Below are 72,089 nucleotides of genomic sequence, written 5' to 3' on the forward strand. Positions count from 1 at the left end.
AATGAACACTAATCCTTAGCAGCTGAGAAAGTCTTAACTAGCTTCTGCTTTATTTTTCTATCTATCTCCTGTGACCCCTATTACTGTAATACCCAAGAACATCACCTCTGTTTGTGTACTGATCCTCACAATATCTGAAGGAAGTTAGACTGGCATTAATATTATTTTCTCCTGTTACATGTGGGGAACTGAGACACAGAGAGGTCAAGTGACTCGGCCAAAGGTGTTCTTCGAAAAGGGGTCCCAATGCTGTACGCTCATGACCAGTCTTTGGATGGTATTTAAAACGTAGCCTTCTGAATCTAGAAACAGGCTTAAAGAAAGCACAAAACAGCCAACAGCAAACCAGATGACATGGCACAAACCGCAACCTTTTGCTCAAGCCAACTAAGAGACTCGAGTGAGAAAGGATTTTGAGTTTCATTCCCACTGAACTGAAAAATACCATGTCTAAAACGACATCAATACAAATTTGTGAAGGCACAGAAAATCCTAATGGCAAGAACCTGAACTTTGGAAAAATAGCCTCACTTTTCTCAAAAAAAAAAAGATGAATCCGCAAAGTAGATCTTGCCACAGCAGAAGGAACATGTGTCATGGGAACAGCAGAGGCAAAATGTGTCGTGGGAAAACCTTGACGGATTCAGCCCAGGATGAGAATGTGCAAATTGATGCAAAATTAAATGCAATTGAACAAGATAACACATATCCCAGCAATGAAGAAAACTCACAGCATACTCACAAAAAAGATGGAGTTTAAACCCAAGGGGGGTCTGAGGATGTCTAAGCAGTCCCCAGTGACTACATTTTGGCAGGAATATGAAGGTTTCCCCAAAAAGGAGTCAGGAAAGTGCTGCAGAAATGAAACAAGGAGTAACTGAAGTGCAGGGGTCAGTTATACAACTAAATGGAAGAGGTGTAACCCAGCCCTCCTACATAACAACAAAGTAGGTACTAAGTAATAATATAGCTCGTCTACTACTAAAAAGTCACCCTGTAGTTCACTTCTGGGATACTGTGTTTTTTTTCTCTTCCTGGCCTGCTCTGCTGGCAGACTGATTTTCAAGAGTTGCTGGTTTCCAGCTCCAAAGTAGCTTAATTTCAGTTCCAGAGGAAACAAAACTCTAAACTAGTCTTATTTGTAAAATCTTTGAAGATGTGGGAATGTCCTCTGGTTGTAAGGAAAGGGAGTGCAATTCAGAACCTGGTACAAATACATAAAGGGATTCAATAGTTAATTAAACATAATCTTCCTTGTGGCATGTGTGACTGAGCTCTTTCAGGCTGAACATCCTTGATTTTTATTGCGCTATTCTCCAATAAGTGACAACACAAAACCTTTTGCGGGGCCATGTTGGCCCATCACGTGCCTTCACCTTGGTGGCACTAACTGCCCTGCCACCAACAAGAGAACATTTTGGGAGCTAATAAATTTCTACTTTCACATGACAAATCCATCTCTCCAGGTTGTCAGATCACTCTGACACGTCTCTCCGGCGCCAGGAAACTACTGACGCCGTCCCCATGCCGCTGGGGTGAGGAACCCACAGTGCTGTGCTGGCTGCACAGCGGCACAGGCTGCCCCGCTCCGCCCTTAGAAGCAAACAAACTTTTCCAGCTACTTACAAAAACAGCATGGGGTGGGGGGGAAATCATGTTTTGGGGCTGTTATTCTCTACAGAAAACAGGTGCCCTGATCCTGCACCCATGGCTGAGCTCAGCACGAGTAAAGGAGTTAGGCTGGAAGCATGTGCTGATGGAGGTGCTGAGGATGTGGCTTGCAGACCTGCCTTTGCAAAGGGGTCAAGACAATCTCATATAGGGCACAACTGCGTTAGTTTTGTTCTGGTTTTGGTTTTGTTTTTTTTAAATAATAAAAAAAAAGACAGCATTTGCTCTTTTCTGGAAATTATATTCCGCTATGTGGGAGAAATGAAAACGAGTCAGTCTAAAGGGAAAGAGTGCAATGCATCGGTTACAAGCCTAGATAAATACTGAGGTCTGCAGCCATCTGGACCAATTTTGGTTTTACATATTTAAGGTGACTTCTACCAACACAGTTTTATTTCACAAACATCTGTCTTTCACTGTTAACGATTCATAGCTGCTACCTACTCAATAATAATAAATAATAATAAAAAGGAATAATCTTTTTAGTAGAAAAGAGATAATTACTAAGCAGGATGTATACTGCTCCGAAAAGCCACCGGGGCTTTCTAATGATAAATCTAGTCCCCACATGCCCTTTATTCAGTGGGATGTGTTCTTTCAGCCTTGAAGTTGGGCTAGGAGGTGTCCTCTGCCATCCTGACAGGCTGGGGCATTAGCATTCCTTGGAGGTGACCCACTGAGTGCAATGAGGGTTTTCATGAAGCTGCAGCCAGGGCTTGAGTCAAAGCACAGTAGTGTCGAAGTGAATCTTTCCAGGGATGCTGGGATGTGAAGCGCTCATGGGTTTCTTCAACAATGACAAAATGAGTCCTTGTGCCATATTCCCCAGGCTTTCTTCCAGACGTCTACCAGTTACACCCTTCCTTCCCACCTGTAATTAGCACTTACAGTGTTGCAAAGGGACATGAGATTTGCTCTCCACCGTCCTCCTTCAGAAATCTCTCACACCTTCCCCACTGGGTGGGAACACGCACTGTGGGTTAGGAAATATTCTTGTAGTGGAATTACATTTGCAGCAATCCTACCCCCCACCTCCTGTTTTCTTCTGACTATTAGACTCTGCTGCTCATTGTGGTATAGGAGCACATAAACACAAAAGCTTAGACACAGTATTTGGTTCAGCAAAGCCCCAAATCTCCATGACTCTGCTCCCCCCCTCCCCCCGGAATTGCATACGCACATGTTGGGCCCAGTATGTTTCATATAGGGTAACTGGAGCTGGGTAAGTGCCTGCAATTTTGGTGGAAGACTTGTGAGGTGAGAAGTGGGAGTATATGACCGTTGACCTTAATTAGAGGAGATAAAAATGTCGAAACATGACTCCTAAGAAAACCAAGGAAGGCCTCTATTGTCGAGTGTTTCCACATGGATGCCACTGAGAAGAGGTCAAGTACTTTCTATATACTTTAAGTAAATAGTAGATTGTGAGTTCACAGTCTGGACTGGATTTGAGCAGCCTCTGTGTTCTGCAAGATCATAATTAAGTCTTATGTACTTAAGATTTGATATCCACTGACATTATTACTTGAGAGTTGCCAGGAAATACAGCGGCGATTAAAAGTTATAAAGTTTGCTAGTAAAACTATGCCTAATGTCATAATATGGCTAACCCCACACTAGAATTGTCTTGGGCTCCTACTCTAAAAGAGCAGCAATGATGGACTCAAAAAAATCTCTGCTGTTGGTGGTTTTCTGTAATAAAGACATGTCTGCTCGCATCTCCATTGTCATGGAAAAAATGCACATAGCCTGCAAAATTAAATCTGCTAAATGAAAAATGCGTTATATGTCAGGAATAGAGTGCTCCAAATAAGGTAGTTTATTTACATGCTACTGTGAAGCATATCAAGCCAAGTTAAAATGTTAGGCATAAAATTCTTCTGCTCATCTTTGCAGCTATCCAGACTGAAGGTTAAGAAGACTGAATGTGGTGGGTTCGTTCCAAACCCAGCTCCATTGCCCTACCTGGAAGTGGGACGACACTGAAATCAGAAATTACAGCCTTATTTCGTTATCTGCAGATTCAGCTCTAGTGTCATTGCCAGCAATTAGAGTATTATCAGGTAGCAGCATTCATCTCAGGTGCTCAGCATCTCTTCCATACCCTGGAGAGACCATGCCCTTATTAAAGGTGTTATTTACAAACAGTGGAAACTGAGTTAAAGAGCAATGATCCAAGTGAGTCCACAGAAATCAGTGGCAGACCATTCAGAGCCCCCAGCTAGACCCAGCAGACCTAGTAACTTCTCCGGCTATTACAGGCAGGAAAAAAGGGCAGGAGTGCTCTTAGGGGCATAATTGGAAACAGATGAATCACTGGAAATCTTCCTGTCTGTTCAGTGGGCTTCACATGAGGATTTGAAATAGTTGGGACCCAAATTATTTAAGGTGTATTGCTGGGAGGAGGGAATGAGGCATGAAACTTGGGAAGCTCAGTCCCAAAGACTCCTCTTGGAAGCCAAGCTGTAAAGCTTTATATGCACCTGAAGCAAAAAAATCTCTTTCCCTGTCTGTGTCTGCCTGTGAAATGGAAAATCAGCAGCTGATTTGTGAATGCTTTCTTGCTAGAACTGTGGATTTGAACTCTCTGTCCTTGATTAAAGTGGGGAATGCAATTGCACAAGTCATTATTACTGATGAACCAAAGTGGTGATGGAGCCAAATAAAAATCTCCTGCCACTACGATCGGATTCTGGAAAAGAGACAGACCTGGGAGCCTCCAGCCTATTTGCATTTCCTTTTTTTTTTGTGAAATATGTGTCTGAATTGCTAGGTCTCCAAACCTTGTGTGTACTCAGAGTACATGACTTCTATAGGTACAGATCGAGAGACATGAACTTTATCTACACAGATGGGAAAAAGCAGCTTCCAGTTCCTTTAACATGCGACCAGTCCCAATTATGGCTTCTTCCACATGACATCAGTATGCAATGGAGGATCTCACTTTTTTTTTCGCCAGAGGCAAATGAATACATTATCCAGCAGTGAGGCGTGGGGCAAGCAAATGCGTAACTCTGGGGTGATTTGGATTCCATGCTCGCGCGGGGGTGTGAGCCAACCTCAGAAGTCATTTTCACTGATGCTGACACATAAGGCATCCCTCAGAGACCTGTCTATCAAACTGCAACATGCTATGCAGAAAAATTAGATTACTCATGCTACAATAAAGAAGGAGAAGATGACAATGACGAAAAAAAAGGACTTCAAAATATAACAGCTATTTATTAAATGAATAAAAATCCTGACAACAGGAAAGTATCCTTGAGACTTTTTATTTATTTATTTTACCTCTTGCAACCCATTTCAAGGAGAGCTAGCTGGAAAAACCCTATTAATTCAGACACTGCCTCTGGAAAAACCACCACTTCATCATGATTGTCACATTACTGTACTTGTGAAATATCATCTTAAACACTCATTACGATTTTGCTGCTGGTCTTGCTGCAGTCAGCAGCAGGATTTCCTTTGGCTTTGGTAAGAGCAGGATCAGGCCCTCTCTCTGTCTCTCTGAATTGCAAATGGATTGTTCACGTGTCAGCTCGGTAACTAGGCAAAGTTCACCGTGCTCAGTTCAAAGCATGCAAGATGAAGCTCAGGGCATTTCACTCACAGTATTTGCCGAGTTCCTCAGGTCTACAAAAGTGTTAAAGTGGTTTAATACAAAATCCATAAGACAAACATTATGCAGCTATGTGTGAACCCCTGTCCAATAAAATCTATTTCTTTAGGAAAAAAATACAAAGTAGTAAAACATACTTAGTAAAGAAAAGAAAAGGCTATGTGAAGCTTAGTAAAATCCTATAAATCAGAATGCCGAACAGCTTCAGGAAGGGCGATTTAAAATAAATCTGGAGAAGAACACACACACACACAGTCCATAGCTGGAAATGGACCTGGACAAGTGCCAAGGTTAGAACATCTCAGACAGCACTGCAGGACTGGTTTTACAATATCAGATAATGGAAAGGTTTGGCCAAATGCTGTTTTTTCTTCTCCAGTAATAACGAACGTGTGCTGGGGCTTCTGCAGTATTTGCTCCTTGAGTTATTCCCCAGGAATTCTATTTGGGAAAGCTAATTGAGATTTTTAACTCCACCTGCCCTGAATCATCTTATAGTTGTACTACTCGCCGCTGCAAATTCTATTTTACCTATTGTTATCATTTTTAAGGAGCCAGTTGTATATTGGCTTGATTTGCGAAGCAGCTCCAGCCATTTCCCATAGGGTTTAGTTTACTTTCCTGTCTTGAGCCTCTCTTCCAAATATTTCTTCCCAGAGATAAGTTTTGGTTCCCATCCAAACCAAAAGAGGAGTACCGTAAGCTCTTCTGTGGTTCTGCATCTTGCACAGCCTCAGAGGAACTCATGGCCTGCTGACCAGAGCAAAGAACAGATGCAAGTTTGCCTTTCCCTGCTCATTCTCCGTCTGTGTGACACTGTGCATAGCAGTGGTGTGTATCAACCCTGCTGCACCCTTTAAGACTGCTTAGTAGGTTTTTTGGGGGTTTGGCTTCTTAATACAGACATACAATTTCAACATGACCACACATAGTGGAAGTATGCAGAATTATAGGTCCCTAAAATTGTCAGGAGCAAATACGATCAGATCTGGTTCTTGATCTCATTACTGTCTGAAAGATTTGGCTGGCATTTTTAAATGCCATGATTTATGTTCTTCACCTTAACACGGCCCTCAGTAGTGTATACCCAGTAACTCTATTATTCTCCAGGGCAACTCTAGCGAATCTGATTGGAGAATTTTCACAACACTGTGTCTATAAGAAAATATTAACATGGATTAAGACAAGTTGATAGATTTTAAACCAGGCTATAGAATGAGAACCAGTGAGAATAAATCAAATAACTTTGCCTAACTACAGCAAGTATTTGTAAAGCCCTGTAAGGTTTCCATTTCCTAAAGCCACCTGCCATCTCAAATGCCCCTAATCAGTCACAGATGCTGGATACCAACCTGCTAACCCTATGGCTTTGAGAGAAAATATTGCACTTTGTAAACTCATTCTTGGGTATTTCCTTAATTTTTCTTAAACTAAACTTTCATCCCTTATTTTCCACTTAAATGTAATGAGTTAAATCAACTCTGACATTTTGCCCTGCTTACCCTTACAGTTCTGTTTAGCTGCTTTCCTACCTACTTCTTGAAAATCTGAAGACCTCAGCTGTTTTTTTTTTCTTTTTTTTAAAAATCATTAGGGTATTTTTTTCACTCCACATCTCATGATCACCCTCCTGGTGTTCACCAATCCTATTAAATGCAGAGTTTTGACTATTTCTCTAATCCATTGCCAATGGAAAAATCAATGTTTTTCTGTTCTTATGTTTATCTCCATGACGAAGATGTACCAAACACTGAGCTTTTCTGAAGTACTGTGGAAACGTTTTTTAACCCCCCAAAATGATTAAAAAAAAAAAACACCAAAAAATAGTCTACTCCTGAAGAAATAAGAGGCATTTTAGAGGCCTCATACAGCACCCACTGGAATCAAAAGAAAGAATTTCACAGATTAGGGAAGGTACCAAACCAGGCCCTGGTGCCAAAGACCGTTAGATGCTGTTCAGCTATATTGGTACTTAAGCAGAATGGGGGGTTTGGCTTGGCTCTGGAAGGAGCCATTATTCCACTTTAGCTTGTGAAGACAGACTGGGAGTGGGAGTTGTAATGGAGGTAGGAAGCAGACTGGATTTTATTAGTCTTCCATCATCTTTAGGAGATCCCTAACCAGATCAGGTTTCAGCCTCTCCCTCCACTCTTGTGTCAACCTTTGGTTCTGTTTTTGCTGGAGGATAAGTTTCATTATATTAATAAACAGCACAAGTGGTTCCAATTGTGGAAGAACCACTCTGAGCTGTCAGAAATGATCAGAGGAGAAGTTTCAGCCTTTCCATGATCACAGCCTCTTCTTCTGGTGCCTCAACTCAACACTTCCCCAGTGCACTTCACATTTTTAGGAGCCATGACAGTAATAAAAAGTACGTTTACATTTCAGTGAGGGTAGGTTCTTTTAAGGAACTTTATTCTCTGAACATAGTAGTACATAAATGCTCAGAAACCAGATGCTAATGGGAATAATTGGGCTAACATCCAATCTACTGGTTGGGACACTAGATCTAGGCATGCGCTTAAATGAAACTATACATCTTCAATCCCCTACTGCAGTCAAATTTCAAATACAAACATCTTTAATTATGCCACTAAACCAGTAAGTTTGCATTTCTTATTACTAATAAAGAGGTAGTGAGAAAAACTCACAAGAAAACACTCCACAAGCTGAGACTGTTGGATCCCTATCTCAGAGTGATCCAGTAGTGCTTACCAGCAATAATGCTCAGCATTTGTCTCCCTTGCAGCACAGCACAGGGTTTTAGATAGACAAAGTAATTAAAGAATCCCTACAAGGGTGGAAATATTACCAGATTAATTTTGCAGATAGGAAAATGAAGCACAGAAAGTTTTAAATTAATCTGAGTTCAACAAACCAGCCAGTAGAGAGGAGATGGTCTGACGTACAACCCTGTGCTCCAACCACTTACAGAAAGACGGGCACCCACAGTCCTCGTGGTGTGCCCGCTGAAGCTGCTTGGGCTTTGTGCAGGAGCACATCTCCACCAGCATCCATCTCCCAGGCTGCAGGACTGAGGTTTGCGTTCACAGATTTACCGCAAAATGACTGAGGATCACACTTCCCCCCGGCAGGTTCCCCCACCACCCTGGGAGGAACTGAGTGAAGTTTAGTTTTCAAATTAGACTCACCCGGGACTAGTGACTTGAAATGTCATCTGTATGATAGAACAAAAAAAAGAGGGGAAAAATGTAAAAGGAAATCTTTGTAGCCAGGACTACCTGACTCTCCCACAGTAGGAGACACAGGAATACTGTTTCATGTCATGGAGATGTAGTTAAAATGCAGACTGCATATCCTTGTTCTCAGAATTTGAGAGGTGTGGTTTATCCATGTGGACAAGCCATCGTTCCTCCCTTTGATCTATCACTTGATGTAGAGGAAGGCTTTTATGTGTTAGTCCCATATAATGGATAATTTAGTCTGAAGCCATTATGAAAAGTATTACACTTTGAGTACATATGCTTCAATTATTCTTGAAACTACATGGAAATATTTTATGACATTCACATATATTTCAAGTAAAAAAAAAATCAAAACAAACCCAGAATTTTTGTTTACCATCCAAACAAATTTGTTCTCCTGATGCAAGTTTACATGCATGTTAAAAGAATTCTGCCATTTTATGATTTTTTTTTTTTAAGGTAGAATGTAAACAATATATTTGAATGTTTAATAGGAAAAATGTCAGAGTCATCATTCATTAAAATTACCAGTGGTACATATTGTTCTTTAGCAATTCCCTTTAGGAATAAAACTACGTAACACAGAGAGTAATAAATAGAGTTATATTCTCCTTGTTCAAGTGCACTTAGGGCTTAACTTCCAAATTAATCCTATCACTCTTTTACAAACGTAGTTGGCCAGAGGAAGGCCTGACAGAGTTACCCATAAAACCATGAACTGCTGATATGACATGAGACACTTTGACAGCGAGCAGGGCTGCAGTATCCTCTTCTCCCATAGGAATAGTTTGTACTAGGAGGGCATTGTAAGAAGGGGTTTTTGCAAGAGGTGGGTCTCCTTGTCTGTCTTCTTCCCCAAATATGCTCCCAATGACAGATTTCAGAGATAGTGACAGCTGGACACCAGTCAGAGGTGAATGCTGACAGCAGTGTCACTGATGGCGTCCTGCAGGTCACTGCACCTTTGTGCCTCAGTTTCCCTATTTCTAAATTAAGCATCCTCATGTAAGATATTGGTTTTTCAATCAGAAGAATTATCTTAGCATTTAATTGGATATCTTCTATTTTCTTCTATTGAATAAAAGGATAGCGGTGGCCCTCACATTGTTAAAAGAAAGGACCAACCCCGTTTCACCTATCAGAGAAAGTGTTTGGGTAGGAGTTGTTGCCCTGTAAGACCTCTGAACTGATCCTCTAAACATAGGGCTGTTGGCATTGCTAACTCAAATAGTTCAACTAGAAGAAGAAAATGTTTAGCTTGGAGGCATTTTGAGCTTCACAAGACCGCAGGGGACACTATAAAGAGATGTCCTGCTGGTCATTTCATTCCTGCTGTCATGACTGGCCCACCCACCTTCCACGGTTGCTGTCCTGCAGGAGGTGGGACCCGAGTACCCCCATGGCTGTGACCAGTGCCTTACTGAGCAATGTGGGCGGAATTGCCTGCAGATCCTGGCTTCCAAAACTTGATCCCCTGAAGGAGACTGGAAGAGCTGAACAGGCCCATCTGCACCCGCACCTACTTTACAGCCAAAACCACATGAGAAGCGGTTGGTTATGCAGCGGGGTTCAATGCAAAGTATTGGCCCCCAGTGTTTCCTGAGGCCTGACTTTATTCAGTGCACTGCACAAGCAAGCCCTTTCCCACACAACATCTGAACCAAGCCTCATCAGCAGTGCCCAGGCTCTGATCGCTGACCCAGCCTTTACTGCAACCCATCTTGCGAACTTACCCAAGATGAAAAGCATCAAATGACAGGATACAGAGTGCCAAGAGCTGGCAGCAGAGGTTTCTTCTGCAGACATCTTGCTGGTTGTTTTAAGGTCTTCTGCCCCTAAGTGGCACCATGCTGAGTGATTGAACACTTGCTAGAATCTGTTCTACCTTTCATTGTAATGATTTCTTACAGAGCTCCCACTTTCCAAACTCTGAACTTTCAAGAGTACTGCCTGGATGTCAGAGCCCTTTCGTCAGAAACACCAGAGCCTTCTGGAGTGATGGTTCCCAGTACTACAAAATCCCTTTGGAAAGCCACAGCTCTTAAACCATCCCTGGGAAAGACTGAACTTTAGTTTTTAGGGAACCCTGGGATTTGTAATGAGAGGTATTCAAAATACAGCCAGGCAGAGCTTTCGCTGGTGTAAATTGCCAGAGGTTACACTGAATCATACCCGTGGACGACCTGGTTTATAGTTTTGTATTATTTGCTTAAAGTAATTAGGCCCAGACTGCCTCATGCAACTTTTGCTCAGAAAGCAGGAAACAATTTGGGAGGGGGACAGAGGGTGTCCCAGAATGGATGGATCAGATCTCCACACACGCTTAGTCTGTGAGTCCTGAAACTGCTGAAGCAAACCGTACTCCTCAAACTAGCCATCCAGCACAAGAAATGTACTTTTTAAACCAGAAGGAAGTAATCTTCTCTCAGTGCCATAATGGACTCATAATGCTAAAATATTCAGACATTCTACCATCTACCATGAAATCTGCCTTTGCTTTACTACTTTATGACCCTCACACATTTTGCAGAGTTCGAGGCTGTTTGCTCTACTTAAAAATGCAGTAAGCTTTTCCTGTCCCTAGATAATAAAACAAAATCCACAGCCCAAATTCCTACAGCTCACAACAACAAACAAGCTATTCAGCCCAGAAAAATTATTGACGCTTTAAGAGGACTAGAAAAAAGTACACCAAGAGGAAAGTTTTTCCGTAGTTGAGGGAAGGTTGTCAGGATAGTAATATAGTACAGTGAGCAGTGAAGACTGGGAGATTTATGTGCCAATTCTGTGTATGATTTATTTAGATGAATTGCTCTGTATCAATATGTAAAAATCTAATAAATATAACTCCCTATACAAAGAGCTGCTCCAGTCCCAATGTTACAGTGGACAGTTTTGGCAGAAAGTCAGGATGTGCATTAAAAACACACTTTTTGAGAAGCCCAATAAATAAAGCTCTGAAATATAGTTTCCTACTGAGAAAGGCATTTTAAATCATTTTGATAAAGAACTTAAATTAGGCCTTAAAAGGAGGGGGAAGCTAGGTCCCTGTAACTAATTATTTATAGGTATTTTGAATATAAGAGTCCAAGAAAGCTGGCCACCATCCCCCATTCTCTGCCACAATAAATGGGAAAGAAACAGCCATTCCCCTCTCCCCCTCCTGAACCAAATTAAAAGTCTGAAGTGTTAGAAAGGGGAGGAAAAAAACCAGAATTAAAGTGGGGAACAAGCACCTGAACAAGGAACTTCAGAAGTCCTGAAAAAAACCTGCACATTTTCTACCAAAATAAATGATATGAGCAGGAGACAGGACTTCAGTTCTCCTCCACATTATTCAAGAGAACTGGGCTGTTAACCCACTGTAGTCCCCCAAAGAGGGAATATACTGTTATTTGTTAAACACCAGTGGGAATGTTTTTAGAAGTGAATAAACATCTGAATAGCCCTAGTCTTTCTGAAAGTCAAAGCAATTTAGAGACTGCACAGAAGTGGAAATTGCTGGGGACTTAAGCTTCTAAGTCACTTAGGTGCTTTTGAATATGTTATCCCGAAAGCATACTGACATTTTGCATGTGTGCAGCCACCCACGGGCCCTGCCTTAGAGGATTTACAGTTTGAGGACCTGCTACCACTCACAGCAAAACCAGCGGGGTTGAAGCAGTGTTGATGTGGGAGGGTTTGCGGCTCCACAGCAGTAATTGGCACCTCCCTGTACTGGATCTCACACCAAGCACGGCAACTCAGGTCCAGTTCATAATGCAGGAGGCTCTGCGTGGGAAGGCTGAGGAATGAGAGACTAATGCTCAAAACACAGTGCATGTGCCAGAGAGATTTCTGCTATTGTGGTTGTACCTACCAGGCTTCCAACCGAGGTTACTGAGTTATTAATCTGTGATGGACATCTGGAATTTCCCTCCTTGTTCTCAGCAGATTGCTTCACCTCATACTCCCTTCTGCTGCCAAGCATGGGCGTCTCTCAAGACTCTGCACAAGGAGCCGTTCATTCTCCTCTGCTCCATCAGGAGTACTTCCCTCTGAGCTCAAGTTCATCCCTCTCTTTAAATCTGACCTTTAGACCTTCTTTTTCATTGCAGGGCTCAGTGAGGTATACTACAGCAAGGGCCACCACTGCACTTGCAGAACCAGGAGGTCACTAACAGGTGGCGCTTTGCTAAAGAAGAAAATACATGCCTTAGAAAATTAGGAGAGAGGCACTTAAGATCTAGAGTTTAACAGACAGGCTTTGCGCCTACATTTGGCCTGGTTGCATGGCTGTAACTTCATGGGATGCAAGAGCACACCTTTCATTGACTGGGGTCAGTCACATGCTAAAGTCTTTTAGTGTCCTCCAAGACCCACTTCCATGCCAGACGAGACCGTCCAGACTTCCAGACCTCTCCAACAGCTTGCAGTCCTAATGTGTGCACCACCAGAACTTTCAGACATGTCCTGCAAGGTCAGAAATAGCAGAAGAGCTCAACCACAGAGCACTAGCACCCAGTTTTTATTTCCGAAGCCAACACAGAAATATGTGTCCAGGTTTTCAAAAGAACTCAACAGCTTGAGGGCTTTGTTGAACGTCTGCCTGTAAACACAACAGTGGGAACTGCAGGATGCAGCTCTGAAAATCTGGCCCAGGCTGGGAGTACTCAAAAAACTGGCCGTGAGCTCCTCTGAAAAGGTCGTCCTGTATGATCATATGAGAAAGAGAGACAGACAGGCTGATTGCACAGAAAGAAAAGGTGCTAGCTGCAACTACAGACAATGGGATTTTTGCCCCCAATTCAAAGTGGGTTTCAGATTTCTCTCAACCCACCAAAAATAAAAGTTCCTGGACAGTCCAAAAGCTCAAAAAATAAGACAAAAAAGAAGTGGAAATCTGAATTGAAATTGAAACTTAAGCATTAAAAAAATCACAAAAACATTTGTTGCTGGCATGAAAACTTAAACTCAGGCTTCTGACATTTTAAACTTAATAACCAAAACGATCAGCCATAATGATTTCACCATCCAATTCAGCATTAATGTTCAGACAAATGCCAGGGACTGTCACTTCCCATATTAAGGCAATCCACATTCGTTTGCATCCAGAACACCTATGGATGTTGTTCTTCTGATGAACAAACTGTAATTGTTAAGCTGAAGTGAAAGAAAGGAGAGGTAGAATAAGGCGGATGAGTGTCTTTTGAAAAAACATCAAAATGCATTTTCTTTTAAATGCCTGAAAAAGGATCTGATTATTTAGGGATCCTTTCCTCTTCACCTCATTATCATTATCATTATGTCGTCAGTGTTGGGTTATCTAATTACTCAGCTAGAGCTGGAAACTTCATTTTCATGCATTAAGGTGTAAGAGGACTAGCTTGTCTGGCTCAGTAGTTAGTACTTAAGGAACAGCTGTAAAGAGCAGAGTCAGGAAGACTGCAGCACAAGAGGAAATCCTCAGTAGAATTCAAGTGCTTTATGTCTGTCATAAACACACTTCCAGATCAAATTAAAGGAATTTCTTTTAACTCTATTCACAGTCTCCAAATATTCTGCTCAACAAGCTGCCCAAGTTCTTAGTCATTCTAAGAAATTAATCATATTCCCCTTGTCATCTGGTTGTTCTCTGCTGACTGCTAATTCATGGTATATTGATTTTAAGACTCTGTTAGCACATTATATTTTCATGTTAAGCCAGGAAAGCTTTTCTTGCTAAAAAATCATAACCCACCCTCATTTCTCGCAATATTCAGTTTTGTTCCTCCTCCATTATTTAGAATGATTGATCAGCACATTTTAATCAGCTTGAAATGGTTCAGTGAATTGTTCCATGCTATCGTACCACCTACATTTTTTTCTACCAGCATTTAACACCACAACATGAATTCTGCATATTAGACTTTTGTGTTGGCCTATTGATGCAAAATTTTAAAAGACCAAATCATTGCTGGGGTAACACATTGGGGTCCAGTAGAATTGTATTACAGAGATTTTGGAAATCAACTGCTTATAGAAATAACTTGATATCTAGAAGGAAGAATTTAAAACAAAGATCATTAGAATGATATGAATATTTTTCATCACTGATTTAAAACAGGTCAAGACTTTTAAAAATGCCTGTGAAAATCTATGCTATTACAGCTGGCAATTAAAATTTATAATGAATTAGATAATAAGTATTTTGTTTGCTTTTTTAAAATGTCCTTAATGGTGAGGTCTCTCATTGGACTAGTACAAAACCACTGTTGGCAAAAATCTAAGTACAAAACACAAAGGCTTCATGTTTCAGATGCTTATAAAACTGAATTCCCCTGAATAACACTATTAATTTGGGTCTACTTGTATGCTTAAAGATTGTACCTAAATATTTTTGGCATGTAGTGAGACCACAACTTTGCTTTTATTTAAATGTTTCTAACAGGCATAAGATCTTTGTCACTTCAAAATAAAATAGTTTCACTTAAACAGAAGTAATTTAAACATTTAACAGATTCGCAATTCTTTGAGACCTTTTCTATTCATGCCAAAATTTTCAAAACCAGGAACAAAAAGTACTTAATTTCATAAAAATCGGTATAGAAATTTATTTTTCCACTCTATCCTAACTTTAATGAATTATTCTGCAAAAAATATTTCAGTGGGGTTTTTTGACTTGCAGACATTCAGTATACCAGGCGCTGGTTGCAAAGATAGTGCAGGCAACTTATCAATTTGTTTCTGAGTTATGCTTTTCTCAGAGGAAATACATTCATAAAGCTTACCTTTTAAATATAGATTAACATTTTAAATACGAAGTTTCTTAGTAGCAAAAAAATCAGAGTTGGAGCTGAAACTCTATTGATCAGCAAATTACTGAAACAAGCACAAAACTATTTAAGACTAAAAGAACTACAAGAAAGGATAAAGTCACTAGCACACAAATAAAAGTGTCATTTAAATTTAAATGTATAATTAAACAGTATATGCATATATAATATATTAACATTAAGAGTACTCAGGTTTTAAAAATTCATCATATGTTATAGATACTTAACCCACGCTGGTGGGGAAGAAACTACATAAAAATGTAAAAGAATAGCTTGTTATGTGTGGTATGAGATGTATGAAGGGCAAGTCTGAGTCCAGGAATGACGAAATGTCAAGTATGTCTGGGACCTAAATGAAGCTGTACCAGAGCCCCCACAGAATTATAGGTTTGGGGAGATTCTTCTTCATATTACAGGTAACTACACACTGGATGCAAAATCTGTTTGCATGGGTACATGAAGTATATAAAAGAAAAAAACAGGATTCATAATTTACCACTAATATGTAAAATCAAGCAATATCCAACATGAAATTTGAGGAAGCTGAGAAAATAAACTTACTTATATGGTCTATTATGTAAGTAACATATAATACATAAAACCTCCAATTTAGTTTTTACCCCGTAATGTAAATGGTAACATAAACCTACTATTAAGAGTAGTTTACTCAACAATTTTGGCTGAGAAATACACTGATGAGTAACTCACCCTTACCATTAAGCTATAGTTTATTAAATATTTTGTATCATCTCAGGCGTGAATAGAGTGGAGGATTAAATTAGAGGATCACTTCACTGCTAAGACTAACACTTCAGTCAATGCAAGATTTTGTCCATTCAAAACACCTTACAAAGAACAAACTGAATTCTGCTTTCAATTACTGGGGTGCAACTTTGACTGAAGTCAACAGATGTTGTACCTCAGTAACTGTTAGCAGGACTGCATACTGAATAAAAGGCTGGGAGAAAAACTCTCTGATGAAAATGTTTTTGATGGAAAACTGATTTTTCAAATAAAGGAAAGTTTTGTGAACAGTGTGTTTCACAGAAAAAACCCTTATTTTTATCAAATACTTTTCTGCTGAAAACTTGAAACATTTAGTTTTCTTTTTTTTCTTAATGACAGGTCAGAATTTTTGTGGAGGAAAGAAGTCTAATCATTTGACATGTCAGTGGAACAAAACTATCTAGGGATTGAAAAGACAAAGTCATACTGAGAGTGCCAAGAAATGAAGATAGGAAGTGAAATGAGAAGAAGGAAGGCTGGCATCCCTCAGAAAGCTTATTACCAGTTCTCAGTTTAATATTTTAATTCCTTAGACAGAAGGGTCAGATCTAGATAGGTACATGGCTTTCAGCATGGCAATATGCAAGTAGTTCATTAACAGGAATGAACTGAAGCATGGCCTGGGCATTTGCTGGTGGTGGGTTTGTTACATGGTCACCAACAAAACAGTGGCTGGCAGAAACACACTACAGTATTATTTCAGTTCTCACGCACTGGACAAAACACAGGAATAGGGCTCCAAAGAGGGAGGGAAATTAAGCCTCCATAAATGTAGCAATTTCCCGGGGTATAAATCCAACCAGGGGTTTCAGGAAGCAGAACGTGTGAAATAAGACAGGTGTCTGTCCCTGACCAAGGCAGTCTGGAATTGTTTAGTGCATACCATAAGTGTTGCCTCGTCCACTTCAGAGAGCTGCTGGGAGAGAAGCAAGTATCATGAGAGAAAAACAGAGAAAAAGCAACTGCTTTGCTCACAACAGTACAGAACCTCCTTGAAGGTCAGCTTGGTGCTTTGGGCCATAAAGGAGAAACATGAGTGAGACTATAAACGTCGCTTTCATGGGAAGTCCGGAGGGTCCCATGAAGTCAATAGGACTATTCTGAGGATGAAGAATCACTCACATCAAATAAAAATTTTAGGATTCGGCCATAAAGCATGCAAAATATATTGTATCATGAAATGTGGGTCAGCACTGCAATGATACAGACGTTACTCATGTATATGCTAGACATCTCTGCTGTATGCACAAACCTAATCTTCTATTCTTGGGAATGGTTATTGAAAACAGAACTCCTACGGCAGATAGCTGGGGCTGGACTTTGACAGTTCAGCTTCTTTCCACCTAAGAGATCTGGAAAGTTATTTGGGATAGCTGCTGTTCCTCTGTGGTCAGGCTCCCATGTGGTCTCACCACTTGATCAATGTGTGATGGTGCGATATGCTTTGGCCATTGCAGATGCTGTGTGATGAAGCCAAGGGCTCATGCTTGTTCTGGTAGACATGAGGAAGATGTGACAGAGTCCTAGACCAAAAAGAACTCTTGATGTGCCAGGAAATGGTATGTTAAGATATTTAATAGCTAAGGCTGGACAGTGAATCAAGAGCGTTACTCTGGAGGACTCCTTTTTATTAGTTGCATATGAAGATTTCTGGGAGAAAGGAAGATTTTTGTTAACTTCTGTTCCTCTCATATCTGAAAGCCTCAGAGAACAGATCCCCTAATTTTTTAGGCATTGTGAAATATGTATAAGAAGAGTCGCCATTGCACAGACCTTGCCTGCTATTTTAAGGCAGGCTACTGAAGCAAGTGTGGGTTAGACAGGCTGTGAAAGAGGGGGAGGAAGGGAAGGAGAAAGGTTAAATAGCAGTAGGAAACATGGCTAGAAAGGACTATTTGCACAACTGATGGTTCTGAGCCGTTAGATTATGCTGACAGTGTATTAATCATATGTTACAGCCATATGCACACACAATGATAAATTTATATTTGCCTATAAATGAACATTAGATGTAAATATATGTAAATTATTGACTATTTTGCATCATGTTAATAGGATAAACATTTTAAATATTTTAAATATAAAAATCTTTTCACATTACACCATCAGAAGAAATTACAAAAATATGTATGTGGGAGATGAGCTTATGGCCTACACCAGCTCCAACGATTTGGCTTGAAAGCCCAGATTGTCCAACAGACTCCTTCTGTAACTTAGCAAAAGCTTCCAAAAGCATCCCAATGAGTTAGGAGGATAGTTCCTAAGCCCTGGATTTAGAAAGTAACTTAAGTTACTAGGAAATTTACTTGCTCTTGAAAGACTGGACATTCTTCAAGAAGGAAATCTTAAAAGACGCGGGAGCAGGCCGTCCCCATGTGCCAAAAGACGAGCTGGTGGGGAAGAAGACCATCCGGGCTGAACAGAGAGTTTGGCTGGAACTCAGGAATAAAAGGAGAGTTTATGACCTTTGGAAGAAGGGCCAGGCAACTCAGGAGGAGTACAAGGATGTCGTGAGGTTATGCAGGGAGAAAATTAGAAGGGCAAAAGCCCAACTAGAACTTAATCTGCCTACTGCCATAAAAACCAATAGAACTTTCTATAAATACATTAGCAACAAAAGGAGGGCTAAGGAGAATCTCCATCCTTTATTGTATGCGGGGGGAAACATAGTGACAAAGGCTGAGGAAAAGACTGAGGTACTTAATGCCTTCTTTGCCTTAGGCTTTAATACTAAGATCAGTTGTTCTCTGGGTACCCAGCCCCCTGAGCTGGAAGACAGGGACGGGGAGCAGAATGAAGCCCCCATAATCCAAGGGGAAATGGTTAGCGACCTGCTACACCACTTTGACACACACAGGTCTATGGGGCCAGATGGGATCCACCCAAGGGTACTGAGGGAGCTGGTGGAAGTGCTCACCAAGTCACTTTCAATCATTTATCAGCAGTCCTGACTAACCAGGGAGGTCCAAGCTGACTGGAAGTTAGCAAATGTGACGCCCATCTAAAAGAAGGGCTGGAAGGAGGATCTGGGGAACTACAGGCCTGTCAGTCTGACATTGGTGCCAGGGAAGATTATGGAGCAGATCATCTTCAGTGCCATCACGCAGCATGTACAGGACAACCAGGTGATCAGGACCAGTCAGTACGGGTTTATGAAAGGCAGGTCCTGCTTGACTAACCTGATCTCCTTCTATGACAAGGTGACCTGCTTAGTGGACGAGGGAATCACTGTGGATGTTGTCTACCTAGACTTTAGTAAAGCCTTCAACACCACTTCCCACAGCATTCTCCTGGAGAAACTGGCTGCTCATGGCTTGGATGGGTGTACTCTTTGCTGGGTAAAAAACTGGCTGGCTGGCTGAGTCCAAAGAGCAGTGGTGAATGGAGTTAAATCCAGTTGGTGGCCGGTCACAAGTGGTGTTCCCCAGGGCTCAGTATTGAGGCCAGTTCTGTTTAATATCTTTATCAATGGTCTGGATGAGGGGATTGAGGACACCCTCAGTAAGTTTGCAGACAACACCAAGTTGGACAGGAGTGCTGATCTGCTTGAGGGTAGGAAGGCTCTACAGAGGGATCTGGACAGGCTGGATCGATGGGCTGAGGCCAATTGTATGAGGTTCAACAAGGCTCAGTGCTGGGTCCTGCATTTGGGTCACAACAACCCCATGCGATGCTACAGGCTTGGGGAAGAGTGGCTGGAAAGCTGCCTGTCAGAAAAGGACCTGGGGGTGTTTGTTGGTTGACAGCCGGCTGAATATGAGCCAGCAGTGTGCCCAGATGGCCAAGGCGGCCAACGGCATCCTGGCCTGTATCAGAAATAGTGTGGCCAGCAGGACTAGGGAAGGGATTGTCCCCCTGTACTTGGCACTGGTGAGGCCACACCTCAAATACTGTGTTCAGTTTTGGGCCCCTCACTATAGGAACGACATTGAGGTGTTAGAGCGTGTCCAGAGAAGGGCAACGAAGGTGGTGAAGGGTCTAGAGAACAAGTTTTATGAGGAGAGGCTGAGGGAACTGGGGTTTAGCCTGGAGAAAAGGAGGCTGAGGGGAGACCTTATCATTCTCTACAACTACCTGAAAGGAGGTTGTAGCGAGGTGGGTGTCGGTCTCTTCTCCCAAGTAACAAGCACTAGGACAAGAGGAAATGGCCTCAAGTTGTGCCAGGGGAGGTTTAGACTGGATATCAGGAAAAATTTCTTCACTGAAAGGGTTGTCAAGCATTGGAACAGGCTGCCCAGGGAAGTGGTTGAGTCACCATCCCTGGAGGTATTTAAAAGATGTGTAGATGTGGCATTTAGGGACATGGTTTAGTAGTGGGCTTGGCCGTGCTAGGTTAATGGTTGGCCTCAATGATCTTAAAGGTCTTTTCCAACCTAAACAATTCTATGATTCTATGACTTTCCCTTGGCCACTCTCACTGTGTCTAAACCTTCCGCCCAGCTCCCTATATTTATACTGAATTTAAGATCCTTGCTTTTGCCTTGTTTGTTTTAGATGCTGGCTCCTTGCCACCAGGAGCACATTTCCCACCAACCCACCAAGTCTATGGCCATACACGAAAATCCCAAGTACTTTTTCATATCCCAAATAATTACAAATAGATGATGCCATGTAGGTATACCCTTGGACTCCACTCCCATTTCAGTTCATGACTGCCAATGAACTCGATGAGGGTTAGTAATACAAAGGATGGGACTCAACCTATGTCACTCCTTTGTCCCCTCTGCTTTTTACAGTGACCTGAGCTCCCAGTGTATATGGGAGCAGCCTGGGACCATCTCAGGGCACCATTTTGCCTGCTCCATGTTATGAAGAGAATGGAAGAACAGATTTTTCCCTGGACTCAGCTCCCAGACTGACTCGTGACTGCAGGACCTCTGCGCACCCACTGGAGGAACCCTACCCCAGGCCAAGGCTTAAGTGGTACACTGGGCTGTGGCTGTAACTGGGCACAGAGGGGTACTTTTACACAGAATTAAGCATTAAGAGCCAAGCTCACTCCTTGCTTCATCTCTTGTTTTGCTACAGGAGGATCTTTATTACAAAGCTTGTGGAAAAGGAGCAGTTAAAAAAGCCCACCTCTAATACCTAGATTTTTTTGAGTACGTGTGTGGTGTGATTGCCTTGCTCTGGGACTATCTTCCAGATTCTTAAAATATTCTTGTCTCTTTTTTGCATTAGTTTCCTTCCTTTTATTTTTACTTTTGCCATATGCTGCCCTGATGACACTGCCTCCGGGAGGGAGTGTTTGGCCAATTTCCTTGACAGTGCTGAAAAGTCCCTTTGCATCCACCTCTCCCGTCCTGTTGCTCCAACTCCTGCACTGCTTACTATGGATGAATTCCTGCAGTGTTTCATCTAACCACCTCTCACATCCCTCGTCAAAGGCCTGTGTGCTCAGCTTACACCCGGTCTCATCAGGATGTCTTTTTGATTTAAGCCCTTGTCTTCTCCCTGCTAGGCCTAATACCTCATCTGTTAGCCACTGCTGGTTTTTGCATTGTTTCTTTATCCCAGTCATATTGTGTGCTGTGTCTAGGCTGACATCTTCTCCCTCACACCGTAGCTCATTTGGTCCCTTTTTAGTCCTGGCATGCTGATAGCACCTCAAACTGGCTGTAAACTTCTACTCTGGAGCTGTCACTGATACATCCTGGGATAAATCTATTGCATGGAAATAGCTTTTGCTTTGGTATTTGTATTTTGTTTGTTTCTGTGTGTTTTTATGGGACATAACATGTAACTACCAGAAGCCAGGAGACAGGTAAAGGAAAAGTGATGTTTATTAGGAATTTGTTGGCATATGGTTAGAAGCAAGTCAACTTTGTTCAGAGAAGAGAGCATCTGCGGAACTGTCCTGTGACTGACTATAAGGCAAATAGACTCAGTCTCCACCTCAAAATGAAATGCGTCCTTTCTCTTATTTTGCTCTTCCCTCACCTTCTTCTCCCATTTTATACCATACTCTTTATGAATAGTCTTCCTCTGCTTCCCTAGTAGCCAATTAAAAAGATCACTACAACAGAAGCAGAATTGGCTGTGCATAACAGAGATGCACAAGAGACCAAGAAACAGCTAATGTATCTGCACAAATACTGGCCTTGATCCCGCAAAGATGTCTGCATTAAAGTCAATGAAAGATTCGAGTGCATAAAGTTAAGTGTATGTGTCTGTCTTTGGCAGACTGAGACCTTGAAGCCTGCTCAGACATCATGGCTGGGTACAAACATAAACTTGACACTTGCAATGTTTCACTTAGCTTTGACAAAATGTGATATTCAGGGGGTTGCTTTAAAAATAAATACAAACAAATTCCCTATTAGTTCTATTACCCTTTCAAATGAGCTTGGAATATAGCTTTCTTCTTTGTGATACTTCCCTAGGAAAAAATGGCTTAAATTAAGGGAGAAATTTTGAAAGAAACTTGGTCTGTTTTTACTGTCATATTGAGCCTTTTGGACCAACAGACAGAATTATATGGAGAGATACAGAATGAAAGAAAGAATCAACTAAAGAAAAATCAAACCCAAAATAGAAAACGTTCCAAGAGCGGTTCTTGAAGATTTTCAAGGGCATTTGAGTAGCATTTCCCTCACTTAAAAATGCATCAAAAAGGAAGAGTGGATCTTTACAACAGTAGCACATCCTCGCGTTTTCTAGGACAAGGTTACTGCTGGCAGGCTCAAGAAGAAAACGCTTCACCCGTGCACAGGTCACTATTTTTCACTAAGTCACTATCAACACTCTTTGGAGACAGGGTACTGGGCCACATTAGGCATGGCTATGCTGTGATCTTTCTCTATATATTCCCCTTTACCTTATATACAAATAGTGCATTTTTTCTTACATAGTTGTACATGTTGTGTTATTTGGAAAGAGCAAGTACAGGCTCTGAATCTAGTACTTCAATTGATATCTTTGCATGGTGGGATGCCCTGCTCCAAGTTTATTTGGCAGCAATGATGCTGTGTCAAATCTTACTCAAAATTCAGCAGAAATTTTCAAATCCTGAGTGCTGAGAAGAGCTGAGCAGATATAGCAAAACAGTTTCCATGAAAACATTCCCATTCCATTTTTATTTGCTTTCTACATCTACTGTATTGAACATAGTGAACAGTGGGAACACTTGAAAAAACAGCTCTAACAATTCTGAGCAAACGCAGGAGGGTGTTCGTGGTAAAGCAGTTGCCATCTCATATGTATTCTCACTCAAAAACTTGACTCCCGTTGTCTTGTTCACCTAATAATGTAAGAAAAAATATTTAGCGGGAGATATGGTGAATAACCCTGGAAAACAGAAAAGTCAGTCTTCGTGTACTTCAGGTCTAAAAGGTGCCGGTCGTGCACACAGATGTGTACACATCCATTACCTGTAAATATATTGAAATTTTAGTTCAATATGTAAGCTTATCTATTTTAAGTACTATTGTGCTCTAACCAGGTATCCATGTTTGGTTTTCTTTGCAACTCTTCAAGGATGTTGCTAATGATACCGGTCTTAATATAAAAGCCTTAAGAACAGCACAGCCTAATGTCATTTCTGTGGTGAGAGAGGGGAGTACCTTGCAACACAAGAGAAAACCTTTTGTAACATGCGATCAGTGGATCTAGTCAGAATGAAAAAAAAACCAAACCACCGCTTGGATTTCTGACTATCAAATACTTCTCTGAACAGTTTTGCTGTGAACATTTGTGACTGTGAAAATATTTCAGTGATTCATTGTGAAGAGCAAATGAATCTCAGAAAGCTGCAATCTATTCAGAGGCAATTAAATAATAGTGAGAGGATTCACAGACTCAGTTATTCAGCCAATCTAGCACTAGGTTGAAAGAAGATACGTGACTTCACTGTAGTACAGTGCGCTCTGCTTAAATAGCACTTGCTCCATCTTGGTTGTGTTCAGCTTTTTCTGCAGCTTTTGTGTTTCTTGACTTTCTTGTTACTATGGTGAATGACTGTCACAGGAGTGTACAGAAAGGATGTTTAGGACATGAGTAGAGACAGCAGCCAAAACCAGTAATGGGACAGTGTGAGTTACCAGCAGGTTCTTCTGCTTTTCTCTGTGTGTGGGAAGGGTAAGTGAGACCTGGCAGCTAATCTGTCACTGTGTTCATGAGAGACAACTGTACATCTCTTGTCCCCGTACTTCAGCTCAGTCACGGCTCTTGCTTTATGGCTGGTGAAGGAGAGACCGCCTCCCACAACACAGGCAGCCTTGGATACTGCTGCTGGCATCTGTGCCTATGACAGCAAGGAAGTCTTGATGTCTTTTTATACACACAGTCTCTTTATGGTACCATGTTCACAACCCATGGTGAAGGATTCAGAGGAGTGGGTGGATCTGTGGATCACTGTTGTTTGTGATCCAGGGTATCCCGACAGGATAACTCAGCCCTGGATCTGTGCAAGTGCCGGCTACATGGAGTTAATAAAGTTGTGACCTACCCTTGTCCATCTTCATTCACCTGCACATTCTGATCAATAATGCATATTGCTTTTTGGCTTCTCTTCCCATGTGAAAGGCAAAGCCAACAGAGCAGTGCACGTAGCATTACTACAGGCACATTTATGTTTGCTGATGACCCAAAAGTAAGTAGGCTTCTCTGCCCTTGTGCAACCTTACCCTTGGATAAGGCCCCCTGTTCCTGCTGCTGAGTTCCATTGCCAGATGAAGATTGTTTAAGTCTTAAAGTAGTGAGTGTCTTCAAGATGGGAGCAAATTAGGAGACATGTTAAAAGAACAACTACAACAGGAACTCTTAAATGCCAGGTCTTAAATCACTCTGGCAAATTGTCAGTGTGCTTATATTTCTGCCTTATTCCCCCAAGTTTGGTGATGGATGACCACTGATATGAGTAAGTTGGAACTCATGATTTGGCACCTGATCCCAGCATTAACTAAATCATCCCCTTGCTACCACAAGAAAAAGCATTGGTTCTGATCCAGTTCAAGAACCTAAAGCAACCACATCAGAAAAATGAATACAGCACTGATTTCTAGCTCAAAGGAAGATGTCATTAGGATATAGCACAAAATGTCAAGAGACTACTTTTCCAACTGCAAACAGCCAGTAGTTCTTTCTACCCCACTAAAGTGCATTAAAAAGCCTCCTCAAATGGATATTCATGAGGTTTTATTTTTGGCAAGTTCTGCATTTTGTGGTATCCAAAATATTTGAATACACTGGCTTTCAATGAGATAACAGGAAGAGGACTTGTACTTTTCTTCTGTAAAGCTGCATTTATACTGTGTTTTATAGATCAGCAAACCGACAGAGAGATTAGGTAACTTGCTAAAGACCACATGGCAGGCAGGTGGCAGAACAGGAACTATAGCTTGGAAATGCCTCTTGCTCTTCTGTCTGCTGAAGAGTCAGACTACGCTGACCCATGTGAATGTAATGAGGGAGGGAGGGAGGAGAGAGTGAACAAGAACTTCTCTCCTTTTATCACACCTTTGCATGCCCACGAGGGCCCTGACCCCTCCTACGCCAAGCCCTCTGCAAGGGGGCAGGTTCAGGAAGGATCAGGGTGAAATGTGAACTCACTATTTATCACTCTGAGAGGTCAGACTGAGAGTCTGAATGTGAGGCAGAGGCATCTTGGATTTCTTCCAAGACTGGAATAGCTGCTGTGGTATGTGCTGCCCAGGATTTTCCAGGGCAAATTCTGATTCAGCTGTAACTCTTATTAGAGGCTCTGCCTGAAATTTCTTTCATTCTTATCCATTCAGCTGAGGGCACTCAAGGCATCCTGACCACTAGACAATATCCCTTCGTATGCTGCAATCCTTATACCTCAGTGCCTGCAACAAGGCAGCTTTGCAGCCAATGGAAATTGCATAGCTCTGCTGACACAGGTTTATAGCTGCTAAGGATCTGGCCTCATATTTTGACTGTCACACACACAGCACAAGCAGCACTGCTCTTCCCTATTTTCATCATCACCAAGAAGATTTTGTTTAGGACTGTGGTTTACAAAGATCTTATTATAGAGAAATGAAAAGAAAACTCATCTAAAATCTGGTTACATTGAAAAATTCCAGCTGTCTTGCAATTCAATGCAGCTGTGCTATCTAGTATCTTTTTCTCTTCCTTTTGCATCTCTTTATAGAACATTAGCTTCTATAGAAAAATGCATTTTTTTTAAACATGATTTTTTTTTTCCTTCCCTCTTCATTATTTGCCGGCTGTTATTTCCACCAATGAAACCTACAGACTCTGACAAGGAAAATGCAAAGATATTTTGAGACAGAGGAACAGCAATGAGGAAAAAAATAGCGTTCATGAAGAGTTTCTACTGGCAATCTCTTGTCCGTGATTTTTTTCTTATACAAACTGTAATATGATGATATTATGCAACTGCCTTCACATATTAGAATCATTATGAGCAGTAGCTTTGTGATATCATACAGCAGGTGCTAAGAACAGTTTTTGCTTTTTCCCCAAAGCAACTACAAAATTACTTACGATTTCATTATAGAACAATCAACACTTTGTGGAGAGAAGTTTGTATTATTTTGTGATTGTGTTAGTGAGGGAAAAAAAAAGTATCTTTCTGGGGAGTTTGCAGCATTCTCAGGGTGAAAACTAAACTGAATTAATTTGTAGCCAAATGCCTATGTCCTTAGCCAGGCAAAACTCTGATGGAACTGGAAGGACTCCAATTCTCACTCAGCTCTCTGCTTTCTCTTGCAAACTCAAGTCAGCAGGGCTCTCTGCATCTCACCTGAAGATTGACTAGTGCAGAACTGTAGGCAAAATTTAGTCCTTCAGCCAAGACCAAAAGGCTTACTACAAGAGGATGTCTTATGCTTATCTCACCTTTAGGAAAAAAACAAAACTAAATTGTTAATCAAAAAAATTCAGCCTATGTGGGGTGAGGCAGGTTCACAATCAGGCAGATGTGAAGTCCAGCCAAAGCCTTCTGAGAGTCACCAGCCACTTTCAAGCAACGCACATCTTTTATCTTCCCTCTGGAGAAACTCCGGAGCTTAGGAAAGCCTCACCTCTGGTCAGCTCAAGTTACTCCAACAGGAATAATTCCATCCGATTCCTGCTCCTAGAGGAAGAGACAGCCACAGCCCAAGGTCTGCGTGTGAGGAAGACCAGCAAGCTTATATAGAGTTGCATTTTCTTCCCAGCATTCCCTGCCAGTCTCCAATGCCCACATGGCAGCTGGACTGCCAGCCTCAGAACTGCTTTGTTTCTGTTAGAAAGAGGGCAGAGATTTTGTTATAAATTTTCAGTCAGGGAATTGCAGAACCGTGGTGGAAATCTGCAAGCCCCAGTTCCTCACCTCTTCAGTTTAATACCCCAAAGACTGCAATTCTTTCCCCTAAAAAGCCCGTACTGTTCTCCTATCCATGCCAAAAATGTAATTAATATATTAAAAAGTACTTTTCCACTAAAAAAGCAAAATGTGTCCATTAGGTTATATTTTCTATTCCCTGAAGATGCTTTGCTCTTATTTTATAAACACTTAGTACCAAACATTCCCTTTAAAAACTGAAAATATTTAAAATGGCTCTCTATATACTAAGGATAGACAGCAAAAGCACAGGAAAAATCTATACAGAAAAAAATGTAAAAGTACAGTGAGGCAGGGTAACCAAATGATACCCAAATAGCTAGAACACTTTCCTCCCAGCGCGAACTCCTAAAGTGCAAATCACAACATTCAAAGCTCCAGCAACTCAGTGCAGTTTTTGTTACATCTGAAAACAGAGCTACAGATCAATTATACTCCAGAGAAAATACCTTAACATCAATCCTTGCAAGAGTACAGCTTTGAGTAAGACATACCACACTTTCAGCAGTGGTATTTTAAATACCAATCACAGCCGACTGCAGTTTCATTGCTGCAGGAAAACAGTGGATAATACTGTTTCCCAGCCTTGGTGTCACATTAAATCAGCAGCAAGACCCTCAATAGCTGCTTTAGCCCCTAGTTTCCAGACAGAGATACTTTAGATCTGGCTCACTGCAGCTACAAAGCAAGAGCATAAAGTCAGCAAGCCAGGTGGTATGTGCTCACCCAGACAGGCGCTCTCAGTGGTTTTGGTGATGCTACTCCACACTGAATCAATTTGAGGAGCGCGCCACCTTTGAGGGACTGCAATGGCGACTTCCAGCTGTTGCCAGAGTGCACAGCTGGGGACAACGGGACACCTCCTCAGCACGGCCCCATGCCACAGTGATTGTTGACTGTCAAACTCATGACCCTGGGCAACTGGGTGCTCTAAAATAAACCCAACACTCAACGCATTGCTAGCCAAAATGAAAAACCACATATAAAATCGCTTGAATTTGTTGTCGCTGCATCACCCCAGTCCACTGCAGAACCGAACTGAAACCAGTTACACTGATGGATCGGTCCAGTAGCAAATCAGTTGACATACATAGAAAATGTTTCTTAGTCACCATTACTATAAAATCAGTACAAACCCCTTTGTTCAGACCATCTCACGTGTGGAAGCTAACCGCCCGCCCATGGGCACCTAGGCTCTACCTCCTCTGGGCGGGTCCGGTGTTCCTCGGGCAGTGCCCTTGCAGCACCCACACCGCAGAACTACGGATCCTCTCGTTTCCTGAGCCGGATTCTCAGGCGTTGTAGGATAAGCAAGCAGAGATTTTTAAACCATTTGATCCTCGGGTTAAGGGATTGAGATCAGGTATACGAATATGCGATAAGGAACCAGGCGCTGACACAACACGCTCCTTCAGTGAGAAAACAAACGAGTTGCCCGACATGACAAACCCACGACCCCTACACCAGGGGGAGCTCCCCGGACGCTGAGACTGGGCTCCGGGACGCGATGGGGCCCTCCACCTGGACCTTATTAGCGACTGGAGATGCTGGGAGCGCTGCCGGCCCGCCCCTGAGCGCAGCACCCCGCGGAGAGCGGTGGCGAGGCCGCGGGACGGGCCCGGGGGCCGCCCGGGCCGAGGCGGGCAGCCGGCGGCCCCCGGCCCCGCTTTGTGCTCGGCGCCGCCGCCGCCGCCGCCATTCGGCGCCGCGCGGCGCCCGCCGCGGCCGGTAGATGGCGCTGTCGCACCGCGGAGGCGGCCGCGGGTCCGCTGCGCGCGGCGCGCTCCTGCCGCGCCCCGCCGCGGAGGGACCGCCCGGCGCCCCGGCCGGGGGCCGGACCCGGCTGCAGCAGCCGGGAGCGGACTTCCACTCCCGGCACTGAAAAGCGGTCGCTTTCTTCGCGAGTCAGGCCATTAAAGCTGGTGTTTCGGTGGATTTTTTTTTTTTACGGGGTTTGTATCACGATTGGGGGGGGCGGAAATTAACATGAAGGAATCAGCTTGCTGCAAACCCCCACCAGCTCCGGGGAATTCCTGCATAGAGATGAATATTGATGAAAATCTATATTACCCCAGGCACCAACTTAGCACAGGATGTTTATGAAATATTCCTGAAATGCAGTTTATTTAGAAATCAAGTTATCCACTTATGTGAGATACTTAAAACATTTATGTGTTTAGTGGACAGTTATTATTATTACTTATCACTTGTTAAGCACCAGGTGCTCCATGCTGTACAAGCCATGCGTGTAAGACGTCAGTCCCTCTTGCTCAGAAGGTACAATGGAGTGGCCTGGTCCAAAGTCTGAAGAAGTTTCTTCTGAATCAGGCCACAGCTGATTATAAGACGCCCAAGGAAACTGAGGAGGGAATAAAAGCTTTAAGGATTTTTTTTTTTTTTTTCCATTGGGTTTGTTTATTTGTTAGCTATATTTCTTCAGAATACCCACTGGATCAAAGTTCATTTCAAGGAATTTTGATCACGAAATAACCAGGTGAGAAGCTGCTGCTTTCTTCCTTTCTTACGTATCCGCATCAGAGGCTTTTTCCTTCTTCTTTGAGCACTGGGCAGAAGAGATCACGTACCCAGCCCTAGCAAAACCCAGTTTCACACCATTAAAAGGAGGATAAATTGGAACACTCACGAAGGACTAGACGAGCTTCAAAAGAGTATTTTTAGCAAACCCCTGAGCCCTAACAATTCGTAAAATGAGAAAAATTTCTTAGTCTCCGAGCTGTATTGCAGTACATGGAGCTGTATCTCTGTGTACTGGCACTGCACAGTATGCAAATATATTGCATTCTCTATTTTTGTCTGTACATGCTTTTCAGTAAGAGCACACGAAAGCACTATGCTTTTCTCGTATAGAAAGCTATAACTATGGTAACAGGATGTCATCTGTTGCAAAACACTGGGGGTGCCTTTTTTTTTATTTTCTCAAATGGCAACTTTATGTCCACTTTCCCACCCATATGTTAAGATTTTGCATCTGTAGCGAACCTGTGTTCACTGAACTCAGTTATAGAGTAGGAGAAAACTTCATGGCTAGTAATCTATGCGGTGCGTGTCCTCGCTGAGCAGAAAGCCGTGTCATGTGAGACAGAACCGAGCACGCCGCAACTTTAGGGCAGAGGGTAGCAATTCTTTTCATGAAGAAGAATCTCTCTAACTCATCAAAAGAGAGACAGACATTGCCTGTACAGAGTTTAAAATCACAGCAAGAACTTGTTACCCTTTTGCAACCTCTCTGGACGGAGTCTGTTTCTCCATTCGGTGAAGAGAGAATCGCTTGAGGTACACGCACAACCCCTTCCCTTTCAACTGCCTCGCCATCCCTGAGGAGGGGATGAAATTCTGCGCTTCAGAGTATGGTTGTTCTTTGTTTGTTTATTTGTCCCCCATTCTGTTTTAAGCAGGTATTTCAAATAGAAACCACCTAATACAAATAGCAGCTTCACAGAAAAAACCACTGTTAAAACTATCAAATATAAAATCTGGAGTGCCTATACTATGTATATTTTTGCATACAACACAATTTATTTTTCTATGCCATTTCCTTTTACAATATCATCCCCAAATAACCTCTTCCTGCCTATTAAAATGACATTCTTTTTCATGTAAAAGAGGTGAAAAAAATACGCATAGTGGTTGAGTCTTTGTTATTACATGCTATTCCTCATCAAATGTTTAAACTCTTTTCTCAGGTAATCTTGAATTTTGCAAGTGTTCAGCTGCATCAGAGCAGCATAAGGACAGACGAGTCGGTGCTACCCCTGTACAGTAATGAGTTCCCTCAGTGCAGTCCTGAATTAGGCCCTAGCCCACCAAGTTACAGGGCTTTCTCTTGCATTATTTTTTCTTCATGAATACTGATTAAGAAAAGAACTTGTTAACGAAGGAGGAAAAGAGAGAAAAAAATGCAGTTTTAGATGGTATAGTCGAAAATATATTTATTTCATAGCAAGTAACTCGGCTAAAGCTGACCAACATGCATCAAAAAAACAGCATCCCCAAAATTCAAAGGCAAATATTCTGTCCTTAGCTCAGCCCTTTACGGTAAGGTATTATAGCCCATTTCACACTGTTTAGAGAGTCATGCTCTTTGCAGGCTGTTGTACTGTGTAAATATGAATGCAGAGCAGAAGAGCCATCATCTTTCTTGCTACATTCCCTAAACTTTCGGGAATTTAAAGACAGACCTTTAGCAGCATTTTAAACCCTTTGAATAGAAAATTTGCCCTTTCTCCCTTGAATAAAAACTGAAAAGGAAAAGCCCCCCAAAATCTTCCCTGGATGTTTTAAAGTAGTTCATCAACCAGATAAACATCAATGCCGACAGGATGGGCATATTTTTTTTAAATATAATTTCTAAACATACATATGCTTTCCTTTCAGTAGGAGCTGGGCAGAAACGGGTGGTAGGATTTTTGGTCTCTGTTATGTACAATGTCAGATGATATAGTCTCCTGTGATTTTAAAATTTGTGAATTTAGGAACTGCTCCAGTTATCTATAAAGTCATTGTCCCTTTGAGTTCAGGGAGGTAAAAATGAAGTAAAACTAAAAGCTTTTAGAAAAACACCTCTTATTTGGTACTTATTTGAGAGGTTAAGTGTCATAGGTCTGTGCCCATATATGTATGAAAGATTGCTTTAAATGGGGCTTTTTAATGTTACAGATTCATCTCCTATGAAGTTAGATTATTACATAAATGATCTCTTGAGAGCTGATTTTACATGTGACAACTGACATGGTACAGCATGCTCAGAGAATGTGGAAGCATACGTGCTAAGCCTGTGTACTGACATGTTTGAATTTTTTTTTAGGGCTCCTTAGCAAAAATAGCTCATATTTACAGTGAAATAAATCGCCTGCCTTTAATGGTCATTTTCCCAAAGCATCTGCTGAAAAGCTTTCGTCCACGTGCTGCACCTGCTAAAATCAGATTAAAGAACAAGAAAAGCTGTTTTCTAAAGGGTCCATGTCTGGGGGAGGGTGGGGAATTAAAAAAGGAACCACAATCAGGAAGACTTTAAGTATTCTGTGGTTTTAAAATGGGAAACTGAAAAGGTAATTCTCATTTTTTTAATGAAACAAGTAACTAAGACCAAGATAAAAGCCAGCAATAAAAGTCAAGTTAAAAGCTCTCCCTTGGTTAAGGTTTAATTCACAATATAAGAAAGTTTGTAAACAAATTAAAACTATTGCTATACCTAGCAATCCTCCAGTGGCCATGGAGTATTCTGCAAAGAATAGATCTTTGCATTCTACTAATTTTTCAGGGCAAAAATTCATCACCTTAGTTCAAAGAATAGGCGTTTTAAGGATGTTACTGGGTAAATGCTGAATCTTAATATTAATCCATTTACCAATTATTAATTTGGTGCTTGAATATTAGGGAAAAAATGCTCATCTCTCAGTATTTGTCCTGGTTGAAGGGTAGAAATGAAGAGAAATAGAACCCTGATGGACAGAATGTTCGTTTCAGTAATTACTAACAAAGCCAGCTGTGATGTACCTAAAAAGGACAGATCAGGTATCACTTCTGCTTTAAATACTACATCTGCTTTCAATATTTGTGGTCATTTCAGGTCTCTGTGCAAAGTTATTTAATACTGCCGTTTGTTGTGTAACACCAACGTATTCTGTGATACTGGAGTTCTGCCAGTACAAAGGAGATGGCCCTATGGAGCATCTTTTTCATGTCATGGCTTTTGCTACAGGCTTTTGTTTAAAGCACGCTTCCAGCACACTGTCTTGTCTCTCCCACTCTCTCCTGCTCACGTGTGTGAAATAGCAAAGTAATCTGCAATATAAATTACAAAATCAACTCTTGAGTTTACAAATTGAATATGCATGAAAATATTGCATAATATTACTACCTTCCTCAGCCTAATATAGGTAAATATGTCTGAAATTTGTGTTGCTGGAAGAGTGGTTATTTATATACCGTAGATATTAATTACAGTTGGGCTAATTTAAAGTTTCTGTTATTAATTCCTTTATAGTTTCACTGCCATCGGGATTAACTGCAGTCACCTACAAGCACAACCATTTGGTAATATTCTTAATTACATTGAGGAGACATTCTTCTTACTGTTAAAACAGTGCTTTAACAAGTACCTTCTAGTCTCTCTTGTTTATTCAAAATAAATATTAGCCCAGAAAAAAAACCAGGGGGACACCAATACTCTGAGAATAAAAATGGGCCCTAGGGACTTAGACTAGCAATGATTTTGGTGAGTGCTTAATTTCTTGTTTGGTTGAAAAAAGACTGGATTGGCTATTGACAGGTCCCTATCAATAGGCAGACCCCAGAGGTCTGGCTATTTGCACATGGCCTGATTGACTTGTCCTTAATAGACATATAATTGTTGACAAATACCTTCCAATAGACTGTGGCAGGCATGGCCGGGCAGACAAAAGAGGTTTCTCTACGACAGAGACCAGAGCAGAGCGATTCAAGAGACGCGGCACCTTAACCAGGAAACAGACGGCTTCCCCAAAGAAGCTTCTAGAGTAAAACCTGTAAAATCAACCCCATTTTCTACCTCCAGTGGCTGACAGCCAGCTCAGACATAAAAAGCAGCATTGTCTGAAGAGTGTGTGGGATCCATTCAGGGTGTCCCTTCTACACAACTTCAAAATACATCTTAATCATAACATACAGCTTAATCATAACAGTAAACATATGCATTTAGCCCCCCCCCGCCCCTTTCCTAGAGGCTGTGGTTTTTAAAAACACAACTGGATTTTTTGCTGTTATTGTTTGCTCTCTCTCAGGTACTTTGTCCTTAAGCATCCACCCTAGCTGTTAGGGATATGATCCCAGGGAAACTTCTGCTGTTCTTAAGTCCTAATGTTTTCACTAGTTTATTAAATAATATTGTAATATGAATTTTTACAAGCAGAAAAATTGGGTGCACTGGCTGGAAGTGCATGGTTCTGAAGCCTTCCAGTCTCCATTGATGCAGCCATTGTGGGTGGTTGGTGCCTCTGAAAATCGGATTCAAAAATGGATGCTTAATGTCAGTCACCTATTTGTGAAAATTTTGGCTGACTTTCCAAGGCACCTCAGGAAATCTGTGGTGGAACCTGCAGTCTACATCTAAGGATTTGGGTCTAAACACAGCCTCATTTCGTGCAGTGCCTTCACAAACACACAATCTAAATGAGGGAGTTAAATAATACATTTACTGTGCTATTATTTTCTGTGTTAAATAACAACACAGAAAAGAAAACAAAGAGGTGTAGGCAAAGGAAAAAAGATAACAAACTGCATTTATCTGTCCTCAAGATAATAGTTCTATATTAGATATGTTGGGGAATTAATTACATGGATTTTTAGAATGTTTGGTACATTATAGGCATTGCAATACTTGTCACAAGACAAAAGGCCATTGAAATGATGCAGTACAGCCTTAGGCACCCATAAAAGAACAAATTGTTCAAGTTTGTGCATCAGTGCGAGATCCAAAGAACCCTGGCTCCAAGAAAAATAGCAGTGAAATGTAGAGATGTACCTATTTTGTGGATTTATCCATAAGCAGACTGAAACCTGGACTCTGGCCTTTCAGTCCTGGGTTTCGTGTGCCTGCCTTTCCCTGTCAGCAGCAAGCTGAGAAATCAGTCTTGAAAGTTTGCCTTGCAGGATTTCTTCCCTTGGTCATTTTGGATTTAGTAACGTCTTCCCCGTTGGGATATGGTGCCTGTCAGGTAGAGGTAACACCCTTATCCTGTGGCATTAGCAACTCACAGAGAGAAGACAGAGAGGTGGGGGAGGAGGGTCAGGAAGGGTGCTCCTTAAATCTCTAAGCTAATGTCCTCAGCCTCCCACCTCTAAGCTCCCCCACCTCCTTGCTCCCAAACTAATAAAAACAACCATTAAAAAAAAGAGAGACAGAGAGGAAAAAAAAAAAACCAGTGCAGACAGCGATCACAGGGGCAAGCAAAGTAGGTTACAAATTAGTGTGACACCATCAAGGTGACACTGTAGACAACCTCTGACACCCAACACAAAACTGAACGCGTTGTGCCAAAAAGACCTTGAGCCTTGTCTTTGATTCTTATTGATCAAATACATAGATTAAATACAGTATCAGATGGCAAGGCTAAAGCCTGGGATTCTGCATACAGTGAAGACCCTCAGACATGAAAGAACAGATATACAACAGAGATAGAGAGACAGATAGAGAGATAGAATAATTATATTGTGAATAAACAGATGTAGGCTGAGGCACACAATTTTATCTGGCAGATGGGCAGGGCTTTTTGTACTTACTGTACTTCTTACAGGTCATGAAATCCAAATGTCAATAATATTAGGAATAAGGGACAACATTTTTAACGGTGTTTTTGCAATCCCCAAACATTCCTGAGCATGTGCATCCTGTGACCAGCTGCTTCAAAATGGTGTGCGCGCTTGTGTCTGTGTGTATATGTCCATTAATTCAGAATTACTCCAATTACGAGCTTTTGATGCTCCAAACCCCTCTTTCTAACCCAAAAGAGATAGAGAGCCCTCGGCCTGTCCAATCAGATCATTTTCCCTCCTGCCTGCAGCAGATGTAAGCAATTTACTTTTTTATTTCTGCATATTCAGCGCGAGCGGAGCTGTTGGTGACTTCTCACCCTGGAGCCTGCAGGATTCTAACCCTATCAAATTAAAGCATTTTGCTCACTTATTCCCAAGCGCTCGGCTGGTGCTTAGCAGGCCTCCCGCTGCATAGCAATGGCAGGCGTTCGTGTCCGCTCATACCCCGAGCCTAATCAGAGATTATTAAGGAAAATATACAGTGCTTTAATTTGATGAGACTGGTTATAGGTACTGCAGTTAAAGGTCACACTCTTGCGTGTATCTCCCTCAGTCACTGTAATATTTTCCTCTCGCTTGACAATCCTCAGCTCCAAACAATAGGCCAAGAAGACACGTTTATTTTTGTCACGCTGTGATGAGCTCAATAGGGACAAAAATGAATTATTTAAAGTTCGCATAAACAAACAACCCCAGGCCAGGTTCCCCTTAGCCCACTCGCACCCTCTGCATTTTTGCACACGTGTGCATATGCACACGCTTTGTGTCTCTCTTGCATTTAAAGAACACGCGATAAAAGCCTTCCTCAGTTGGAAAGCGAAGCCATTTAGATATCAAGTCCAGATACGATGGTAGCCAGCGGCCACTGCCTGCTGTTGGCTGCTGGGTGAGACCCTGACCATTCAAGCCCTGCAGAAGCACCTGCATACATCCCAGCGTCATGTGCCTGGAAAGGACGTTTTAGCTTTCACTCTGAAAGCTTTCCCCACACAGGAGGAGGTAATGGAGCTATCCAGAGCGAAAGAAAACATGCACAAGGCCTGATACAGCAGGCTCCGAGCCTTCCTGCTGCCACAGTGGGAATCAAAGGGGTTCAGCTCAGTCCTGTGCAATTTAAAGGTTGAGGGAGTGAGGGAAGTGCATCAACTCCAACCTGCTCGCCTATGCCATGGTAATCAGCTCGTGGCCTCGTCTAAATTTACGCCACTTCTAGCAGCGGCTCTGTGGGTGTGGAAAGGGGGGAGCGGGGGGATAAAACAATTTTCTTCTTCTGTCAGCCTTAACGCTGCTGCCATTCATTAAAATAGCAAGGTGGTTTAGTCTCTTGTAAGAGCTGCGTGGTGGGGAGGGAAAGAGCGAGCCAGTGAGAGACGGGTGGGTTAATTCTAATCTCCTTTTGAGCCTAATGGCTTGAGCATATGTGTCCATGCAGCAGACCAACAGCAGGCTTATTTACCTCCAAAATTTACATGAGAATTGCTTTATGCAGCTGTATGTAAAAATTCAAACCACACAGTGTCACTGTATCACACAGGTCAATCCAAAGCCCAGTGGCATTATAGCAAGAGACAAAAGCCTCACCACTTCACCAGGGTTTCCTTTAGGACTGAAAGTTGTTCCATTAAAAATGAAAAACAACAACAAAAAAATTGTGAGCCTGTTTCCACTGCCACCTCCCTTCCAGATTCCCTCCACATACCTCAAAGGCTGCCAAAATTATGAGGACCTGGAGCCTGATCCTGCTTTTACCCATCACAGCAGGCTTCAGGGAGGGCTGCAAAGGACGTCAGGATTGGGCCAGCTTCATTTTGTGTCTGTGAATAATCCCGTTAGCTGATCCCCAGGCACAGACTTTTTATATACACATTACTGATGGGCAAAGGCAGAAGTATTCACGGAGGTGCGGTTTCAGTATTTATCCTAAACAGAGGCAGACAGGCTCAGGCTGCTTGGGATGCTACAGGCATCCTGGTCCGTCTGGTAAATTGCTTGTGATTGCCTGGTTGTTGGTTTGGTTTTCTCCCCCCAGTCTGAAGGGTCTGTGATATCTCCAGAAAAGCCACAGCTATATGTGCTGTGGAAATACATGCTATACGCATTTCTTCAGAGAAATGGGGAATCCTGCACTGCAGGAGAAATTAGGATCTTTCAAAATCACCTCAATTATATTGTGCTATGCTGATAGCATCCCACCTTTTGCCATACAAAAAGCCACTCTGTTTCAGGACCCCTAATTCTAACTGTTTCTCAAGTAATCTGATAAGCTTTGACCGGTACATTTGACCAGTATTTCTAACATGAACATGGTCATATACAGCATTAGCAGTCTCTTCAGTGGAACTCCCTCAGAAAATGCAAAAGTATATGAAGGGCCAAAAAGTTACCTACACTTTTTTTTAAACTTCATAAAAACTTTTTCTGTGGAGGCTTGGGACAGTTCTTATTTTAGTCTGAACCAATTATTCAGCCTTAATACCTGGACCCTGGTATGCTTCTGTCTTTGATCAGAAAGAACTTGCCTGAAGGCCAGCTCAAGAGAGGTTCAAAGTCAAATGCTTTGATTTAAACCACTCTGCTCCTATCCATGAAAGAAGATGAGAAGCAGCTCTCTAGTACAAGACACAGATAAGTGCAATGCAGCATGTCACATGCAGTATTGGAATGCAAAGCTTACGAGAAGAGATGTTTTGGGGAGCAGAGTGCTTAAAACACAAATCACCCTAACATTCTGGTGTTTTTGGCAGTGGTAAAACACACTAGGGATTACAGCAAAATTCTCTAGACTGCAAGAAACTCCATATATTCCACAGTAATGCAAGAAATAGAGATCTTCAGCACAACCAAGGACCAAGACTCAGATGCTTGTGGTCTGAGAGCCTCTGGAACAATATTTATAAGGGTCTGCTAGCAATGTATGGAGGATGGAATGCTGCTGAACCATTCCAATTCTCTGAACAATTCTTTCCTTGAGACATTTTGCTACATCACTCTCAATAACCATTTAGCTATGTGACTATAAAGATCTTTCCAGAGTTTATAAAACTGGGAGCACACTAGAGACCCCTGCCCTAGTATTTCAGTGAATAGTAGGATGATACCTACTGCCTGCCACGGAATGGGACAGGACTCAGGCCCAGAAATCACCCTGGATTCTGCACAAAGAAAGGAAGCACAGTCTTCTGATGGCAATTGGAGTTTGTTCTCCTTTCCTACTTTCTTCAAGTACCTTGATGAATATTTCAGCCTTTGAACACCCCCCCCCCCCCAAAAAAAAAATTTAAAAATTCTCCTTGGGCTTCACACAGGGAATGAAATGCAAGAAACACAATATCAAAATACAGCCTTCCACTGACAGTGTCACCATTTTATTGCTCAGGTTGTAATCGCTCTTCAGGGGAGTGGTCATTTCCCTACCATGTACAGCAACATGGCAGGCAGGCTGCACTGGCTGGAAATGCAGGGAGATGATTTTCCCCCTTGCCGTTCAGAACTTCGCTTTGTTGACAAGAACTAAGGGAATAAAAAGAAGGGCTTTTTCAGGTATCTTTTTCCACTTCTAGTGAATGAAAGTAACTTTTCTTTAACTATCAGTGCTGTGGCGAATATGTTTTGTCACTGTATCCTGCTGGGTCTTTTCACTGGGGAAGGTTTTGATGGCAGAGCCCTTCTTTTCTCCACTGACTGGTAGCTTGGGCATTTTCCTATCTTCTTCTTTTCATTAATTTGCCCCTATCTATCTCCTGGTAATTCAAACAAGAGAAGCCCAGAATTCATTGCAGCATAATGCAACTCTATTAAAGCAAACCAGATTTGATTTTTGCCTTGGAATGGGACCTGAGGCCTCTTTGGAAGACAGCTCTCCAAACCCTGCCCCCACAACTGTACCAGTAATCTCAGCAAGACTGCCCTTGTGTGTGAGCTGTGCTGGCCAATGCCTCCTTTCAAAATGTACCCTGATGGGGAATTAGAAAACAACCATGGTAACATGTTCCAGGGCTGCTACGTCACCACTCCTTGTGGTACCACACTGCTACACACCATGCTCACAGCACACCAGCAGCAGTGGCATAAGCAAAGAAGACAAGCTAAGTATTTCTAATATTGAAAGAAGCAACTCAGGCCACAGAAAGGGAAGAGTTTGAGGGCAAGGCTTTAAAAGTCTTCCCCCCCCAATAATCAGCATATGGGAATCTTTTAGAGAGGACGTTTTTCTCATTCCGACTATCAAGATGTATTCCTTTTTTTCAGGCTCTGGAAAGATCTGTTATAAATGTATAATCCCATAAGCAAAAGAAAGTCAAAACCAACACGCAAGAAAGCATGCTGGGGCTGAGGAGACCCAGTACAAGAGACTGAACCATCAGAAAAGTAAACCACAGGAGAGGATAAACAAGAGCAGGAAAGAGACATCACAAGAGAAAGAATAATTAACAAACAGCATATGCTATATGGAGCAGGAGAGTCCAGCTCATAAAAAGCCAATATTGGGCTCTCTCCTCTGCTTACACAGTAATTCTGGAGGTTTTGAGACAAGAAAGATGAGCAACTCATTTCCAAGGTGCACCTCAGATGTTTGGTGCAGAACACCATGGAAGACCACAGCTTGCTGCCATCAGCCAAATGCATCTTCCAAGAGGTGAACTAAAACTGTAATACAGCCTACCCTGTTAAACTATCCAGCCAGGCCAGCAAGGTGCTCATTTTCTGCTTATCAAATTCAAGTTTGTGAATGCTGCTTGCTAGGCTGCTTCATCTAAACCATGGCTTGCTGAACTCCACATACTTCTTCCACACATACTAGAAATGCTAAAATACAGAGGAAAATGTGACACAGCTTGAAATCTATCTAGGTGAAAGGCACTGTTAGAAACCAGGGTGGAAGGAAGAGTAGGTGGCTTTTTGGTTCAGAAGTTCCTGCCATGTTCCCTCCCAAGAAAAGATCTCTGCTTTTTCAGTATGTTGTCAGTCTCCACTTTTGGAAATGAGCAAATACCATTTTCAGTGCTACTTTTGGGGGGGGGGGGGGGGGGGAAGTTTTTGACTCCCATGGCATGACCTTTCTCCAGAGAGAGACAAATCTACATGGACATGACAAGAGAGCTCTTAAAACCTCTCCAAACAGCTATGAGCCAGAAAGTGAAGAAAAAGAAGAGTCAGAGAACCTTGAGAACACATTGAGGTTCGTTAAATATCATGGTGAGCCTTATGGAGCTCTGATCACTTGTGTTTCCTGCTGCAAAGCCTAATGCAGGGTGCGTGCACGTGCAGCTGGCACATTTTCTTCTACACTGACAGGCCAGGAGGAGTGGATTTTTGATTGTGCCACGAAACTTTGGAATGAACACCTTACTTTTATTTTCTCTTAAGAGTGGCAATGTCAAACATTAAGGAAATGACAAAGACATTGTCATTTAGAAATATACGTACATTTAAACAGGAAAAAAAATTAAAATGTCTGTGCATTTTGGTCAGGAGACTGGATGATCTATAGCTGAGAATAAACACATGAAATTGCAGATCCAGTAGCAACTACCAGTAGCTAATAGAGCTAGAAAAGTGGTGCACTATAACATGGGGAGGGAATAGCAGTACCTACCCCTTTTGTACCTACTTCTTGTACCTTGTAGTATCAGTTTCTTCTTCTTAGAGTAGATAAAGGGGCTTTAGGGAAGACTTGTCAGTCAGTCCTTAATAGCCTACTAGATTTGAGAACAAATTTGAAGAAAGAATCAAAAGAAGTAAACGTCAAACATCTACCATATCGGTTTCCTGAACCTAGACTGTGCCAGGCTATCCTGAGAGGTTTTCTGATAAAAAATATTTTTTAAATTAAAATTCTTAAAATGTATCCAGTCTTCATTAAAGTATTTCAGCAGGTGCCACTTGGGAACTACTCAGTTCACTGGGGGAAAATAGAGAATTAGTCAGTACTGTAAGGTCTGGGTTGGTGACAGGGGAAGTGAAGATGTAATATGCTGCAGGCGGAAATATGGGGCTGGAGGGAAGATATTAGGGGAGTTCCTCCAAGATCAGTCTTTGGACTGATCTCATTTAATTGTTCATTAATAAACTTGGCACAAAAAGTAAGAGTGTTCAGATGAAATATGCAGATTGTACAAAGTTGGGAGGCACCATCAACACAAACGAAAATCGCAGTATCATACAGGAAGAATTGGATGACCTTGAGGAGAGAAGTAATAGAAATGGGATGAAATTGAACAGTACAAAATGCAAGGTCATGCACTAAAGGACTAATAATGAGAATTTTTGCTAGAAGCTGTTAGGAATGACAAAGGAGGAGAAAGACCTGGGTTTGCTAGTTGATTACAGGATAAATATGTGCCATAATGTAATGCAACTAAAAAGGCAGATGCAATCCTAGGATTCATCACCCGTAATAGTGCTAATAACGAGAAGAAAATATTAATGCTACTACACACAAAGCACTGGTGAGACATTATCCGAAATACAGCGTAAATTCTAGTTACCCATGCTCAAGAACGATGCATGCAAATTGGAGCAGAGGGTGCAAAGAGGACTATTACAATGATCAAGGAACTGCAGAATTTCTGAGAGGAATCTGAAAGAGTCTGCTTGTTCAGTCTACCTAAATGATGGCTTAAAGGGACACAGATACAATTCAGGGGGTGTCCATACCAGCTATATAAGGTTATATACATGTAGGGGTGACCCAGGAAGAAATGGCTATAAATCGGCTTTCAGTTCACATAATTTGGGAATTACAAGATGTTTCTAACCAGTGGAGTAAAGAATCTTGAAATGACCTTCTAGTGAGTGTAGTAGAGGGAAAAAATCCCAAACCAAAATACTAAAATGCATGCAGATAGTTTTAAAATCTAACCTGATTGGATTATGAATGCTACAACATAACATAACATGGTGGCCATGGGGTAGCAAAGTGGATTTGATATTTCAGACACATGTTCGTAGATCTACAAGTAGTCTTTTGTATTATTCCTTTAAGACCCAGGAAGATGGGAAGAGACATCACTTTGCCATCCAAAAGGTTGACACCAGTAAACAGGAGACTTTACAACATAAGAAGAATCTTTTCAAGGTAAGAGTTAGTCAAGTTAGTATCTCAAAAAGATAAGGAAAAATTTATTTCATGTGTATGTCACATTCTGAATCCATTTTAGGGGAAGATACTACTTTTTTAGCTGAAAAGAACTACAAATAAAAAATTGATTTTTCCTCATTCTAAAAGCCCACTTGCCAGCAGTAACATATGCTCTTTGGCTTTCTCTGGAAATATGTCTTGACATCAATAATTTATTAGAAGTCCTATATTTGGTTGTCTATGACATAATCAGCTATTGGTACCCATATAGCCCACTGGAAACAGTTCTGGTTTTTACAGACTTATTATATTCATAAGAAAAGAAATATGAATAAAATTTTAAAACAATCTGGCAGTGTCTGGGGCTCAAATCTCTGTGCTTTATGTACCAAAACAAAAATTTCATGACATAAAACTCTCTTGTCTCCCTGACCTGAGTTTTTTTCAGCTCTGCCCTTTTTATGTACAACAGGACATTTTAAAAAAAGGGGAGGGAGGGAGGCCAGAATTTGCAAAAGACCAGATAAAAAAAGACAAAACTAAACAGAAAAATAAAACCACCAGGAGACATGGCCAGAGGAAACAAACACGAAAGTATTCATCTGAATGTTCACCCAGAAAATAATTTTTGCAACAGTTTGCGAGAAATGAACAAGAGCTGGGAAGGAGCAACTCAGAAGAAAGCAGGTATTTTTGCTGGCTGGGAGGGTGAGTATTGGCTTTCAATATTGTATCCAACTACAGCATATGATCTCAACTTCATAAAGGCAGAAGTTCCAAAAACTTTCCCCACTGAGCATTACAATAAGCCACTAAAAATGGAATAGTTTAGCAACTGCTACTGTAGTACATAAGCAGGGTACTAATGACATTTTCAGTGCTGGGGCAGGGCATGTTACTTGCTTCCTAATCCTAGACAGAATTTTTCAGGAAATTAGTTTCTTCACTGAAAAGCCTAGCTTCAAACTGACCACTGTTATCTGTAAATTCTAATAAATAAGGCCAAAAATTGCAAAAATATTCAGAAAAGTCTAGGCACACTTTCAACATTTTTTAACGATATACTTGGTTATTTCTCTCCAGAAAATATTTTCAGTCCAAATACTGTTGAAGTGCATTAAAAAATAACATGAAAACAACCCAAGCATTTTTGATATAGGTCAAGCAAAATATTTTTTATAACCCAATGCACTTTTGGGGGGGAGGATTGACTTTTGTGCAAAATACATTCCCCCCCCCCCAAATGTCAGAAGCATCAGCTAACTCCTATTTTATAATTTTTTCTTTAATCTTAGTTACTAGATGAGAAAAAACAGTTATTCAGCTGTTCTAATGGCAACAGTTGGAGGGACAGAAGGGGAAATTTTACACTGCTGGAGTTTAGACACCTAAACTGGCCAATGCTGCCTGTGCTTAGCAAATAATAATGATTAAATGAATATTCCATTGTCTAACGGATGCTAGGGGCCAGTAGAGGATGTCTGTGATAGCAATGCTATCAGAGCTTCACAACAAAACTAGTAGGGAGTAAGGCTACATATAAAATAAATGGGTATATACAAATAGGCATATAAGTATATAAATAGGTAATAGGTCTATATAAATGTAGTCAAATGACCTGAATATATGAACACATTCCTGCTTTGAAATGGTGTTCTTTATTATGAATGTTCTTGCTGATTCGTAACCTCAGCTAAATATTACATTAAGAAATGTTCTTTAATTACAAACATGGCAGGCAGCTACAGTTATTTCTTTCTGCACTGACATGATAACATCATCTCACTGTAAATTCTTGAATCACTTTCTAAGGTAACTGGAATGGCTACCAGTGTGTAAATAAGGAAATGTGGGGATATGCTGTAGAGTGCTGCTGACTACTTACTGCTGTACGAGAATAACCTCATGCAGTGGAATTCAATTTGCCCATTTACATGGATGTGTCTTGGATGGGAAGTGTCACTGTTCTGCCTTGCCAAGCACTGCAGCTCCTGCTATGGAAACACAATGAAACTGAACAATTAGTTAGAATTATTGCTCTTAAAGAAAACTGATTTGCTTGTCTGTCTTCTAAGAAAAACTCAGTTACCGTATACTATCAACCTTGGCTTGACTGGCAGTGATTTTCCTGGTCTAGTCTGCTGGGAACCTTAAATGAACATGAGCAATTATAAACCCAAAGTCTTCAGCAATTTGTAGGCATTATCTCAGGATAATTGCCCTGAAATGTTCACGTCGCAAAGCAAAGGTAGATAATTTAAAAATCCATCTTTCTCTGTCTGCACTACGAGTTGGGCGTAACACTCTTCCCTCCTGCGGGCCTTGTAGTAGTATAATAAAGCTTGGAGTTGGTCCTTTGAAAATGTCTATTGCTGTCTTTTAGAAAGCAAGAGGCCAAATCTGAGTTTAACCTTTTCTGGCTTTATTATTTTTATAAAATGAAACTCAAGTCATATTTTCTGGCACAAACAGAGAAAAACTGGAATATTAAAAGTCAAGGGAACAAACCTGCCCTGAGGAGCTCTGCACAGTACCATCCATTGCAAGAAAGCTTTCCTGCTCCCTGGGTAACATGAGTACCCCTCAGAAGGAAACACTGAGTCTTGGCCTCCTCAAGTCCTGGCTGTCCATGCACTAACTGAGCTTAATATTTTCTGGGAGTTTTACTTATGAGCTTCTAAAAGTGCTCAAAAGTGCTCAACTCCCTCTCTACAACTGGGAAAAACCTCCTGAGAAGTGCTGAACATTTCTCTCTTCTCATGACTCACACAACTGCCTCATCTGTAGGTGGTTTCCTCAGTTCCTTGCCCCCACCCTACTGAGCAGGCAACTGAAATGCATTCATTGCCTTACTGATTTATAACAGCTCTTCCCTCCACTGCAAGGAAGGAAGACTGTTTCTGGCTTATGAGCAAAGCACCATGATCTCTGAGCATCTTCTGCAAACGGCTAGCAGGAAGAAGGATGTTTGGCGTGAGCAGGAACAGAAAACCTCACACCCTCCAAATTTTTTTGGAGGTTTTTAGGAAAACAAGCCATCACTGTATTTTTTTTCTTGCTTTGACATAATCAAACCACACAAAAAACCTTCAGTGAAATTGGAATTTTGCAAAGCCACAAAGCTTGTCTCAGTGAAGAATGGAGAGTAGTGATTTCTGAGAGAGGAAGAAGAGGCCCCCAGAGCAGAAACACCTGGTACAGTAGGTATCTAGTACCTGTACTTCAATTTATCAAAACTAAAGAAGTCCAGCTCAGCATTTTCCAGGGAATTGTAATTTAAAAAAAAATTAGAAAAATTAAAGCTGCATAAGCCCAAACAAAAGATTAGGTATCAGAAAGACCGTATAAAGTGAGAATTTACTAAACAAGAAATCAATATACTAACTAGTGTGTTGGAAATCTTCAGTGGATGCTTTGGGTACCCTTCAGTTTGGAGTCCTTACTTTCCTATAGAGAGTAGGAGAAAATTCAAGGAACAAACATTATTACCAAGGAAATACCCACGCAATACTCTGAGTTCCTATAAATTTTGTTGATTCTTGACTGTGCTGGTCTTGGGAGAAAACCTGAATTTGAAGGACTGATCCAGTTCATTCCACCACTCATTGCTCATCTGTGAACACCACAAGAAGACTGGGACTTGAAAACTTTCTGCCTTTTGCATCCATATCCCTTTTCTCTTCTCTCCCTCACTCCATCATTTTTCACGCTCAGCTTATAAGATTGCAAAGTACTGATGTTGACATGCTTCATCAAACCATTTGGGAGTCAATAACACAGTCACTCCAGCTGACAATCACGTACTTATTACTTGAGTTTCCTTTTGAAACAGAACTTGCTGTCAGGCAAGGCTCCGTTCTGTGCAGTGTTGGAAGACTGCAAAGCATGATAGGAAGGCAGGATATTACGAGCTGTGCCAAACACATGGCCAGATCAGACTGAAGGGTAGCAGACACGTATTCTCGCTTACTCCAGCACTGTCCACTGCTGTAGCTGTCCAAGTGCACTTGTTTTTGTAGGCCCTGGAGAGTTGTCTCTTCCCCCCCTGCCTTTTTTTTTTTAAATAATTGAGGCACAGAATGAACAGGGGAGAGAAGAAAAGGGAAAAGGGGAGTTGTCGGCAAGAGGGCCAGCTGAGTGAGGTTGGTGACCTGATTTCAAGCATACTGGGGGTACTCTGTGACCCCTGTAATTTTACTGCCTCCTGAGTTATCGCTTGTGATTTTCACTGGAGTGAAATGATACATCAGGGAACAGTAAGGATTCCAGTAGCCCACAGACAGGCATAATACAAAGTACCTACCAAAACAGCTGTTGTACCTCTGGCAAAGATAGATTTTTAATCCTTTTGAATGGAGACTACAACTGCCTATCCAGATCCCCTAAGGCTTCGTTAATTGAAAATGCTAGAGAAGGGACCTTTTTTTACAATTTTGGGCCTAGCTCACAGTGCAGAAGCTCCACAGGCTTCTGTAACATAGCTCTCAAGGAGCTTAATCCAGATTCAAACATCCTCTCTTTGGAGCTGTGGAACAGAGGTTGTTCCCCATGAAGACCTGTTTTCCTTAATGACCATACAAAAAATCCTTGCTCGCTGCAACGATCCCATGCTCAGTAGAGTCCCACCACATAGCAAGGGCTTGTAATCTCAGGTAGCCTAGCAACAACACAGTGCCCTATCAGGGACTGGACCATTTTAAAAAACAGTTTCAAGGAAATTATTCATCAAGAAGAAGCTGATGTCAGAGGAGATCTTTCCTGGAAACAGGATAGATATATTCTCTTCTGGGTGGAATTTCAACTTGCACAAAAACCAGTTTTCTGCAGTCTTTATCATGGCTACCTTAAAAAAGTAAAAGCAAATATGAAATTTAAAATACATGCTGCATTCTGCTTTCAAGTTAAAAAATGACACCTTTTTGAAAAACTAGTGAAGTCCTGTTTCATTTCTTGTTGGAAAGAGAAAAATAGTCTATTTCAAATCAGTTAAAAAGAGCAAAAGGTAAAGTGACAGAACAGAGAGGGTTATATACACTTCCCTTGCTTGAATTGGAAATGCACTTTCTATTCAAAAGGTTTAGGCAAGGAAGTTTTGACTGAGTGCAGTATTCACACACCTTTTAAAAACTGCTACAAGCTGAACATGTAATTCCAAATCCCTCTGGAAAAGTCCTATAAAATTATTATCAAATAAATAGAATTGTATAGTAATGACAGGAAACCATCTGTGAAATTGACTGGAGAATTAGTTCCCTGATAGCAAATGCAGACAGCAAGGCAAAAAGTGCTGTAGAAGTTTGTCCCCTCCAAAATGTGAATATTTTTAATCATTCAGTGAAACATTTCCTTCTTTCTAGTAGACTAATGTGTGAAGAGTCTCTGCACCAAAAGTGTGTGCTGATTTCCTTAATATTTCTAAAGAAATCCAATCCAGATCAAACAGTGAAGGCTTCTTTCTTATTCAAGTGTTTGTAACAGAGTATTATTTTAACACTGAGATTGCTGACATGCTTGCTAATTAATGCTATTGCATGGCAGTTTGTAACATGGGCACCTGTTTCACCCATTTCCCCTGTTTTTCCAACAATTGATTCATTTTCTTCCAGCCAGTGGTTACCCACCACATGACACCATGTGCGTTGCAAGCGGCATAGGCCAGGTTTGAACCAATGATCTACAGCTCACCTAAAATAGTTAAGCAACTCTGATGGCCTAATGCTGCCAACAGGGAGTTGTTGCAGTGTCTGAAGTGGAGGTAGAACAGATTTCTTCATGCCCAAACAAGCAGAAGATCAGATGCTACTCTACAGAGCACAGGCAATGGGAACTTACAGGCATGCAGCTTTATTGCGTATGGTCCTTCAGATCGCAACTAAAACCAAGGTCTCTAATACATATTTGTGTGAACTTTCCCTCCCTCCTGTTCCCTCCGTTGGCCTTGCAGAGCCTTTTGGCCATTTCAGGTTAGAGCCTTAGGGTTTAATTATTACTATGACAGGCAGAGCTTTCTCAGAGGTGAAGGGGGAGCGCAGAGGTGAAGTGGCTGGAGACATCCTGCCTCAATAGGGCACAGGCAGCAATAATGCTTTCTCACATTTCCCAGGTTAGCTGACTATGCTTTCACAAAACAGCTGGCTGGGTGCCCAGGTGGCCCATGGTCCTGACTGCACCTTCAATCTCCCAGCTCTCTTTGGAGGGTGCAAAGCTGCTTTTGGGCCAGGGGCCCCACTGTGATCTGAATATAGGAGCGCTTATACTATATGCAAGAACACTGTGGGGTGCAATAGGCAGCCTTCTATGTGCCTACATCCATGTGTACGCATGCACGTGCTCCCTGGGGCAGAAACCTCTCTAAGTTCTTTTGACCTCTTAGTGCACCTTTCTGTTTTGATCCTTTTAAAGTCCAAGACTTATGCTTTAGGTTTTGGCACAAGATGATAAACAAAATAATCACCACCGTTAGTAGGCAACTTTCCCCTGTGTCCCCTACCCCCATGCCATTTACATGCTACTCGACCTTGTAATATTACTGTATGTATTAGACAAAACCCCACTATTTCATTGCCTTAAACAGGAAAATGTTTTCAACTCCCCTATGCGTTCTTGCCTAGTTCATGGCTTGATTTAATTTTACAAGGCAAGAGCTGGAACAATTATCTGATTCTTCATGTACAGCAGGCTTTCAGTGGTCATTTCTGAAGTTTTACTGGTTCGTAACCTCTGTAATCAGAAGACCCAGTTAAAAAAAAAGAAACTAAGTGAACAGGCAGGAATCTGTTCATATTATCCCTTCCTAGCTGTCCAGGCTTTCATCCTCTTTTCTCCCACACATGCCCTTATTGCTCTGCTACTCACCCACCAATGAGGGTCTGTCAATGGCAGTGAGAGGTCAACATCAAAGCACTTTTACAGCTAGCAGCTTGCAGCTAATGCTGGCATTATAGAAAGAAATAGAGAGAGAGAGAAGCATAGGGATTGAATGAATGGCCCTCTCATATAGAAAGAGACCGAAGAATAGAACAAAACCTCCTATTCTCCCACTCTTTATAATACTCCTGGGCTGAGTGTGCGTATGTGGCACACAGCTGAGTTTGAACTGCATTAGCACTCTTTCAGTTTACAAACAAGAGGCCTAATTTAGAAGAAAAATCTCCTATCTGATTATTTCTTTGTGTTCACCCATGTGGTAAAAAATGTCTGTACAGAGAAGGGAGGGGGGCTACAGAGGTGGCTTATTAACTTCTTTGGCTGTATCATGATAGTGAAGGGCAATTGGGAGATCATTATTCATCCATAATTTTCAGACTCAAGGAAAATAGTAGTAGAACAGTCCCTCAAAAAAAAAAATTTCAATATGGATTACTATTTTTCTGAAGAAGGAGATGGAAAGACAGTGGGTCAGTCCCACACCAACTGTATGCCTGATGCTAGTCTTTTCCCCTGCCCACACGAAAAAAACAGGAATTATTTTTGTCCCATGCAATTGACATTGAGATTGGATGTCTTCCTATAAAGACATTATGGTCTTGGTATAGTGAATTTCACAATTTGATGAAATTACTGCATCATGCTAGGTAGATAATTGTAATCATCTCTCCTGGCTCACCAATCTATAATTCGGGGGGGGGGGGGGCAGGGAGGATTCAAGGCTTGTATGACTGCAAAGTTGTTACCTAGAGACTCTAGCAGCAGGCTTAGGGATGAATATTGTTTCCAGGACTGACAACAAGCATTACTGGGTTTTTCTCCCTTCTCTGGAGTCTCAGACATACCATCATTCTAGCATCACCTGGGTACATAATTTAACAAATTTCCTGCTTCTATGGGGAAACTAAGTTTTGGCAACATCTTTGATCTCTTCCGCACTTTTCTAGCGACAGTCGAAGTTACAGTATTTATCTTTTACTACACACCTTACTCTCATAATAAGGAGCCTCAGGAAAAAAGGTGCAGAAAGAAGTTAGACTTATTTCACATCTCTGCAGACTATACTATTCCTAAAAGACTGAATGTGATCTGCTTGAAGTGACCAAGCAAAGACCTATAGGGCCTTTGGGGGAACAAAAGGCAGCTTGAAAGAAATACTGGGAAGAAGGTCACTTGTGGTTTCACTTGCACTAATGCCTGAAGTTGTCGCAATTGCCATTGAAGTGGACAGCTGGATACATCATCAGCATACATCAACACAGTGTAACACCTCCAGACCCAAATTCTCTCCAAATCAGGGATTTCTGACAGCAGGAGTTGGTTCATACCCATTCCTTAGCAAACTATTTTTACATCCATAACTGGGACTTAAGTCTACCCATGCAGTAGATATATCAAAATGCATTGTCCTAGCTGAAACAGTCTTTACTCTGCACAGATTCACATCAGGGGTAGCTATGGGGATACAAGAAGAAGGGATACAAGTGAATCCCTTAAAAAATTACAAAATCTTAGTGACTTCGAAAGTTTTGCCACGTTTATCCTCCTTGACTTTAGGATGCAGAGATCACAATGGCTGGAAAAGTTCACAAGTGATAGATACTGAAAAAAACCTTATCTTGGAGACTAACCTGAAGAAAGTGTCAGTGATCTTGGAAAACAGCTGGACTGGTTTAAGGAAGTCTGTGTTTGCTGGGGGATTTAAACTGTTTTCAGAGACAGACCCTCTAATTTTGACATGTAACGAATACTAAGGCTTGCCTTTCAAGCATAAAAATGACAGAGATCTTAAGCATCCACTATTTCCTGCTTAAAAAAAATTCACTAAGAGACAAAAAAAAAAAAAGAATAAGTAAACTGTAGCATAAATATGTCTGGGACATGTAACTGCAGGATGCCTTGATGCCTTGAATGCCTTTTGAATACTAATGCTTTTCTACTTTATTACAGATTTTTTCATGTTGAGTTTTCTAAGTATTACTTTATACATTTTTGAATCAGAAATCAGCATAATCAGCATTAGACAAATCCATTCAATTTTTTCCCTGTATCTTCTCACAGGACAATATGTAATAGGGTACCCCTCTTGCACAAAGCCTCTAGTTTTTTGTAGTGTTCAAGATAATGAACGTGCAGCTTAGCTCGTTATTTACTTATTTTAAACAGAAAGCACTCTCGGTAACCTCAAAGAACTGTGTTCCAACCATGTTGGAGCACCTGCAAATCCAGAAATCAATCAACCAAAGACTGGTGGATCAAAATTGGTGTTAATTGGTGGATAAAAGAATGACAACACAGGATCTCCTGCCTACCCTTTCTGGGAGTGCAAAACACCTGTCCCTAGGCTATGAACTAAAAAGGGCTGAAAGGATTAATTATATTACCGTCCTTTGGGGGTAACTGTATTGGCTATTTGAGCTCAGTAGAAGGAAAGCAGATAAAGGATATCATTATTATTATTACTACTGTTTTGCACACTCATTCGAGGCTAAGCCTGACTATATAAATCTAATGGTTTGAAGTCTTTGCCATGACACTGATCTGTTTTGAAAATCCACATAGGAGCAGTGAGCAGCAGTTTAAGCAAGGAGTGGCTTTGGGAGCCAGTATACCAACTCAAAACTTTTATTTATCTTCTTGAAGATGGCTATGATGGTTCACTAGTTAGTGCATGTTCATAACTATAGACTGTTTCAGACAGAAAATAAGGACATAAATATTTAACCTTTGAAAAGGAACTCATTTACTGGAAATCCAACTTTATGAACTAAGGTTATAAATAACTCTGATGACTGCAATCAGCATAGTATAATGAGATCACATGAATGGCTGAGTTGTCTTTATCCTTTGATTGTTTAAAAGTGCAGATATTCATTTGTACTAAGGATTAGTGAGGATGGAACACTGAAATGAAGCTGAGTATCATTAGGCACAGGCTTGTATAGAATATGTCCCTGAAGTGAAAGTAGCCTCCTCCCCTTCAGTTTCTACCCCCAAGATTTCCTTCATTCATGGTAATTCAGTTGTAGTCTGTCAAAACACTGAAAGGGACATATATTTCACATTTATCTGCAGGGATTTTGTAATGCTAGAACAAGGCTTTTTCACTTTGCCAAAAGATACCTCCTTAGAGAGGTCTGTTCATGTTACACACTTTTTAAGCAATTGTATTAAAATGCCATGTGTAAAATACATTTTTAAAGTATATTCTCCCACACAAAAATATCTGCTTCATAGTAGATGCATATTAGCGTGATACACAGAGAAAAATTGAAAGTTTCATCTTTACAGGGTCCTTCCTTGATGTTCTTGCAATTCCAATTCTCTGGCAAAAGATGCCTGCCAGTAACCAGGGGAGGATAATTCATACTGGTATTTTTCTGATAATTATTTGTCTAAGCAGATGATTTAAAGATGATTACATGGTGATGTTTCATAGTAACGGATAGCACTTCCAGCCTTCTGAAGACTTCTAAGCCATCCTTGGATTAAATCTTACAACAGGTGGGACTTCACGTGTACCAGTGAAGTAAACCACTTACTCCTGTACCATTAAACCATTAAACCCTTAACAAATGCAGAAGGTGAATCATAGGATAGTTACGGAACCTGTCCAAAAATTTCAGAAGACAGAGCAAAAAGACTAAAGATCATAAACATCCCAAACATGCTCTTCAACGAGAAGGCATGCAGGGTCATGCATTCCAAATATTGTCACTTTGCACAACTTTACTTCTCTTGATCTGAAAGTATTTGCTAATTTTGCAGGCTACTGCAATATAGTTTACTGACCAAATTTCATGATGAAACAGCTGCATTTTCAAAATCACTGATTTCTGTGTGAAAATAAGCAACTCTCGCACCCCAAAATACAAAATACAGCAAAAAATCAAGAGATACAGAAAACATTCTTGACCAATCATTCTTTTACACAGAAAAATATGAAGATGGGGGTTTTGTCTCTAGTTCTGCTCACTTTCTGTAATACTTTGTGCTCAGGATTTGAACCCTGTTCTTGAGAGATTAAAAGCTTCTTCAGTATTTAAGGATATTAAAACTAGCCAGTGTATGCTGCAAACATTCAATTTTTTGTCCATTAGGAACATCTGCCTATTCCAGGAGGGATATCAGAAAACGTGTCCAGGCAGAAACACAAATTGAGAAAACGTCTGTGGCAGCATACAGAATAACCACAACAGGATAAATAATAAAATATTTACCATGACACAGTAAATTTGCCTCACCATGGCAGTGTAGGGCAGCCTCTCCAACAACATACTTCCAGCGTTAAGTCATGGAAGCGGTGTCAGAAAATGGTTTATTATAAATTACGGCCTGGATTGCCATATATCCACTACACCTCCAGGAATCTGAACTCTGAAGTCATTTAGAGGTAGGGTTACATCTAGAAGAAAGGATATCTTCCCTGGGAGATAAAACAATGCAGCACTTCTATGTTTTACAGATGTAGTGCGAGAAAAAAAAACATTGGAAATGGACATCAAGCTGGTGGAAACTTTTCTGAAATGAGAAAGCTTTTTCCAGACAAGTCAATTAAAAGTGCTTGTTTCTTGAGCATTAATACTAACCCTACCCCTCCTTTGGCCTTTAAACTGTAATACAGAGTCTGTTTCTGATTTTAATTTCATCTGCCCTTATCACTTGGATTGAAATACTCAAAATCTTTGCCATCTATTTGATCATCATGGTGTGTGCTATAGCTTGCACAGAACATGCCAGCATGAATAACGTCAATAAACATAGTCAAATCACACAAGCACTTCTGTAGCAGTATTCCATTAATCTGAATACCCTTCCCAGGCCTTCCATCTTCTTCTGATTGCAGAATTTGAGGCACCCAAAATAGCAGCTATTCTTAATCTTTATCTGAATTGCCTCAGCAGCAGTGCCCTACCAGCATTACATTTGAACAGACTGAAAGGCCATGTTCCATTTAAAGGTAAATAAATTAATGCCATGGAACAGTGAGAGCCAAATTAAGATTTTCAAAGTTAGAAATTTTGATGTTCTTCTTAAAATAGAAAATGTCAGTATTTTTACCCAGAGAGGGGGATTTAATTCATGAGTCAACTTCTCTCTTCCTTCAAGTCTTCTTAACTTTGATAAAGTTGATTTTTGACTGAAGAAGGTAAAAAGCTCCATGCTTATCCTTAGATACACATCGAAATATTAAGTGGCATCCTGGTGGCACAGCTGTATATCATTGTCCCCTCTTACAGTATACACGGAAAGACTGAGTGATTTCCTCAAAATTACACAGGCTATTGGCATCAAAACTTTTAAACAAATCCAAAATTGCCATTTTAAGCTGCACCCCATTTTTCTGGAACAAAGCCACTATGCATAATTTTCCCTCAGGAAATAAATTACAACTAAATAAAAATTGAATGAATGAGGGAAGAGAAACCTAAATTTTAAACTATATGTGTTGGAAGAGAATACAACTTTTTGGCTGATTGCACTGTGTCTATAAATTACAGCATAACGTAATGTATCATGTCTCAGATACAAGAACAGCATTGAAAAGAATAATTTAGTTTCTTATACACAGAGTTAATGATGAATTACCATTTACATGTTTCATCATTCACTAGTACATATGGCTATAATTCAAGAATCGCGACAGTACAAAATCTATTACTCTAACAAAAGATTTGCATCAGACAATTATCTTGATGGTTCCTGTCTTGTTCTTGGAGTAGTAGTGTATTCAAAGAGCTCTGTGAGTTATCTGCCAGCTCTGGAAGTTCTTAGATACCAGTGAACCTCCCTCCTCAATCGTAAAAATGTAGGAGAAAAACTAATGTTATTTTTATGTGTAACTTAAGAATGCTCACATTCCCCCTTCTTTCTGTTCCGAAAGGCTGCAGTAAACCACTCATCTAGGCTATTCTTTCTGATCTTTTAAGAGGATTCCATGGGCTGCATTTTTACCTGTGTTTTTCTTCAACTTTTATGTGTTATACAGTCAGTTTCTGAGGACCTGGCAGTTCTTCTCCTCTGCAGAAAGTAACCAACCTGTTTTTTCAAAAGTGTATTACATTATGATGTTACAAACTGGACTCTGAAGGTCATTAATTCATGATTTAATGTTGTATGGGATAGTAATTTTTTATTCCCCATAACTTTATGTATAACGATAAATCAAATGAAACCTTCAAATTAACTCTTTAATCCCTGAATATGATGCATATATTCTTAAAGTCTGTATCAAAAGCCGTTTCTTTCAGTAGAATGCAAGTAAATATGTTATATACCATAGGGACATAGAATAAAGCCGTGAAATATTCTAATCCTGAATTAACTATTGACTCATTGTGCAAGCTTTCCCATGCCATTTATCCTCCATAAATCTAGCTATGAGACTTCAATGAACACAAAACAAATTATGCCCAAATCCAACTGGGCCTATCTGGTTTCTGTCATGGTTTGACATCACCTGCTTCATTTTATAGCTCAACTCGCATTAGCAATCCATATCCAAACTCATGAAGTCTCATCTGTGCTACGAAGTCCACAGAGAAAAGACACATCTCTTTATTTAGGTTTTTCAATAACCTAAAGCTCTTCCTGGGCATAAATCTTCCCTCAATACCAACATACATTTCAATATTTTGTTCCTCTACCCTGTTCCATAAGGAAGATATGAAGTATTTTTGAACATGGTCTCAACTTCCATTTTCCAATGTAAAATTTTGCTTCTTGGACCAAGTATGAGAATCAAATGTATTTATTGACATTATCTCTTATTTCCAGTGTCTTATCTAAGAAGTTTTCAGTGAGTCTGTCAGATTCCTTGATTAAATCATATGCCTCAGTTTTGAGCCTGTTTTTCCCTCAGTTGACATCTCGCCCTAAATATAAGCTTCTGCTTAGGGCTACCTCTTCCTCATTCAACCTGTCAATCCTAAAGTTATCAAAACCCAAGATGTGGATATCCTTTTAACCTATTTATCCACATTAGATAATTCTTGACTTCTCCCCAGGGAATATTTCTGGGAAGCTTTCCACTCTTTTGTCTGCTTATTAGGCTTCAAGGTTGGCACATTTATGCAATTCATTTGTACTTCTGACTTTCATTTCTTTCAGAAAATGACAATTCATTTGTTGAGTTCCCACTCAGTTAAGACAATGTCCACAGGATTTGAAAGCTCTCCTGCACACAGTATTGAGGCTCCATCTGTGAAAAGAGTTTGATAGCTCCTTCCCATAGCTAAAGATTCCACCTTTCCAACAACAGGCTTGACACCCTTCTGATTTACACTTGATTTTATTTCCATTATTGTAACTTGCCACTTTCGACATATTGATAGTCAACTAATGATGGGAGAATTGGGACATTGGTAAATGCCTAGATCTGGAGACAATGTCTACAGTCTTGGCCACAACTTAATACTTAGAAACGTGCACTAAAACATCAGGTGGGCATGAATACAGATGTTGAAGTCAGACCTCCATAGTTGAAAAAAAAAAAAAAAAGGTGAAATTACTCTCCTTTTACTATTTGTGTAGTTAAACACAGTGAGAAAAGATGCAGAAAGGTTTGACCATCATCCTCCTCTCCCCTATTATCATCACTCTTCTGCTCTGCCATTGAAAACAGAATAATAACCTTGGATTAAGCCATCCCCCCAATTCAAATCCAAACTGGATCCAGTTCAGGTCTCAGCCTACCTATCAAATATGCACAGATACAATTAGTAATCCTACTGAATATGATTTAACCTGATTTTTCCATTAGACAATCTTACAGAGTGAAATCAGTGAAGAAGGGATGCATTTATCTGAAGAATAACTATGCTGGTTCTGAGGACATCACATGCACTGCATCAGGAATAAATCTGTACAAAGGTGTTTTGCAGCAAACGTTTTCCTTCCTTCCTGGAAGTGTGTGGAGCCCTATCAGTCTTTCATATAGCATATTACATTCCCAGGATACACTGACATGTCACACTAAAAATAGTCCCAGAAGAACCTTAACCGTAAACCTTGCTGTGTTATAGACGCGTAAGTGAAAAAAAGGAAAAAAGAGCTTTTTGGATCTATACATTTTAACATGTAACTGTACCCTTTCTCATCTGGACTTGCATACACAGCTATGATAAGCAGTTCAAACAAGCTATTTGTACACAAGCTATTGCTTATAGTGCCTGTTAAAAGTGGTGTTTAATTGTTATTTACATTTTCTCAATATATTAACTATGGAACAAAGTAGGAAGTTATAAGAAAGTGAGCAGGAAAATAGGATTAGAAGCTAAAGCACGGACTCAGGAAAAGGTTACAGCCCCATTAAGCAATACGCAATCATGGTGATGTGCTGAGTTAGTGCTGGTCTCTCTCGTAAAGAGCACACACATACACGGTTATCACAGATCAGCAGCAGTAACTTGTAAAATCTAAGTCTTGATTCCCAAACAAATATGTCCATCATGCTAAATGGAAGTAGGTATGTGCCAATATGCTACTGTGAATTTAAAAATTCATTTGAAAGACTAAAAATAGCTCCTAGAATATATTAAAAAAATGTGTTTCTATGTTGTTCTTTGTGACACCCGTTACTTCACTTGCAAGAATGTTGCAACACCGTCCATCTTTATGAGACTACAGACCGCAGAAAACACATGGGGAAGACTGATTCTCTTTACATGAAGGCTTCTCTGCATCCATCTGGCAATATAAATAAAGCTTACTAGCAAGGATAGATGGCACTCAACTCCAGGCCCTTTACACTGCTAGACTGGTGCAAAGCAAAAAGCCAGTGTCTAGTGTTCGTCTGACAAGAAGCAAATCTATTTTTGTTTATAAAACCCTGTGGTAGATCATTAGAATTAAAAAACACAAACCCCCAGATACTTGTGCCTATTGGAGGAGAGCAAGCTGAAATAGCGCTGAAGACTGTTGAATCTTCCAGGACATTAATAACCAAGAACTACTAGAAATAACCATGGTAACAAACAGTAGCTAAGTACAGTACAATCACCCTGATTACCATAGAATTAGCACAAAACAAATGTTTATTTTTCCTCAATATGTGTATTATGATGATGATGATAATGTTAGTAACTACCCCAAATTACAGAGTATTTGCCCAAAATGCCAATGGCATTGCATTAAATGCTTTCCTCTGCACTTGTTTTCAGACTTGCTTGTAGTAATTTGTGTAAGAAGTGTATTTATAACAGATTCTTTCCTCACTCTTTCTCCCACCCCGTCCCCCCTCCCTGACTCTCTACCAGCTCCACTAATTTGAATATCAGTTGGATTCATTGATCACTTCACAGCTGACCGCAACACTTTTCTGACATTAGTCATCATACCTTTAACCTTTTTATAAGGCTCTCACCTAGCAGACAACATAGGCTTGATTTTAATTTACACTCAGGGACTGTGTACCCAGGGAATTATACTACAATAAATGAAAATATGAATTTAAACCAACAGACTATATGCAGGGTTGGGCTTAAGCACATTGAGGGGAAAAAAAGGTACTATGTTAAATGAAGTAGAAATACTGGTAGCGCAATGGGAGGGACTTCTGTTTGCTTTTCTTGAGCCCCTATGTGTCTAATCCCGCTTCTTGGCTTAATTCATCCTGCAAGTGATTCTAGGATGCCATCCGATTTCTCTGCTGAACTTATCTCACTTCCACGGGGCCAGTGCTCATGCTTCCGGGATCCCAGCAAGTGTGTCTGGGAAGTTAACATGGCAAAAAGTCCTAGTCACTGTTTTGGCTAGGCTAGTTTATCTCCCCAGATGAACCCAGCACCAGTCAAACAAGCACTAGGAATGACAGGCTAAGCTGTAACATTAAACCACCTTTGGCTGGATACTGGTCTTCATCATTTAGTTAATTCCTACCCATGTCCCTGGACACTTGCTTCTGTTGCTGAAGTATTATTATATTTTAAATCAAGATCTGCTCCCTGAACATTGGGAGGAAAATAAATTACTCTTTTAAGGCAAGTAAGTTCTCTGATGCAGCTGAGACCTAGCACCACGGTTTTGCTGATACACCCAAGAGGAAGCGCACTGTACGAGGATGGGAAGGAACAGCTGGTGACAGAAGAACGGAGGAACTTTGTAAGCCATCTTTCTTGCTGGATGAAGAGTATTTTGGAACTGCCCCCTTACAGTCCTCTATTAAAGGTATCCTTTGGAAATGACTTAAACTTCAGTATAAGAAAAATAGTCTTGGGAATTGCGGGGACCGTAAAGAAATCCTAGTTACACAGGTCTACTGGTTTATCAGTATACTAGGGCTCGTGTAACAGTTAATGTTTTTCCTTATAAGTATGCCGGATGGTCTCATTACATTGCCAAGTGCAAAGAAGTCCCCACTAGGAAAGAATACAGCCCAAAGCCACGTGTGGTTCTGCCACCTGGGACAATGAACACCAGATCAAGCAGGGATTGACACTGAAAGGATCCTGAAAGTAAAACTAGAGGACTGAGGCAAAGCTGTTGACTGGCAACTAAGATCTAGAATGAGATTGTCACACTGACTGACAGACATTCGATGGACCTGATCCCCTTGTCACATTCACCTTATGTCAGTGGAACTGCATTAACTAAAATATGATGACTCCAAATTTGTACTGGTGCCAGCGAGAAGTAAAAAAAAAAAAAAACCACCATAACAAAACAGGTTTTGTACACACAGCCTAGGGAAATGGTCAGTTGGTGTGTCTGAAACTCTGCTGAAGTTAACAGAGCTAGTATGGTTTACACCAGCTGAGAGTATTTTACATGTATATGTATGGACATTACACAGCATATATTCCATAGTTTTCATTATTCAGTACACATTTCTCTACAACAAAAGTACATATGTACACATACAGGCACATGCATAAGCAGATAAGAGCCCCATTGTTAGACACATCCACTGTATGTATTAAGATTTCCAGGAAGTTGAAGTTAAAATCTAGTCACAGACTATCAGGCTCACATCAATGTGAGCCGTAATGACAGCTGGCACTCGGCTGTTCTCAAAACCCCCTTTTACAGTATACAGCACCATGCTTCGACACGCGATTGAAGTAATTAGCTGCCGAGCGGCTGAACATACCCCGCAGAGCACTGGTGTCTCGTCTGACACATCTGGGCACAGAAAGTAATTGAAACAGCTGCTTCTACCCATATGGCAGCAAAAGCTGGTGGTAGAGAGCCTGCTGGCTAGGCTGTACCAACCTCAGACAAATTAGCCATCATTAATCCCAGAATCTGACCAGCATACACACAGTCACTAATCAAGACATCTGGGGGAGGAGTGCTGATTGGGAGGGGGAGGGAGGACTGCCAGGGAAGAAAGGGGCCATTTAAGATTATTCTTAATGGCAACAAAGTGGGGGGGAGGGGGGGGGGGGGAAGCCTAATACTTTTTTTAAAAAAAAAAAAGCACACCACCACAGCCCTCCCTCACCAACACTTTTCTCAATCAGCTTGTCTAGGTGGCTTCACCCACGCTGTTCATTAGAGGGCTGCTAAAATAGCAGCATTGCTTTCTGAAAGTGTCATACTGATATATGCACATGTCTGGCATCGCACAAAGATTATAAATAGCAGCGTGTAAGCTAAGAACCTGGGGTATTTTTACATTGTGGTGAACGCAGCAGTGAAGCTAAGGCTGTGGGTGAAAACTGGACCTACCCTTGTACGTAAGTACTTGAGGTGCACTCTCCTGTTCTGCAGGCCTAAGTGTGGGGCAAGGAGACACTTGTGGGCCATACCCTTTCACTCCTGTAATCCCGTTCTTGGCTCTGAACTTTGTCACCTGCAGTGAAGTTGTACAAAACAACATAGCTAATCTTGGCATTGTAAAATCCAGCATGCAAGTGGGAGGACAGGGAAAACTTATACCTCATAACCACAGAAACATAGACTGCCATGTAAGCAAGGAGTTTGTTTTGGGTGGAATGGATCACATGAAGCCTGTGGTATTGTGTCTCATGTTTGGATTACTTTGTGTCTAATAAGGTGTGAGCCCTAATCTGAGTTTTTCCTGTCGCTGGCGTATTTATGCTGTCCCTCTGGATTCCCTGCAGCCTCTTTTTAATAGCTGAACTTACAATGCAGCCTTCATCTTCAGAAAGGTCAATGTTTTGGAGGTTTTTTCCTACTCATCCACTTGTGTTTCCCAAACTTACAGGAACACAGCACCCAAGATCTCTGCCCCGATATCACATGTTGAATGGCTGAAATCAACCAGCCGATTTGAGAGTTACTGAGGGAACAGGCATCCTGCTAACTGCATACACCATGCTGCTTCAGATGGAACACTAAAAGACCTTTGAGTGATGCCAAGTGCATATACATTAGCATTTTAGTTGGTTTCAGGAGTGTGCTTCTGATTAATCCTCCTTACTGTGCTTTGGCTTGAATTGTGGCATGGTCTGGGCTGCTTTAGATTCATCTATTCCTCTTGGATGAATCTAAAGCAGAAGATACATGCCACAAGTGCACCTACTGCACTGCAGCTGCTAATGGGACTAAAAAGAGCCAAGCCAAAAGCAGCCCCTCAAAACCAGAATAGTGTGGATGCCAAGTCCTCGCTGTTTTGCTTGACAGACCTACTCCTACCAGACTACTTGCTAACACACATCATCTCTAACAGCATAACGCTCCAGTGGTGTAATAGTGTGAGCAAAACAATCATGTGTATCACTGCTGTTACCGTATTTACTCTGAGGCAACTGAAAGACACTGTGACTTATTCGCAAGCTCTTGGCACTGCTGCTTTCCTGTTTGTTTTGGTTGTTCTCTGCACTGCTTCAGTAGTACAAAGTGGGAATCACTTGCACGTGGTCCTACAGTGTCCAAGCAGCAGCACATTCCAAACACTTTGGGGATAAATCTCTTCCCCTCTGAGAAATAGTGCTGCAGTTTGCTTTAAAGCAACTATGTTCCTACTCCCAGCCCCCAACTCTCTAGCTTTCAGATCCAGAGATATAAGACAGGTTATTTTGCAGGGGGGAAATCCCACAATCGAAGTGGGAGAGGAGATTATAATCAGTGAATTGCAGTGTACCTACACACCTTGCAGGCTTGCAGAGCAGGCTCTGTCTGGCTCCACTAGTGCTTCATTATGATCTTAATGGTGCACACCTCACTTTGTCCATGTAGGATGAAGAGTTTAAAAGCACTTATGTCTTGCAGTGGAAGGAGAGATTGCGCTTGGATGCTCACAGAAAATTAAGTAACAGTTGGGAGGTTATCTGGTGTTAGTAATCTCTCTCCTCTGCTCACATCTTGCCATGTCTCTCCAAGCCTGATCGTTCTTTGAAATCTGCTTTGTGAAGTGAGTACAATTCCTTACCTGAATTTGGAAAATTTGGGTGCTTCTATGAAATAAGTAAACATGCAATGTCTTTCCCCATTTGGAAATTAATTCTTATTGATATGCTGCTTTATGATGGGATGAAAGATGCCATGTAAGTGCAAAAGTCTGTATTACATCACACCACATTACTGCTTCACCGCAGGCTCATCTAAATGAAGGCCAGCTACAAGACAGCAATTGCACTAGTAATTAACAGGGTAAAAGAAATTATAGAAAGCATATGAAAAGCAAACACGATTTCTTTAAAAGTGTTTTCTCAAATGTTATTCTCACTAGTAATACACTGTGGTTCCCTTGACATCCTATTCCTGATTTATTTATTGTTTTAAACAAACCCATGTTACATAAGAAAAGTTTCTGTCTGGAAAGCTCTCCTGACAGCACATGTCTGTGATAACAAAGGAGGCCCATAAACTCCAGCAAACTGAAAAAAAATAGCACAAGCAACATGACAATTTTGGCTGCTTGCAGTGTCAATGCACTGGTTCTGTCTTGCCTGGCTTCTAACACACTGCTGAAGACATACAGCTTTGTGGGATGTGCCTGGTTAGAAGTAGTGAGAGGAGAGCGAGGTGGCCCCTTGTGATTTGTTTACGAGAATGTTGCTTCCATCAATCTATGTCTGTGAGGGATGGAAGTATGGTGTTAATGCTTCCCTTGACACACGGATCAGGTAACATTGCCAAAACATATCCCTCCCTTTCAGACATTCCACAGCTTCTGGATCCTGAAGGCAGATGTAAGCTGTGTCTTCTATCGAGGCATTTGCAATGTGGTCTTGTCTTTGGCTACAAATTCACTTTTTTTTTTTTTTTGATTGCTTGGCTGGCAGGCTAAGCTTTCTTTATTATCAAGAAGGCTGTAAGAAGAGTCACAGGCTGCCATTTTTCTTCCAAATGCTGCTGGCTATTTTCTCTCCAAGTATTTCCTTTATTCGATGCAGTTTTATTTCTGTAGTTGGGCATTACAAATATTCTGCAATAATTTTGTTTCAGCAGTATATAATTGTGGGTGTTTCCCAAGGATCATATGGAACATTTTCTTTAATTTTTTTCAGGACTACTTCACAAGCTTTTCCAGAGATACATTTTCTTTTATGTATTGATAATTCATAGTCTGATAGATTAGCATCACTATGCACTAGTTGATCCACTACTGAAACACCTGGAGTGGTGGCCACTTCACTAACTCCCTATCAAATATCCTGATACAGCACTTCCCCTGGGATACATCCTAAACTAAGTGAGGAAGTGACTCACTGATTATCAGGCCTTAGATTGCCATGTTTAGGTGTCCTGGCTAAGCACTTGAAGTAAATGAGATTTCTGTAATTTGGTGGATCAGCACAAGAAAAAACAGAACAAAACCCCTCAGAGGTAAATTAACAATGCATTTTGAACTGAGCAGTTGAAATAGTTTCAAATATTAGAACTAGTATTCAGATACTTAACTTTTTTGAAGGATGTTTTGCAGTTCAAACAAATTGATAACTGAAAAAAATTAACTACATGTTAGTATCAACCTGAGTCTATAATCTTTTGCGAGGAAGTTTTGCTGAAGACTTCTTCCCCTTTGACAAAGGAATTTGGATGAAATTAACAGGGGTGGATGCAGGAACAGAGCAAAACAGAATTTGATTGCTATAATCCTGAAGCCTGTGGAAAATGCAATTAGGTGAAATGACATGGTCAGACCAGCAGGAGATAAGGAGATGCTGTGAGAACTACCCAAAGAGAAATTCACTGTGGCTGGCTTGGCTAAGTGGTGAGAAAGATACAAAGAGTACTTTGGAAAGAAGCTTGACAAAATTCAGGGAATGAGTAATTTAACCACCAGAGAAGAACTTCCCTGACAGGGGAATCCTTTAGCCTGTTGGACAGTCTCTGAAAACTAAGTTCAGCTGAGTCATTTAAAATCCGCCTTAAAAATATCCCAAACCTTGGTAGGAAATAAGGTTCTAGGTATGGAACAATCCTGAAACTGAGGAGAAAGAAACTTGGCACATTTGCACTGATGTTGCCTCTTTAATTTCTGTCATTGAGAAGGGTCACAGGTTGGTTCAGAAAAAGGAATGCCTTTTGCTTTTTCCATGGGAGTGGGACACTCCATTTATCAACTCACATTACTTATCTGTGTATTCCTTTGGAAAGAAAGTGGAAGAGCATTTTTTCCTGGCCAAGAATGTGAGAAAGAAAATGTGTGTTTTCCTTTTAAAGGAGGGAATTTGGGGAAGTATGGATTTGAATGGTTGTCTTTTAGCAGTGACAATAAATACTCAGCATATGTAAGCACCTGCAAGGCTGCATTGGTAAACATTTAACAAAGCAACCTCTTCCCCCCTGCCCTTTGTCCACTACTATATTTATGAAACTAATTACATTTTTCAACAAGAGGATCACTGTTTTCTTTCCAACTCCCTTCCCAATTTGAGCCCCAGGCACATGTACCACACTGCACAATTAAAACAGTTAGCACACCTGGATTACAACTCTGCAGTCAATTGCGGGCCATGTGTTATATTATTCTACATCAAACCCTAGCCATGCATATACTCTCTCACATAAATGCACACCCCCCAACAGAGATTTTGAAAGCCCATGTGCTTTATTTCTTTATATGAGTAGCTGTTACACAAACTAAGATTTCTGTGCTAAGCTGTAGCAATGGCCTGAAATATTCAGTTTTCATACAGAATTGCTTTCAGATATTTATGAAAAAAATAATTCAATTGAAACATCTGCAGTTCTTCATATGAGACCTATCCTGAGGGCACGTTCTACCTCTGCCTGCAGCTTCCTGCCTCACCATACCAGGTTATGAATTAATTATTAATCTACATCTTGTGTGTGTGCATGCATGAAGGGGTATATATGTTACCAGTCTGCCCACAGAAAGTAAACACTTCTTCACTCAGATATTTTAAGTCATCTGCAACATCTGTTACCTGCTGTCCTGGTTTCAGCTGGGATAGAGTTAATTGTCTTCCTAGTAGCTGGTACAGTGCTATGTTTTGAGTTCAGTATGAGAAGAATGTTGATAACACTGATGTTTTCAGTTGTTGCTAAGTAGTGTTTAGTCTAAAGTCAAGGATTTTTCAGCTTCTCATCTCCAGCCAGCGAGAAAGCTGGAGGGGCACAAGAAGTTGGCACAGGACACAGCCAGGGCAGCTGACCCAAACTGGCCAACGGGGTATTCCATACCATGTGACGTCCCATCTAGTGTATAAACTGGGGGAGTGGGGGCGGAGGATCGCTGCTCGGGGACTAGCTGGGTGTCGATCGGCGGGTGGTGAGCAATTGCACTGCACATCATTTGTACATTCCAATGCTTTTATTATTGCTGTTGTCGTTTTATTAGTGTTATCATTATTAGTTTCTTCTCTGTTCAATTAAACCATTCTTATCTCAACCCACGAGTTTTACTACTTTTCCCAATTTTCCCCCCATCCCACTGGGGGGGGGGGGGGGGAGTGAGTGAGCAGCTGCATGGTGCTTAGTTGCTAGCTGGGGTTAAACCACAACACCTACCTCTGTTAAAAGTGTGTAGGGTTAATCCTATGGAATTGACAGATTAAACTGTATTTGCAATGACTATACAAAATTAAAGAGGATATAAATTATCTTTAGATATTTTATGAATAGAATTATCCTTCAATATTCTATTAAAATAGTTGTGAGTGCGCATTCAAATAGTTCTTGGCTAAACAATGATATTTATCTGCATTTCACACCAAGACACCATCACATTTTAAATATTATTCAAAACGCTGAGCAAAAGCATGAGGCCAGCTCCAGAGAGCTGGCAATTTCAGAAGGCTTTCTTTTTGAAGGAAGCTGTACAGCTTCTGAGAACACAAGTTAATTCACAAGAGTGACTCCTGCTCAGTAGGGTGCTGTTCCAGCTCTTCAAAACTTGCATGGTGACTCTTTAGTCTCGAGCAGACCATATACATTCCTGACCCTGACTGCTGAGGACATTATGATACTCTCTAGAATGTCTATGGTCCCAGAAGATCAAATCACTTCATCCGTAAAGTTACAACCCCACCCAAGAGAGACAGTGGGATTGCAAATGACACCATTCATCTTTCCTGCCAAGTGGTTTTACCCCAAATTGTGTTTCCTTTATGTCACACTCTGCCTTCCCCTGACCCTTAAGCTTCATCACTCTTTGTGCTGGGCTTCCATGGGTCTTTTTTTCTTTTTTTTCTTTTTTTTTTTTAAAAAGAATTCTAAGAGAATGTTTTTAATTATAATTCGAAGAAGAAAATATATGATATTGTTGGAGACCCCCTTGGAGCATTCTCAGGGTGGTTTGCTTATAAATCAAATTATTCAGGGCTTAATTGTGCAACCCTTCTGTCTTGCAAGCCCTTACTCATCTGAGTAAGTTCAGGGAGACTTCCCAGTGGGTAAGTGCTCACTAACATGTGTGCACAATCTGGCACTGCATGAATATCACCCTCACATATTTTGTGGCCCAGTGTATTTCCAGTATTTGCAGTGTGTTAGATACAGTTTAATGGTAAACATCTGTTAAAAATGATTTATCAACATTATGGGCCAGTTTCTAACATCCTTACTCATACAGAGCGGTACCTAACTCCTTGAGGAGTCCCTTTTAAAGGAGAAGGAATCACACACTGGAACACATCAGAATCTGCCCCTAGAAAGCTCAAGTCTGCTGAACACTTTCACCTAGTCCACCAAAATATTTAAACACACACTTAATTTTAAGCACATGCATACATGCCCTGCATCTCTCTCTCCTTAGCAAAGAAAGCACTCAAAAAATAAAAAAAAAGTAAATGCATTTTTTGAAAATTTCTGTGGCCTTAGCCTTGCAGGATGCTGATTTTTATGTAGATGTTAACATCTAATTAGGTTTAAGTGTGTGCATAAGGGTTTTTTTATCCTGCCTCAGTCACCAGCACCTTGCTGACCCCACCCAGAAAATTTCAAAACATATTCATCACCTAGTTGTTCAGCCAGCAGTGATTCAGTTTGTTACTTACTGTTTTTAAATCTATCACATGTAGACAGTTGGCATAGGACTAAGAAACAAACTCTGTAGTTTGGGAAATACCTTTATCAAAACGTGTAGATTTCTTAAGAAAAGTAATATACACACATGCTAAGTATATGTATATATAATGGATATGTAATATGCACATACTGATATTTCTTTCCTGTATCTCAGCAAACAAAAACTTGTTTGCTCCTAACCCTATCTTGATTTCAGAAAAAGATATATTCTACCAGGCCCCCTATGCAGCAACAGATATTCCTTCTGAATAATTTAAATATTTCTTCTTATACAATTAGCTATACAAGCAACTGCTCTCCTGCCTATGGATTTATACAAATCTTCCACTTTCCTACTGGACACGAACAGACAAAATTAAATATAGACAAAAAGAAGAAAAAGAAGACCAACACTTATGTCAGTGATCACTCAGCAAGCTCAATGAATGAGCAACTGTAATCCCAATCTATCTGTTAGTTTATAGTTTAGTGTCCCACGTGTACCCTTTCCTGCACAATTACTACTTGATTTCACAGTGTATGATTAACAAAACAAGTCTCAAAGTCAGGCAAACACAGTTGCTTGTTATAGAGAATACAGTTGATAAGATGCTCTGTAATAAACCCACGCAGCCGCCAACAAAATACAGCAAGACATGTAAGAAAAAAATTGAAAATTTAACTTTTAGTGATAGTGACTGCATGTAGAGCCTGCAGCAGTCTCATCCATCTGACCTTGCTTTGTGAACTACAAATGACCTCACTGAAAAACAACAGAGACCTTTTCTTGCTCTAGGCTGTCTCTTGATTGTATCTCTTCCTTCAGGTTACTGTAACTGCTCTTTTCCAGGGGTTGGGAAGAAAAAAAGAGAAGCAGAGTAGAAACACTTAGCTGAAGACCCAAAGGCCCCCCAGGCCTGCTTCTTCCTCAGTTCTACCATCACTCTATTAATAACGGACAACGTTTTCATTAAACGATGCACTTTCCCGCTCCAGGATAGACTTGAGTTTTCTGTACTGATCATTATAAGAGTCCCAGGAGGGCTCCTACAACCACACTGTCTTCACAACAGAGACAAGAACTATCTGTTCCTACACAAACCATACGCTATACAGATCCCAAGAGTGAAAGAGACCTAATAACCCACAAGTGAAAGAGGTACAGAGCCTAGTTATCAAATTCCATCCTGTAGGATAAAAGCATCCCCCATTCAAACTTCTCCATAAGGTCTTTGCTGATAAAAGACTTCTTCCAGCTGCCCCTGAATGGCAGGAAGCCATTTCACATGCATGGCAACTACCCTTGTTTTATTTAAAATTGAAGAAGCCTTCCTAATCATATTAAATCTTTTTCAGTTCTTGGTTAGTTGTTCTTGCATTTAGGAAACAGTTTCCTGTTCAGTTTAATACTTGAAGTGATGACTTTTAATAGGGGCAAATAATTGCTTCTTTCTATGTTTTTAATCTCTCCCTTAAACCATATTATTGATATACATTTAACCCTATGTTAGGAAGGCTGTTATGTTGTACAAGGGGTTGTACAGACACATACGGTGACACCACCCACTGGCCTAAGGAGTTTGCAGTCTAAAGAGACACTGCATGGTAACTGCATCAGAAACAGAGCACAGTTATCACCTTTCCCGTTCAGAATGGATAACATTTTCTCAGTACACCCTCTTCAAAAGGTAAATTAAATACTATTTGTGTTTCCAAAGACTCTCTTGTATTCTTAATCTTTTCTTATGAAAACTGGATGAAGAAACTAAAAAGATCAATAATTTAAACATGGAAGTAAACAAGCTGTCATGAATGACTACAGGGAATTCCTCAGAGCACTTCCTTGGAGTGTTTGGAATAAAAGATTACCAAAAACATTTCTTTCTGGAGTATTACCTAAAATCTGGCTAGGATATAAGCAGATATGTACCAAAGTTATTTGAGTTAGCACTGCTAGTATCACTTAAGTTCACAGCCTAAAAAAAGTTCTCAACAATATAATCCCATTGGGAAAATAATGAAAATTTTACAATTTAAAACTTTGTACTTGCAAAAATTATGACTATTGAAAATGTTCCACTAGCATATGGAAACAGATTGTGTTGCCACTACTATAGTTAGTAATGCTGCATGGCATGGCAAATTCATGGGCACTGCTAGTCAGGCATGGTAAAATGAAGCTTCACTTTTTGGGTGGTCACCTTGAGATAGATTTTCAGAGTAGGCTGTTCCACTGTAGTATCAGGTAAAAAAAACTTGTAAGCCCTTGAAAAAGATGATGTTCCCTGTTTACTTATATATTCCAAGTCATGGAATAAGAATAGTCCAGAGAGCAGCCGCAGAGCTTGCTGCCAGCTAGTGCATCAGCAGTAAATAAACCTTCCCTCCCTGACGACCATCTTTTATAAAGTCCTAGTCTACAAAAAGTACGTACTCTAGATTTTTAAATGTCGGTATGCCTTCGAAATCTATATGACATAAACCTTTGCCTAAAAATCAATTCTGAGTTACCATTTGATTAGCAGAAAATTGCGATCACATTTGTTTCTACATTTGTCTACCTCATGTCCTTTTCATTCATAGGCTGGCCGATTTAAGCTTTCTTTAAAAACTCCCCAAGAAAGTCTGTGACATTAAAATGTCCTTTGATGCTCTTTCACTAAGCAGTGAATATTAACAGTTATGGTGACCCTGTTCCCTAATGTGTCTCTGTTGGATCAATAGTAGTTAAGTGCCACTGTTTTACAATTAAAAAGGGGATCATTTTAAATTTAAAAGCTCATAGCTAATTTTCTTCTTGGCACTTAATAGCATAATTCATTTTTAAAAAACCACATAGGGAGAGCATATACTTTATTCTTCGTCGGCAGCCTTATCGGGGCTAGTTTTAGTACTCATTGTTGCATTATATATAATTTACAGCAATGCCCAGCAAGCCATCCACATGGCAGGAACTGTCATATTGCTCCTAAATATGAGTTTGATCCACAGGCAAGAAGTAGAGGAAGAACCTGTTGGTTTTACACCTCAGTGAACATTTTTGATGCGCGTTTTGTAGTGACTTGCTTTCAGTGTTTTATTTCTGCACCTTCTTGTCCGACAAGGCCTCAGCTCTTTGTAGGCGGAGAGGTTTGTGCTCTGCTCAAAGGCGGCAACAAGTAGGCAGAAGTTTCTGAAGTCTGAGCAATCCAGTACTCTGTGCAAAATAATACACACTGTACTTTCTACCTGTCAAAAAAGCACTCCATCTTCACCATTTCATCCTATGAGGTTTTTTTTTTATTTTGCAGTTGGGAAAACTTAACAGAAAAATTAATAAAAAAACCTACTGCCTCTTCCCCCAAGCCCCCCACAGGTATTTTGAGCTGAAGCACTTCCACTATAGAATTAGTAGCTAAGTGTATGCCTGCACATTATGTAGGTTTCAACCTTTTACCACCATTATCCGCGAATACACATGAACAATCTTTTTCTGTTTACATGTCCTACAGCTGCATCAAAGTGGTCCATATAGGGCTTATTTGTGAAGTGACAGAAATTAAGAGGGAACAGTGAGTAGAAGCTTTCCTATCTTCAACATTTCTGCCCTTAGAGTCCTAAGTATACTGGAAGTGAGAAGCAGCAAGAGACAGAGTTGTTTTCATTCTCCCGAATTCTGCAAAGCCTCTAGAAAGGACTGAGCTACTCTTGGAAAGCAGGAGGTTTCCAATATAGACACAGAAAGACGGTTTGCGGTCAGTGGCTTTTGACTAATGCACTTGCAAAGGCTATAACAAACCCTTTGCCCAATGATCCTGAAGGAAATGAGCTCACTGAGCAAGGTTAGAGATGGGGTATGAACTGTGGCTTTTCCATGTTTCTAAAGCACATCAAAAGTCCACACTACAACTCAAAACTCAGGCAATACAGTTGTTCTTCCTGAATTATGAGACCAGAAGCATACAGGCACATTAGTATAGAACAATGAATCTATCAGTACTCAGTTATTAAATTATTT

This window comes from Harpia harpyja, chromosome 14, assembly GCF_026419915.1.
Source record: "Harpia harpyja isolate bHarHar1 chromosome 14, bHarHar1 primary haplotype, whole genome shotgun sequence".
In the NCBI taxonomy this organism is placed as follows: domain Eukaryota; kingdom Metazoa; phylum Chordata; class Aves; order Accipitriformes; family Accipitridae; genus Harpia; species Harpia harpyja.